Source organism: Onychomys torridus, chromosome 16 (assembly GCF_903995425.1).
Source record: "Onychomys torridus chromosome 16, mOncTor1.1, whole genome shotgun sequence".
Taxonomy (NCBI): domain Eukaryota; kingdom Metazoa; phylum Chordata; class Mammalia; order Rodentia; family Cricetidae; genus Onychomys; species Onychomys torridus.
In genome coordinates, this window is record NC_050458.1 from 61,756,146 (window position 1) to 61,828,234 (window position 72,089).

General features: G+C 43.3%; 1 protein-coding gene across 1 annotated transcript; it reads right to left on the minus strand.

Annotated features, from left to right (window-relative positions):
• Positions 1–8,916: 8,916 nt before the first annotated feature.
• Slc38a4 (solute carrier family 38 member 4) lies at positions 8,917–47,527 on the minus strand. Its single transcript, XM_036208785.1, has 16 exons — positions 47,336–47,527; positions 34,030–34,262; positions 29,323–29,413; positions 28,689–28,804; positions 25,938–26,011; positions 25,349–25,441; positions 22,966–23,047; positions 22,797–22,879; positions 22,626–22,684; positions 21,584–21,859; positions 21,374–21,453; positions 20,159–20,259; positions 17,373–17,497; positions 11,493–11,637; positions 10,309–10,406; positions 8,917–9,018 (listed from the first exon to the last, which is right to left on the minus strand). The coding sequence occupies exons 2-16, from the start codon at positions 34,149–34,151 to the stop codon at positions 8,917–8,919; spliced, it is 1,647 nt and encodes a 548-aa protein (XP_036064678.1). The 5' UTR covers positions 34,152–34,262; positions 47,336–47,527.
• Between the last annotated feature and the right edge of the window lie 24,562 nt (positions 47,528–72,089).

Consider the following 72,089-nt stretch of genomic DNA (forward strand, 5'->3'; position numbering starts at 1 on the left):
GAAGTTTTCTAAGCTCATAAAGGCAAGAGGTGTTTGAACCCGGGCAGCTTCTGCTTGTAAGGCTCATAGTCCTCATTGCTCAACCACGCTTCTCGTCTAGACAATCTGATTTGCTCATTGGAGCAATCGCTTGGGATTCTCTCTCTCTCTCTCTCTCTCTCTCTCTCCCACCCTCCCTCTTGGTCCCTCAAGCCTTTTTCTTCCCTTCCCTCCTCCGGCTTCCCCTTTCCTTCTCTCCACTGCTCTCTCTTCCCTACATTCTGAACACCACTCAGGATTTCCTTTCCCAGGAAGCTCCCTCTGCCAACAGTGGGTGACTCAACGCTTCTGTGCACGTGTGCAGCCTGGGTTGATGCTGGCGGTGTTCCTTATTACCATTAAGTAATTATCTGCCTGTTTTATAGCTCCCAAGTCGATCTTAATCTCTTCCGAGGAAGCCTCTGTGTTCTCATTTATTTCAAATCCCTTCTTGGGTGTAATTGGGATCATGACTGACTTTGCCCACTCAAAGCATTCAGTTATATGCCTGCTGGAGGAGGGCAGGAGATCGTATGGTTATTCCCACTCAAGCTCAGAAGGCAGAAGTCCACAGAACTGCAGTGATAGCCTCTGCTCCATGTAAGAATTCTGTAGGACAAAAATGACATTCCCAAACCAGAGAAAACTTCTAATTACTTAGAAAGAAAACAATTTCCTCTTAGCGGCACATTCAGAAATAAATTATGGTAAGTATCTAAGTACTTTAGATATACTTTACAGTGTAAAACACAATGCTTTGATGTCCTTGGGTTTGGAGGAAAAAGAAAGGATTTGACGGACTAGGTCAAAGCAAAGGGCTGTTATGTGAAAAAGACATTATACGAAAAGTTACAGAAACCAGGAAAGGCTTAAAGAAAATGTCCATAATATACAGATGATTACTGCCAGACATATTAAAATTTATGAATGTGTTAGAACCAAGTTACTGTGGATGTAAAATGGCACAGCCACCATGGAAGGTGGGATGGAGACTGCTCAAAAAATGAAAATGGAATCTGCCATGTGACCCAGGAGACCCACTTCTAGGCATGCAGCCAAGAGATGGGAAGGAGGTTCTTAGACATCTGATGCCGAGAACCATGGTAACTGGGGCATTATCCCCACAAGGTAGAGAAGGTCTGTTGTCCACTGAAGGAAGAATGGATAAGGCAAACACAATGTGCCCAGGCGGAATGTCATTCAGCCTTAAGAAGGAAGGAAATGTAAGCGCAGGCTAATTTCACATGTAAATACACTTTAATTGCATGGTTCTACCCCTCAATTCCTGCCACGACCCTAACCACCCTCTCTCGAATTGATCTCTCTTCTATATTTATTTTCATTTTTATATTCATAGATCTGGATCAATTTATCTATCTATCTACCTATCTATCTATCTATCTCATCTATCATCTATCAGTATATATAAATCTATGCAAGTGTTAAAGGCTGATCACTAAAGAATGGGGGAGTCCCACCCTTAGAGGGAAAAGCTGCCTCTTTCTCCATCATGATCCATTGACTGCTCTTCATCTAGGGATGACCTTGTTAAATTTTCCTCCATCTGTGTTGGCATGTCACCTGGTGTGGTCTTTGTGGGTCTTGTGCAGGCAGCCATATTGCTGAGAATTCATGGGTGCAGCATCCCTGTCTTGTTAAATGACATTATCACCAGGCAGTTATCCTGATCCCCAGGTTCTTACCATCTTTATGGACCCTCTTCCAGGAAGTTTCCTGAGCCTTAGGTTTTGTTATAGATGTCACATTTGGAGCTATGAGATACCCAGCCTCAAAAGAGACATCTCCTCCAGAGCCAAGGGTTCTTGGCTAAGGTTTTAGTACCAGATATTAAGTAGGTTTTAGGTTCAACTAGACAGCTGGATCCTATTCTTATTCCTGATTTTACAAGCTTCTCCTCAGTGGCCCTGCATTCTGCCTTCAGAGATGCTGCCCTGGGCTTGGCCCTGAGCTCTGATGAGGTGTTCACTGCTGTGTGGAAAAGAAGTCACCTGTAACTACATTCCCATGGCTTTTTGAGTCAGAAGAGATTGGCTGTCTCTGATACCAAACAGGAGAGGGGCCACTAGAAATCATCTAGTCACCCATCAGAAATGTGTATTGCAGCCACTGTAGCCTAATGCTATGCAAGTGGCTGGGTGTGCCAATAATGAGCAAGACAGGCAGAGTATGGCCCTCACCAGCTTACAGCCTGGAGGGGTATGTGGATAAGGAATGAGCTGGCATGGTCTGTGTTAAGTAGAAAGAAACAGAAACAACAGGTATTCTGGGAATAACAACAGTGGTATACTAATTGTGACTACCTGGCATTTATGTAGATGTTGGGATCTGAACTTAGATCCTTATGCTTGCACAGTAAATATTTAACCCGCTGGGCCATCTTCCCAGCTCCTCTGAAGACTCTTTCTAGTGGTTCTCTCAGCTTCTGAGAGGTGGTTGGAGAAGTCCTCAGTTATAATTGTGGAATTATTTATATCTTTTCATGTCTATCAATTTCTGCTTGAAGGGTCTTGAGTTCTGTTGTTGGAGTGTGGTAGGACATGCTAGGATGTGTTAGGATGGGCCTTTCTCTCTTCCCTCTCTCCTCCAAGGTGATCTTTTTATTATTATGTACATGATAAGGGCAAAATGATATTCCTTGGCTCTTCTGGCATCTAATTAATACAGACATTCCTTTCACTATCATTGATTTTTCTAAGTATATCTTTTTTTAAAATCTCTTTTCTTCCTACCTACCCAGGTCATTGAATTTGAAGTCAATTTCTTACAAACAGCACCTAATTATTAGGTTGTAGATTTGTGTTCTTCCAATCACTATTGATTGGAATATTTAGATCGCAGTTGCCAATAAAGTAGTTATTAATATGTCAATGCCTAAGTCTGCTATTTTATTATCTATTCTCTTTGGTTTATTTTTTCCCTTCTACTTTCTTGGATTTGAGTGAGTTATCTAAACGTACGTATTTTTGTAATCCCCTAAATTTATTTATTTATTTATGTTGTTGACTATGTCTTTTTTTTTTTTTTTCCCTTGAGACAGAGTTTCTCTGTGTAATTTTGGTGCCTGTCTTAGATCTTACTCTGTAGATCAGGCTGGCCTTGAACTCACAGAGATCCACCTGGCTCTGCCTCCTGAGTGCTAGGATTAAAGGCATGCACCACCACCGCTTGGCCTGACTATGTCTTTGTATTGTTTTAAAGTAATGATTCTCTCTTTGTCATGTTTATGTGTATTTTTATGTCTATGTATGTGACTTAATACAGCCTATGGTATCATTATCAACCAAATTGAATGTAATATAGACCATCACTTCTATTTCAAACCATTACCTTCCCTATTAAAAATTTTGCTTTGGGACCAGATGATTCATTTTTTAATAAAAATGTATTTATGGTGAGGTGTGGTCATGCACACTTTTAATCCCAGAACTGGGGAGGCAGAGGCAAGTGGATCTCTGTGAGTCTGAAGCCACCCTGGTCTACATGGTAAGGTCCATGGCAGCCAGGGCCACATAGTGAGACCCTGTTTCAAAAAAATGTATTTATGAAGTTCACAGAGAAAACGATACTCTGTCTAGTATAATCACCTGTATTTTCCTTTGTTTCTTCTTTCCTGTGTGCCAACATTTGATTTTTATCATTGACTTTCTGATTGAAGAACTTGTTTTTACACTTTTTAAAACATTTTATTATTGTCATAGTTAATGATTTCAGAAGGTCTACAACACACTCTTCATTTCTCCTTTTGGAGGAACATAGCTATTTTACGTTGCTGCCTGAGAGATACTTCTGCTGGGTATAAAAGTTGCAGTGCCAGTTCTCTCTTTCCTTGAAGATGCTAGCAGACTTCTTTCTGATCTCCATGAGGAATCCTTAGACTTTTCTTTAAACTAGTGTTCTCCTGTAGTTATTGTGCTATTTTGTCTCAAAATATTTTCAAGGCTTCCTTGACATTAGTTTTTCAGAGGCTAGACTACTAACTTAGCACTGGTTGTGGGACATTTATGCTACTGGGGATTTACTCAGCATTTTGAATACGTAGGTTTCAGCTTTAAGCTCCTCTGGAAATCTAATAACAGAATTTTGGAATTTATTTTTGTATTTTGTCCCACAGCAGCACAGCCTCATTGTGCTTTGGGAGATTTATCCTTTGTTTTCACCTTCTTTCTTCCTGCTGTCCAGATACTAATTCACTTGAGTTCATTGACATGATCTTCCTTTGACTCCACCTACCATTGGTATATTCAACAAGCTGCACTTTCTGCTGCTGTATTTTTCAATGCTACATTTTATATTTGTTTGGTTCTTAAAAATCACTTTCCTTGTTGGAATATGTTAGTTTTCCAAAAAGAACTTACAATTCACTGTTGAGTTTTTAGGGTGGGTGCCTTTAAAATCCTTGTCATCTGATTCATTTTAGTGTTGGCATTAGACAGTTCTCCTTTTTCATTTAAATTGTAGTTTTACTGGTTCTTGATGTGACAGGTGGTTTTCACTTATAAACTGGACATTCTATGTCACATGTCTATTTAAATCCTTCATTGGAGCACACAGTTTTTGACCTATCTTGTGACACTAGTACTCATTGCAATTTAATTTTAAGAATCTTTGTTATATTATTTGTTTTCATGATTCTGTTCTGTCTACAGATTCTTGCTAATGATGCTTGGGACACAAAAAACGTTTTCCCCAAGCCAGGCTGTAGGTGTCTCTGCTGGTGAAGGGTGTCTTGAGCTTGAAGAAAGGAATACAAAGATTTTGCTATTTGGGATTTCAGTGTGACAGGTCCCCCAGCAAGTAGACCCCAGATATCTCAGTGTCTCTGAGAAGACAGAGGAGTCCTAGGCACTAAGTTTCTGAGCAGCTCATAGTGGCCAAATCCCTTCTGTCCCAGAGGCTCAGTGGAGGAGGTTCCAGCCCATAGGAACTGTTTCTCTGGTTGCTTGTAGGAAAAGAGAGACATCTTCCCACACCAGGCTGCAATGTTCTTTAGATTTGGAATTAAAAAAAAAAAAATCTAATTACTGAAAAGAGGACTTTTAGAACTTGAGACAGAAGTTTTAATTTAAAACTCCTGTATACATGTAAAAGGAAAAAAATAACATAACATTGCTCATATGTAAAAGAAAATATAACATAAAATAGAACATATATTTTATAACTAAAATATAACATCCATATGCTATATGAAAATATAAAATATAACTATTAAAGTATTCTCATTTTTCATTTGTAAACTACAACTCTTATGGGTCAATGTTTAATTTCTGCTTAAGAATCATAGATGTTTATATTTTTCACAAAATTATCTTTCTGCCTTAAGTGTTTCTTGATGCAGAAGTACTTAGTAAAAAGGTCACTGCTCTCACTGGGATGCTCACACTGGGATGTCCCTTCACGCTCTTCTATATATTGGACTCACATTTGGAGAATTCTAGTAGTGTAGGCAAGCACCTCTTCCTGAAAGGGCCTACAAGATGCCTCTGAGCTTCCAAGATGTATGACGCATTTAGAATCATATATATCATGATATTAATCAGCCTACATCCCATCCTCTAGTTTAATCTTTCTTTAATAATTGTTTTTAAAAAAGATGATTCAAATTTAAAGAAACAGACCAGAGAAATGTGTATCTGCAAGACTCTTGACCAAAAGCACTTCTTTAGTTTAAAGCAGAATGAACTTGTCAATGGCAAGAATAGACCTTCCTGTTCTCAGTGGCCCACACAGGCCTACAGTTTCTTCTTTTTCTTAGCTGCCCCCCATTCCACTCTCCAGCCAGTGGCTAGGATCATCTTTCTAAAATATATCTTTCACCTCCTTTTATATATATACTTCAGAGACATCTGCAGTATCTGGGGTAACCTGTACACATATCAGGCACACAAGTAAACGCAAGCATTGTCTGTGGTATAGGCTGGCAGATGTGTGTGGTAGAAAGAATGACCTGCCCCTGCCTGCAAATGGTCATGTCTTAGTCCTTGCAGCTTAGGCGAGGGGACTTCATGGATGTGATTAGGGATCTTTACAAAGGGATATTTTATGTATTATCTGGATGGACCCCATTGCAGTCAGAAGAATCCTTAAAGTGAATATGAGAGAGGGTGGTAGGGAGGGAGGGAGATCTGAATTGAAAAACCATGCATTGTGAACTTTGAAGATGGAAGAAGAGGTGAGGAGCCAAGAAATCTAGGTGGCTTCCAGAAGTTGGAAAAGGCAAAGGAATAGATTAGATCCAACCCTAGAACTCCAGAGAGAGTCAGAGCCACCCCACACCTGATTTTAGGACAGCTGACTTCCACAATAAAATAGTTATCGATATCCTCTGACTTCTTTGAGATCACACCTTACTGTGTAGCCCAAGGAGGCCTCAAATTGACAATTCTCTTGCTTCTGCTTCCCAGTGCTTGATGACAGGTATATGACCTCACACCTGGCTTTAACTTGTCTGTGTGTGTTTACACCACTAAACATGTGCTAACCTGTCACAATAGCAATAGTAGTGTACATGTGTGAGATGAGGTATCAGTGTGTTTTGTATCTTCAGGGGATGAGAGACTTGTACCTTCCGCATATGCGTAATAAACGTGCACCAGTTTGAGATGCGCGGTACTTACTTTCAGTTTCATTTCATATACAAATCATAACCCCCAGCCTTCTTTATTGAGAAGAAAAATCACAGCCGGGTCATCTGAAAAGTTCATTTATTATATACCAATATACAGTCTCTGTAATAAAAAAAAAATCTTCCCAGTACATCAAACCACCTTATAAATGATATAAGAAAATAAAATTTGTATCTGTTTACAAATGGGTTCAATTTGCCAGAACAAGGTACTCTGCAAACCGGCCCTGCATCTTGTGCAAACCCTAACCCTGAAAATGGCCATGCGAAAGACCGGTGCTGTATGTCCTATTTGGCACTGTCATATTGCTCTTGAATATTTATATGACTACAAATGTGGACACTTTCAAGTTAGTCATTCTCGATGTAAAATACTCAAAATATATACAGATTTTACAGTTTTCCAATATTTTTGGATTAACCTTTTGTATTTACATTTAAATATGTTCGGACTAAACATATTTAATATTTGCAACGTACCTTTTCCACTTCCTATCTTGGTTTTATTTGTTGGGTGAATGAAAATGGAAAGACATCTTAAAGATGCTATTTGGTGATTTTTTTTTATCTCTTTTCCAAATCATGGTAACTTAAAAGTTATGATAGTTTCTAGTAATGCTCAATTTCTATTACAAAACACACCATTTTATAGTATTATAACTACAGAAAACGATACATAAATATATATTTTTTAGGCACACTGCAGAAAAACTGTTTTAGTATGACAGTTATGATCATGATCTGTATGATACCTGTATTTCATACTTGGGTTTACTGAAATGTAAAATCTATAACAAATAATTGAAAGAAAAGTTGTAGTGAATGCCCCAAATTCTAGGCAGTGAGTAGCAACTGAACTCCATCCCATGTAAGCATCTACGGATGTGAACAAGAATGGTGGTCTGTGTTTTCATGTTGTGTTAGTACATTTGTTTCTAACCACTTGACATTATATTAATGACAGATGAATGTCAGCAAATTCCCATTTGCTAAGAGGAGCAGAGTCCTATTCTAGACATGCTAAACTCAAAGCCAATGCTAGTACCGGAAATTATTTACAAATGAGGGGTCCCATTCCTCTGCTAAGTTCCCATAGGTAATTACAGTGTTGTAAACAGTGAAGAGCATTACTGAACTATGTACAACTTTGATTGTAATTTTTAGATGTCTCCAATGGGCAGATACATACCCATGGATTTTTGAGACCACTAGCTTAATTCCCTGCCCCAACCCGATAATATAAATGTTTGACTGTGAAGAAAGAAAATTACACATATTAAAAAATAAAAATCCAATGTACCATATGTCAACATTCTGATAACTACAGAATGAGATTATATACACAAACATGTAGCAAAATCACAGTTTCCTGCACTGAATGTTTATCAAATAAAAATATATCAAACAATACTGGGTAGTGTGTCTCCACATGAATTATGGTCTTCTGAAAATTACGCCTGAGAATGGAAGACAAGAGGCCAAGCCTTGTTCTAAGACAAAAGTGTGGCAAAAATACCAGGAGCAACGTGGAAAAGCAGGTGCTGTCTCACTAGGCAGTTTAGCTGAAAGCATTATTTTGTTGTTGTTATTTCTTGATAATTAAATACACCCCCCCCCAATTTAATGAGATGTTTTAACATTTACCATAAAAAAACCCATTGACACTAATTCAGTGTAATAAGCAGGGTGGACACACTACTCTTTTAGTATTGAAACGAAGAACTCTAGACTGGTATCTGTCATTCATGAACCTCACAGGGACAGTTCCCAAGATACATGCCCACTTCAGTCAACAGACCCTTAGTGGTGGTGCAGGATGGGAGATGGCCTTAAGGGATCATAGCTTTGCACTGGGGCATTTTTGTTTGATGTTCTGTGAATACAGGTATTTGTTAATCTGGGGTGGTGAAGTGTGGGGACTGAGCACGGGGGGGGGGGTGGGGGCATGGTATTATCTGCTGACCAAGACACACAGCCAACCAGATTCTGCTTGCACAAATGCAGAACACACTTTGGGCATCACACACCGCACTAGCAGGCCTGGGTTGAAATGTGCGCCACGGATCTTTAATGCATCATTCGCCATCCCGACCAAACCCATAATTTCCTCTTCCACGGGTGTCAGGCAATGGAACTAGAAAATGTCTTTAGAATCTTCTCATTATTTCCTCTGGATAAAATCCCAATCAAGGCAACTAAAATGTCCTTTGGAGCATAATTTCAGCCATTTCCAATAGAAAAGCTTTTCCTCAGGATTAGTGATGCTTGGTATTTGGAGGGTTGTAAATCCAGTCGATTATAATGAGCGCCATGCTTCCCATCATGAAGATAATTCCAGTCACAAGGAAGACCAAAGCCTGTGATTCAGAGGGAGCACATTAGGGAACAGAGACAGGGGACCGCACAGTTTGCTTTAGGACAGTGTCATGAGATGGTAATGTGCCTTGTCTATTCTTAGTGACAAATGTCAAGTCAATTGAAGAGCCTCGTTGGGAAAGGAGGAAAAACATGCTGAAAACAAATAGCCTAAGGGTCGAGAAGAGATTCACAGCTGGCTGATTTGGTACAGGAAACATGGGGACTACTAAAAATTAAGCAATAGACGAAGACTCATGACCTCTTGGGTAGAAAGAGCCTGACGTAGGGAGAGGAGCATGTTTGATACAACTGACAAATCACATGAAAGGCCAGTGTATGTTGACTACTTCTGAAAAAAGACAGAAGTACAGGTATCTTCGTAAGGAGGGATACTGAGAACATCTATACTTCAGAATTTTAATTGGAAGTGTTCTTAAATACGCCACGTACGCTAATTCTACCCATTGGAGAGCAGCAGGGGAAGCCTAGGGGATGGATGAGTTTACCCACTCTCTAGCTGGCCACAATGAGTGTTTTCCTCAGGGTACACTGCTGTGACACCCAAGCCAGATGGAGCACACAGAGTCCAAATTTTGGGAAAAGATGGCAGGAGGAGCTTTTCTATCAGGGTGCCCTTACATCCCGGGCACCCCAAGAGATACTTACTTCAAGACTCAAACTTGATTTAGAAGTGTTCTTTCCAAGCCTTAATAGAAAACCCTTTTAACTGGTCACCAATACTTCTTATGGGTAAAATACCTTTTGTGATGTATGTTTCTATAGTGTGTATTATGGAAAGGAGATATGCACACCATAGTTTAATAAGACGTTATTTTATACCTGAAAAGACTGACTGAAAAATGATGGAGTCTGTATTTTACAGAGCATACAGGGTTGGATAGCGGGGAAATGAAAGCCACCTTTGCCCTTGTGAATCTAGCAAATGGGACTAAATTGACACCATTGACCACACCGGGAGAGAGCCCAGTACCTTCCTGTAGTGTCCCATCATATCCAGCCTGGCACTGGATGCCAGTGTGCTTGTAGCATGCATGCCCATGGGAATACACAGGACAGCACTTGCCTCATAGAACTCAACACAATATTGAGATATTTGCTACTTGAAATCCTAGAATCCTCTGAATGTCAGAATCCTCTCCTCCCCAGCTATCGTACTGCCCATTTTCAGCTCCTGGGTCTTACTTTGGAGTCCTGTTTGTTTCCTTTTTCCAAACCACATGTGTTTTCTGACTTCCTCTACAGTAGGGGACATTATAAGTCTTACTTACCCCAACCTTTTGGGGTGACCTAAGAGGTTCCTTCTTGACAAGCTTGAGATAAAAAGCGGCTGGAAGGATGAAAATCAGCATGGTAGCCGACGAAGCCCCTGAGGAGAGAGATGCAGGGCAGGTTAATGTCTCACAGTGGATACCCAGAAAAGCAGGGATCTGTAAGCTTCAGGACAAACAAATATAATGCTTTTTTGTTTTTCTCAGCATTGAAAGCAACCTTTAAGTCATAGTTCATCTGGATTATGTGTTCTAGAATGTGTCTCCATAAAGAAAATTAAAATACGCCTCACATTATAGCTATGTAAGTATAACTATAATAAGCAGTATAATACAAGTTGGTAAAGACTTAGAAATATAACCACACACTCAGGGGGCTGGACTCAACACTCAAGCTTCCTGTCCACACCTGATTCTCTTAAAAGCCATCGTAGCCTAGCCAGGCAGCGGTGGTGCACACCTCCAATCCCAGCAACTGGGAGGCAGAGGCAGCCAGATCTCTTGAGATAGAGGTCAGCCTGGTCTACAGAGTGAGTTCCAGGACAGCCAGGGCTATATAGAGAAATCTTGTCTCAAAAAGCCAAAAAGCCCCCCCCCAAAAAAACCCAAACAAACAAACCCCCCCCCAAAGAAAACCAAAAAAACAAAAAACAAAACCGTAAAAAGTCATTCTACCCTGAAGATCTAGAAAACCCTTTGTCCGGACTAAGAAATTAAATGCCCCAGAAATTAAATGTCTGTTAATGAAATTAACAGATCATGTGGTTAAAGGAAATAAGGTGTTTTGGGCTATTAGCCTCAAGTCCCTCTAAAGACATCCTGAACACCCTAGCTGGCACTCACAGACTCGAGCGAGCTTATGGTAGCCAACCCTTACTTTTCCCTTGAAGACCGAGCTACAGCCCATGCTCAAATCCTGTGTCCACCAAAAGGCATGTGATTTGAGTTCTTTGAGGCTCAGTTTCTTTATCTCTTGAAAGGGCACTTGGACGAAATGGCTATAGGTGAATGCCAACATCAGTTGAGAGGCAGAGGACACAGCCAGTGTGATCACTGAGCCTAGCAGGGGCTCATGGGATTCTTAGTAGCCTGAGAGAGACAAGGAGCCCACACAGTGCTATCTTCATATTTGCCATTTAAGGAGGCATAAGTCCAAACTAATCAAAGGCTTTTCTGAGACTTACCTATGAATCCAAAGATGTATTTGATGGTGGGCACGAGGATGACCAGGACGTTGTTGAGCGCAATGATTATTGCGGCAATCAGGAAATGCTTTACCCAGCTGAAGGGTCTTTTGGGGAACAGCAGTGTGATCACTGAGGTTCGAATCTGTAAGGAGGATGTTCAATGACATGGTCACTTTGTTATTTTTTATTTTATTTTTTTCTTGAGACAGTGTGTTTCTTTGTGTAGCCTTGGCTGTCCTGGAACTTATTCTGTAGATCAGGCTGGCCTGAAATTCACAGAGATCCACCTGTCTCTGCCTTCCGAGTGCTGGGATTAAAGGCGTGTGCCACCACTGCTGGACTGCTTTTAATTTTTGCTATGATTGTAAGTACTCTAGTCTAAAACGTCTGGCTTTTATTTTAACCCTCCCCAACCCTGTGGCCAAAAAAGTAGCATTTATCATAAGTTTATACAATTCAGCGGAACTCAGTCCATCCGTGCCGCTGTGCCAACGTCACATTGATCTGTGATGTCTGAGAGTGAGATCTTTCCTTGGTTGCATATAATGTGACCACTTTCTTGGATCTTAGAATTCTTTGTTCAAAAATAATCTTGGGCAGAAGAGACGAAATAAGGGCTCAGCCGGGGTGGGGGTGAGGTGGGAGGCACACGCCTTTAATCCCAGCGCTTGGGAGGCAGAGGCAGGTGGATCTCTGTGAGTTCGAGGTCAGCCTGGTCTGCAGAGTGAGTTCCAGGACAGCCAAGGCTACACAGAGAAACCCTGTCTTAAAAAACAAAACAAAACAAAACAAAACAGAACAAAACCAGCTCCACACAGCTTGGAGGCAGGGAAGCCTTGGGATAGCTAACCATGTCTTATGCTCATTAGACCCGCCTAGGTGGTGAACCTAGGCACTGAGGTGACGTAACACAGACCGTGAAGCAGTTTCTGTAAACCTGGCTTTTTCTTAATTTTCCATTTTATTTAACATTTTCCACTGGTATTTTTTGGGGAAAAAAGTGATACTTTTTGTGTTTCCTGCTTTCTCATGGGGCCCCCTCCCCACCCCCACATTAATAGATTACAGATCCACAAAGACAAACAGTGGGATTTAGTAACCCCAACATTCCTCAGAGGTCCTGCTCAGTCATTTGCACTTAGCAGGCACTCAGTAAATGCTGAATTAAAGTGACAGCAGGAATCTTTTCACTCCCTTCGGGGTCCTCCATAGATTCCAGCCCCAATTCAGCAGCTGAAATACTAGGGCCAAGGCTCCAGAGAGGCTCCCCTTGCAGGGGAGCTCAAGTCACTGCCTGTCAGTAGACAAAGAGGTCACTGTGGGAGAGGGGCAGAGAGCATTTGGGTTTGGACAGCTCGGCCCCGAAACCTGCTTATCTTTGGAATCGTTTATGAGGACACTCTTTTTTGGACTTAGTAGGATTACTGTATCTGCCTTTCAGCGAGCCTGCCCTTCGGTGAAGCGAGGGGCTTCCTATGTTCAGAAGTGATTTTCACCTAAAAAGCTCAGTCTGGAAATCTCGTGGTGCGGCAGGGACAGGAACTTGTTGCAGAGACAGCAAATGTGAGCTCCATTCGCAAACATGTATGGACAACCCGAAAAAATGCAAGCTGAATGGCCTGCAGTTTCTCCCAGGCATTCCTTTCATACCATTCATGGAAAATGAAAGCCATCTGTGTATGTCAAAAGGGAGTTTCACGTCTGGAATGGCAGACTGCACAGTCCCACTAATGGTTTAAGAGCAACTTTGTGAAAGATTTTAAAACTTGGATTAGTGAAAAATATGAAGCTCACTGTGTAAAGTACCTCAAGGAAGGGAAGGCGTTTGATACCACTCTCCCTGGGAGCTGGGACAGACTACATTGTGCCCTGTGATGAAGGCCGGTCCGATATGGTGCACAGAGCTGGGGTTAGTGGGCTTGGAGTAAGTTTTCTATAGTGGTGTGTGTTGCTCAAGGACATGTCTGACCGGGAAACTTACATAGAAGCAAGCTGCATGCACCTTCATGTTTCCTGAGGACACCATGCTCCTATGGTTTTTTGTTTGTTTGTTTGTTTTTTGTTTTTCTTAAAATGAAAGCATTCAGTTTAAACCAGACAAGGAAAAAAAACAAAAAGCCACATCAAGGGCAATCCTGTATGTTCAGGGCCTCTGGGAATGAACACAGTTTCCCAAGGTCATGTATGTGGTAGGTAAAGGTTTGGCCCTACTGAAATGGGAGGAGAGAAAATGTACAGGAGTAAATGATCACAGTTGGAGTGGAATGGAGAAAGCTTTGTTCTCACGGCAAGGGAGCTGACGAGAACCTCTCACAGGACTGACGGAAACTTGGAGCATCAATCCTCCCCAGAAGAGGGCAACAGCACCAGGAAGGATGAGGCTGATCATGGCCTCGGAGAGGGTTAGAAGAGGGTTGGAAGGAAACTAGTCATCATTCCATGTTACAGTGCTACCTTCGTGAGAAAGTGGGTCCAAAAGGCTGGGGCAGCTGTTCACCCACACCAGGACAACAGTGACAACTCACAAGTCAGCCTTATTACCCACAAAGCCCCTGTGCCCTTCACTTCCCCTTTATCTACTGATGCAGACTGATAAGGATATGAAAATGTGGGTCGGATGCTGCTAGGTGGGGAAGTCCCCAGCACCAGCCAGGGCTCCTGACACAGAATGGCATTAGCAAGTTTCCATGAACTTCCTGGGTAGAATGTCAATTGTCCTACAGAGTGTCCTGTGCACAGTCTGTGGGGGAGGCGCTATGGAAGTCAAGCAGAAAGGGACAGCCTTGACTTGGCACTTAACAAACAGATTGTCTTCTTGAGTAGAAAAGATGCCTTGTCACGTTACAGGAGTGTTTGGGGATCAGATCCTGGGAACACCAACTCTACCGCATTTCTATGTCTATGTCTGTGCACGCTTCGGAACAGGAGTCCTAGAAGCAGGATGTGCTAAAGGGATGACTGTTCTGTGAGCAGAAGAAACAGCAGGCGCTGCAAAGTCTGAGAGGTGATTCTGAACATGCCACAGGTAGCACACCAGCCTGTCCACTTAGGAGAAATCGTAACGGTTGCTTGCTTTTCTGTCCTTGGTGGTGACATGTGAACCTTGCTGTATGAAGGGAAGCATGGTTGCAAATGTCACTCTCCATGCTCTGGAAGGAGGTGCATCCATCCCATAGTGGACCACCTACCCACACCTAAGGAGAGCCCTGTGAAGCTGCTAATGGGAAGCTAGCCTCAATTCCGACAGACAGATGGCTCCTTTACACTTGTGCTAAGAAGGGAAAAACCAACCACACCCGAGATGACAAAGAGGATAAGAGAAAACTGAGCAGGCAACTCTTATCCTCTCATCTAGGCAAGAGCCGGGTTACCAAGGGCTGCAAGGAGAATGCAAAATAATAGCTAAAAGTGGTAGCTTTGAACCCAGACTAAGTTTGCTTTGTTACCTGTCTGTGAGGATATTATGACTGAAAAGAAGTTTCTTGGGGGTCAAGTGTTTCTGAATGCAAAGAAAGCTGTTGAGGAGAGCCACATCTGCTGAGTGAGCCTGGCTCTCTAAGTAAGCCACACCATGCAGGAGAAGCATGTCCTCCAGGTGAGCTAGGCCCTCCAGGTGCACCACGCCTGTGTTTGATTCACTGAAATCCTTGGCCCCAAGTTACAAGAAATAAATAAAAACACTATTCATAATATCTACCTGTAACACAAATCTTAAAAGGTCTTATAAATAGAAAACCCAGAGCCAGACATTGGGGTGAAAGCTGAAAGATCAGAGAAGCAAAACAGCCGGCCACTAGTTCTTACCTCTACAAAAACCTCAGCCTTGAGAGCTTGAGTTCCTGTTTCCTCACTCCTTGTGTACCTTTCTGTGTTCTGCCATGTTACTTCCTGGGATTAAAGGTGTGTGTCTCCACTGTCTGGCTGTTTCTCTCATGTAGCCCAGTGTAGCCTTGAACTCACAGAGATCCCCTCCCAAGTGATAGGATTAAAGGTGTGTGCTACCACTGCCTGACCTCTATGTTTAATATAGTGGCTGGCTCTGTCCTCCAATCCCCTAGCAAGTTTATTAGGGTACACAATATATCATCACATCTACCACTATGTCAAAAACACATCAGAATTTGTTTTAGATCTACCACTTTTAGAACTTGACTAGGACACAGAGGTCATCACTCATTCGTTACCATCACATTCATGGCCATTTGATTTACTTGTCCAGATCCTCATTTCCATGGATTCGTGGCACATGAAAAAAAAACTAGAAAAACGTGTTTCACACCTTTCAGGGAAGGCAAGATACACCCAAAGACCATTTTCCATTTTCAACGCTGTTGGCTCACCCTCTCTGCTGGCCATAATTCTGTCTGTGACACTGTTCACATTGCCCTGTAACTGGCAGTGAAAGGCCATGCCATGCCCAGGAAATGGTAGACACTGGTTACTTCTCTGGATGTTGGGTCTTATGGCCAGTTTTCATCCTAATGGCATCTAACACTGACAAGCTACTGTAGTTCCTGATGATCAGGTTCGGCCCAGGGCATTCGCTCTTACACAGGATGAGAATTTCGAAGAGAGCTTTGGATTTTCAATGGTGAGATAGAGTATTTGTCGAGGCTGGCTTCTACTTCCCATTCTGGCAGTGAGCCTTGCATTAGCTTAGCAGTTATCCACACGCTGTGTGACCACCCCCACATCCATCAGTCTCTCGAGACTATGGCTCAAAAACACCTTATCAAGGGCTGGCAAGTAAAACAAAGGCAGAGATTGTAACAGATCCTTTGCATAAAATAATCGATCAACAACACACGAGTTTCTGGTACGCCAAAACCCACAAGGACTCCAGATACACTTTTCACAGAGTAAGTAGAAATCTCATCCTGTTAGAACATCTGGCACAAGCCTGAGCTCATAGACTCACGTTCCATGTATGACATTCAGAATGCTCTCAGATATATTAGAGGCCAGGCATTATTTAAGAGTAAAGTGTTAGCCATGATAACGACAAGGATCTGATTTCATGTGCTTATGAAAGAGGAATGTGACAAAATACGCTTCAGCATACAAGCTGTTCTTAAAGTGACCACAGCACACTATTTCAGTTGCTCTCTTAGGCCGAGTCTTGCGTGAACATTTTGTACATGGTGAAGCTGGTTGCTGGGTTGCTCACTTTTACACCCCTAAAATGGATAAGTAAACTGAGTGTTTACGGAAGGGAGAGAGTTGGCAGGCGGCTGAACACCTGTGTTTGTCCCTAGGTGGTGGTTTAACTCTGGTAGCCCAGTCCTTACCCCATGGGTGCTGTGAGCCCATGACAAACTGATACCCTGACTAGTGAGTACCAAGGATCGGGAATCTCAAGTGCCAGAAGGCAGGTGTCCATTTTGGTGGGAGAGATCAAAGCCCCCCTTCTGGTATGGCATTCACTTAATGAGTCTCCTTCCCACTAGCCACCAAGATTCAATAACCTGAATGTTCAATAACCTTTAGATGTTACTAGCTTGGCACAGCGAACCGAGGCACAAACTGAAACACCTTCACAACCGTGGCAGGACACAGTACGGCCTTCGTGACTCTGGCTTTCACATTTCCACAGTCAGAAGAACTGCTCGTAATTTCATTAGTTTATGGGTGGCAGCCCAAGCCCTGTCTGCTTGTTTTTACTTTGAATTTAAGAATGAAGTTCATGTTTCCTCGCACATTTTAAAAACACCATCTAAAAGGATTTGCTGTGTCTATCTATTAAGCGGTCAACTTTAAGTGGCTCCAGGATTCTGTGAGAAAATAATAACTGGCTGGGACACAGGACTGCAAACACAGACACCCAAATCCACACGGAGTCGGAACAAGGCACTGATCCTTAGAACGCGGTGTACTTACTGGGAACAGGACGATGGGCACCGTCAGTGTCACCGCCACCAGTACCGCCAGGCGTACCATGAGCAGAGGGGTATCGAATGTGTAGACTTTGCTGTAAGCATGGAGTAACTCATCTTCAACTTCCCCTGCAAGATGAAGAGTTGGGGGAGGGGGGTTGCTGAGTCGGCACCGGCTACTCATAGAAACGTATGACGATCATGGAGGACCAGGACAGTGGGAGAGACTCAGGCCTGGGGATTCAGACAGTCCTGAAGCTTGTAGAGCTAGAGCATGAAGACCTGCTCGGCTTCCTGACCTGATTCGTACCCTAATAGTAATAATTCTACTTGTGCTACAAAGAGCATTAGAAACTAGGATGACATACTCCTGTTAAAAGGAAGGAAAAGCCTCAGCCCCACCAGCTTGTCCCGCTGGTACCACCTCCATCCTCCAACCTGTCTGTCTAGCTAACCTTGAAGCAGCTTCTTTGCACCCAGTGTGGAAACTTTAGGACTGATGAGTGCTCTCTCTCTCTCTCTGCGTGTGCGTGTGCGTGTACATGTGCACATTCATTTATGACGAGGAAAGGTTGATGTCGAGATGTTTTCCTCAATCACTTCTTTGCCTTACTTCTTGAGACAGGGTCTCTCACTGAACCTGGAGCCTGCCATTCTGGCTAGACTCGCCAGCCAACAGGACCCTGGGATCTGCCTCTTTGGTCTATGCTCTGGGGTTACCGACACATGCCTCCACACCTAGCTTTTACAGAGGTGTTGGTGACCCCAGCTCAGGACCGCTCGAGGTTCTAAAGGGTTGCTTGTCTTATGAAGTGCATTAGAAAAGTGTGCAAGGGTGAAAGTGTGGTTTTTAATGCATCTCCTTCCCAGTTGTGTTAGTCTAAGACTTCTCTGATGCCTTCTTTGAAGACAGCCGGTCAGCATGCCAGACACAAATGCACAGAGATACATATGAAATCAAGACATGAGGAGTACACAGGTGCATGTGAAGTCATAGGTAGCCGGGTTTCCCCTCTATTCCTCTCAAGATGAGACGGGGGGGGGGGGGGGGGGGGGGGGGGCATGGGGGGTACAAACACACTCAGGGGTATTGATCTTGACTTTCACTAGCCTGTAACCAGTGAGAAGTTAACACCAAACTGAGGGCAAGTGCTTGGTTAGCAGTCAAATATTAGTCAAACCAAAAAGACACCTAAGCAATGATGGCCTCCTCCTGAGACGTTTCCTCCCAAACCTGTCATGCACTCCATTTAATCTGCCAAATCAGTAAAAAAAAAGTTGAGGTTCCAAGAGAAAGAACTACTTTGACTTACAACTTTGCAGTCAGTTTTTCAAATTCCATGTGTATGTATTATATGCACATTTCTTTTTCTATTTTAAAGTAACTGAAATGTTTTCCAAAGTGTTGTATGTCTTGTAATAAACACTAACAGAACTCAAAGAAAAAGTTGAAGGTGTTTATTAAAAATGTCTATTTGCGTTGACACCTTGACTAGTGAGAAAATATGATAACACACATATTTGATTGCAATAACTTCTCTATTGGGCTCTGGAATGAGTAAATAATGCTAACCCCTTTATGTACAGTTAAGATGCCGGACAGAATATTTAATGTGTACTGTGGCAATGACATTTATACATATATATGTATAGACACACACACACACATTCATGCACACATAATTTCAAATACTCCCAGATTGAGGGAAATTCTTTTGTATCCTTTTTCTTAGGAATTTATTTCTCTAACAGGACTGAATGCAACATAGCAGACATTTTACTCGGTGTTCTAAGATGCCAGCTTTAACTGACCGGTAGAAAAGAGATCAGGTTCAGACTTGAGGATTATAGGTTTTTCACATTTGCTTGGCAGCCACTTTTCCCTAAAAAGAGCTTTACTATTCGTAGTTGGATCCATTCTCATTGTTTCTAGCCTGAGCTGGACTGGGAAACCAGACAAAGAAATATCACTTAAGCCAGGTGGTGGTGGTGGTACACGTCTTTAATCCCAGTACTCGAGAGGCAGAGCCAGGCAGATCTCTGTGAGTTTGAGGCCTGTCTGATCTACAAAGTGAGATCCAGGACAGGCTCCAAAACTACACAGAGAAACCCTGTCTCAAAAAACAAAAACCAACAAAACAAAAAAATCACTTATACGTAAAGGAAATTAACTTGAGAGATTTATGATGTGTGCATGTCTAGATGTGTGTGTGTGTGTGTGTGTGTGTGTGTGTGTGTGTGTGTGTGAAGGTGAACATACAGGTGCACACACGTGTGTGTAGATGCTAGAGGCTGGTGTTGGGTGTCTTCCTTAATTGCTTTCTACCTTATTTTCTGAGGCAGGGTCTCTCACAGACTCACAGCTCACAGATTTTGTTAGTTTAGCTAAGCTACAAGTCTTGGGATTTTCCTGTTTCCATTTACCCGGGGCTGGGATTGCAATCATGTACTACCATGACTGGATTTGTATATGGGTGTCGGGGGAATCCAAACTTGGGGTCCCATGCTTGGATGTCAAGCACTTTACCTACTGAGACATCCTTCTAGCTGCAATGTGAGAAGTTAAAAAAAAAAATCACACATGATTTCACAAATTGCTGGAATCCATTAGCTGGGTGGATCCAGGGCCCATTTCCTTTGGAAAGTGGCAAGGCTAAATTAGAGCGCTAATCGAGAATACACCGTTTACATATAGACCATGCTACTCCTGGAGGGAGTGAAGAAGAATTTTATGCATCCAGGTGAATTATCAGTCTAACCAGAGAGAATGACTGGCACACGGTGACCTACCATAGAAAGTGAGGTAGCCAAAGAGAGCAGCGAGCAGGTACATGATGAGCATCCCTGTGATGGAGATGTTAGACACTGTTTGCATCTTTCTCCGGGACCGGCTGCGAAGAAAAAGAACACCAAGCTTCATTTAAAGGCCCCTTTAAATATAACTTAAAATAAAAATTATGAAACTGGACTTTAGACACAAAGCTTACAACTTATCAACATTTGTCTCAGAGAGCTAAGGAAGATTTATTTCCATTTCTCTCAAACAGTGTTCTTTTAATCTAGTAGTCCCTTTAATGTCAAGGAAGCTTGTCCATAGAAAATTAATGCAACTAACTAATTTAGTTACATTAAATGGCCAGGATCAAGCTGGCCCCTATGGCAAAGCTTTTCTACTTCACACTGAGGTGAATTCCATGAAGAAAACAACCTAAGGAATCAGCAAAACCTTGCTACCAAGAGCTCAGACCATGGAGAAAATTTTAGATTATCACATGGAAGTTTCTAGAAACTAGTATAGATAGCACTCACCACCCAATCTCCAGGCTTATGGAATTCATGTTGTATGTGATTCACAATGTAAATCTAAGACCCCAAATAGCTGAAAGTGTTCCAGGAACTTTATGAGGTAAATCAGAACTTACAGGACAAGGTGCCACCACCCCAGTTCAGGTTTAGAAAGTTAAGAATCATTGTCCGACACCCCAGCTGTTAGAATGGGTTCAGACCAAATGAGATGTCAACAACCTCAAAAGAAATTACTAATGGATCACAGAGCTATGCACTGGTAGGAACTAGACAGTGTCCCCATTGCACATACAAGGCCGTCTATTCCGGTGAACACCTTTAAGGCAAGGAACTGACCACAGTAGCATCAGTTGCTTGCCAAGGCTGTCCTAACTCTAGGTTTTGGTTATCATGAGTATTGTCGTTTCCAGTTTCAACAAAATCCACATTCAAACCCATACATCTGCCCAAATCAATGCACCCACTATCTCTTCCTCCAGCTGTGGGAAATCCTCCCCTGAACCCTTATAGACGGACTGGAGAGGAAGCAGAGCACTGTGGGCTCACTCAAACCTTGGTGAACCACATTACCAATAGATTGTTATGGCACAAACCATCTCTGCTCAGGAAGCCGCAGGATGTGCCTCCTCATGAAGCGTCTTTGTACTGGTGAACATATTTGCAAATCAAACGAGAGTGCTAAAACAATGGCTGCCTTACTCTTTGAGTTCACTGTAGATGGGAAGGACCTCGGGATGGCACACAAAAGCAAAGGCTAGGATTGGAATCGCATAGGCGGTCTGTAAAACAAACACCATATGTTTAGAGGTATGTCCAGCGTAGATGGCAACTCCAGAGCATCTCAGTTTACAATGTAAAATTCAGAGACCACAGGGCTCGGACCATGAGGGGTGTGGATCTGTCACTCACCCGGGAATTGAATACAAAGTATTTAGGTTGACACTTGTCACTGCTGTGGGCCTCGAACTCCACTCCGCTGCTGTGGAGTGGGCCTGTGGCCTGGTTCTCATCCAGCCCTGCAGGGTTCCGGTGAGTGTAATCCATCATGAAGTTCACATCAGTGCTGTCCGAGTTATTGGGTAACATAATCACGTGCATTGGAAGTGTGCTGTTGAACGTCAGATTTCCAACATTGTGATCCAGAACGGGTAGAGGGCAGGGTATTTGAAATTTTTTGTAAATCACCTGCAGCCAGTCATTACAAATTGAAACAACAAAAACAAAAGAAGTCAAAGCTTTGAGGGGCAAACAATGAAATAAAAATCCATCTGTGTGGCTGAGGGGTGCAGGTGAGGGAACTCGGTTGAGGGTTTCCTTAGTCTCCTGGGCCATGGAGACTCCTTGCCTCTGTCAAGAAAAGAGGTGAACTATGATTGGCAGTACTACTTCCTAGGCAGTAGTACCAGGCTTTGGTGAGTCCACTCCAGGCCTTTCTGGCTCTTCTATGACAAAGATAATTTCTTTATCCATGACACAAGTCATCAAAAATTATTTCCTTTTCCTTTACCTCTTTGCAGGGGGGCAGGGGGAATTTACAAATTTCGCATCTATGATATTCCAAGACATATCCTTTGCTTGAGTTGATTTCTTCTTTAATTCCACTATGGTCAACCTCCCTTAATGGGTAAAAAGTGGAAGAGAGAATGGCTGATACATACAGACATGGCCCCAGCCTATTCATGTCTGCTATTTCCCCTACCATGGTCCTTTGTCTAAATGTTCACCCAGAGAGCCTGGATCATACCATGAGCTATGAACCTTGGCATTCTAAGTCAACTATTTTTAAACTCATGACTGCCCCTTTCTCGTTCCAAATTAGAATACAATAAAAATTGCTTGTGATGCAAGAACTGTTTGATGCCAGTGAAGTGCTTGGACAAAAATGAGGAGGACACTAATGAAATATGACATGCTTGACAGGCTACGAGGGTGTTGTCAACACAGCACTTACCACACTCACAAAAAACACCATGCACGTCAGGGAAAACCCACTGGTGTAGCCAAGGTAACCTAGGAATTAGCAGAAATATTTCGGAAGGTGACTATAGCATCAAAGGAAAAAAAGCCTGCCTATTAGAATATGAAGTAAAGATAAACATACTTTCAGTTAGTGAATTAATACCTAAGTTTTTAAGGAGGGAGAGTGGAAGGATGATCCCCACAGACACAAATATGACGAGGTAGTTGCCATTGAGGTACCATTCCCTAGAAGAGAAAGAGAGAGGACGTTGGGAACAGAAAAGATAGCAGAATGAGCCGCTTGGTATTGCACAGAGAACCTTAAGACATACCCAGTGTTTTCTTCAAGTCCCATGAATGCTCTGATTACTTCAGGTAGTTCGTATTTAATGATGAAGAGGTAGCTGGACATTGCTGAAATGGACAAAGAGACAGCTTAGTGGTGGTGTGCACACTCATCCCACACAAGCTGTAAGAAGTCAGAGCACTTGGGACATCCATTCATTCTCCTTGGAAAGGTGAGCTTCTCATCCCTAAAACAGAATGTGAAGCCCCCCCCCCCAACCCTGCACTCCACAAGGCTTCCAGGTTCTCTTTAAAGCAGACATGTGTCCTGCCAGCGTGTATACAAGGGGCTGCTGCTGACAGTGTCTGTGCTGATTCTTGGTTGATCCAACTTGGGGATCTAGGGGACTTAGGGTCCCTCATTTTCCTTCTCATAGTTAGGGATCATCATGGCCTGTGTTGTGTGTGTCTACGGGCCGTGGTCTGACAAAGGAGATGGAGGCCTAAACCAAGATAGCAGAGAGGTAAGGCAGGTCTCTGGGCATTCCAGTCACTTTGGCTTTCTCCAAGTGATTCCTGTCGGGTCCTCTGTGGTCTTCCAGAGCCACAGAGAGACTCAGAGCAATGACCACTGAGAGTCTTCTAGACTGACTATAGAGTCTACAAGATGACAGCGTCTCCCCCATTTTGTCTGTTAAGGGTTTGGGTTTTTCCCTCTTATTCCAACTTCCCATTGGTTAAAAAAACTTACAGAAAGGGTCACTATTTTGAAAACATCATAAAAATCTATAAAACCTCTCCCTGTATACATGTCTGTACACATATGTAAAACATGACAGCTTTGCTTCCAATTGGAGGTATCTGTGCAACACTCCTTTCCCAAGTCCACCGTTTGGTGCAATTTGATTCTAATTTGTTATTTGATACATGGTCAAGGGTGCAGTTACATAAGTAAAACTGACAGAGCCGAAGCTGTAGTTCAGGGGATAGAATGATGCACAGGGATCTGGGTTCTAGTCCCCCACCCTACCGCAACAGGGAAAGGCCAGTTTTACAGACACTCTAAGTGTGAGCTACACCCTTCTGATGCGGTTGTACGAACAGGATCTATGTTGTACACTGAACTCTGACTGGTTTCAAATTAGTCCCTAAGCTTGCGTGGAAGTAAGAATGGTATCGATCATTTCTGACACTGTTGAGTTCTGTGGATTCCATCATTTGGTTGTCTGAAAAGTCTTGCAGAGAACAGGTGTATGTCATACTCTACCCTTCAGTTTAGGACATTAGGACTGTGAGGAGTTCAATGACACATCCAAGATCATATTCTTGCAAAGGGCAGACTTTGAAAAAACACAAAGCCTCTGACTCTGGGTCACCGGCTCTTCCCTAGTGTCAGAGCAAGATGGTTTCTCCCATAGCTGCTGTGTCTCCTGTCCACATGGCTTGGTTAATCTTTACAATGCCCATGGCCACAGCAGAATCCTACAGAGCGTAAACAGGAGGTGTTTCTGATGAGCTGGCTTGCTGAGGGACGGTTCGATTTGAGAGCTCTTAACTACGGACTTTTGGTGATGTCACCACTGTTAATGTGTTTGGCCTTTGAAAATTTAGGGTGCTACAGGCCTGTTCGGGTAATGTCAACATCATCCTGCTAATGTTAAAATATTGGCAGTGAATGCCAAGTTTTTAGGGGGGTGAAAAATTGAGTGTTCTAAATGTGGAGCTGCTAATTTAAGAAGTATAAGTGGTTCCCCTTATGCCAGATCGCTAATCACATGAAATAGCCAAAATGAGAGCATTTTCTGGGGTGGGAGTGCACAGCTCCATCTCTCTTAAAGCCATGCTGCTTGTGTTTGGCCTGACCCAGAGCCTGCTTTATCTACCCCTGGAAGCTGTGCTTACACTGAACCATGGCACCATCACTCAGCTTGGGGAGTTGAGGGCTCCACACATCCAGGCCTCTTTATTTGAGCTGTCACAAACTGGAGCAAGCAGGAGGCAATCTCATGAAATGCACGATGGTTGAAATCTCCGTAAAGCCGAAGATTTTAACAAAATGTAGAACGGGTCCTTTAACGGGCTTAGATGTTTATGGCCCCAAGCCAATAAAAGCAAAACAAACAAAGCATAAACATCAAAAAGCAAACAACAACAAAACAAAGACAATCCCAGTGATTCTGGAGATGTCTACACAAGACTCAAATCTTAAAACTTAAAGATAAAGAGAGACACACTGGGAGCTGTGGGTGGGGCTCAGTGTTAGAGCTCATGCATATTCAAGACCCCAGTGGGTTCGGTGGTGCTGCAGGGGCCTTGGTGAGATTGAAAACCTAGGTTACAGTTGTTTGCGTGTTAGCAGAAGTTCTGTTGTTTATTTCATCGAGCATCTTACAGAAGGTTCAAGTGGTCCATTGCAAGCTCCTCCCTTACCTCCAATATTCTGCATTGTAATAGAGATAAAGGCTCCAATTTTCCCAGGCCATCCAAATGCCTTTTCCCCCAATTTTTCATAAATTAAAGACCCTATAAGGGAAGACAAAATTGCTGTGTTAGAAGAGTGTTCTCATGCCTCTAGCACTTCCTTACATAACTCTACACTAGGATATTAAACATATAACTAAATAGAAGAGAGACATGATAGAACCAAAGGATAAGCCCTCAGAAACCAATAAGCAATGTCACTGCTCTCCAAACAGAAGCAATGGCTCTGTTCACCTGAGCTGTGTGTCACTAGTAACAGCAGCTCTACCGACCATTTGCCAAAAATTTTTCTTTCCCCCTATTTGGCTTGAACTTGGGTCAATCAGCTTTCATTTTTGATCCTCACTTGCCCAGTTAACTAAAAACCCTGAGAAAGTATATTGCTGGGGTCAGAAAGAAAAAAAAAAAAAGGAACCATGAACCTGACTAACCTCCTCCTTAGCTTAACATAATCCCCTGTGAGTAGGAGGTTCTTTGATGAGAATCAAACTAGGAAGACAGCCTCTTGGCTGAAGGTGTGGACGTAAAGGGAACATACCTCCTTCCTTGGCTGTCTTTAATAGAAGGTGAACCGAATAGAGAGACAGTGTCGCCACAGTAAGCAGCATGATTCTGTAACGGGACGGAAAGTAGACAAGTTTTATAACAGGCGAGACATCGTTCTGCTAAACATTGTAATAATCTACAGCAATACTTCTGCCTCTTCAACTGTCAACTTTGCAAAAGTAGATGGATTTGGAGGATTCTGGGAAATTCTTGATTGCCACCCCACGAGGACTTTCTATATTGTCCATGCTTCAGCTACTACCTGAAGCTTCCTACAGTGTGGTGAAATGTATCTCATAGCCGAGATGCTAATGGGCATGAGACTAACACATTCCATCTACTCACTCAGCGTCCAGGTGTGTGTATTGTATATTTACATCAACAGGTATCAGTAAAAGGCTGTTTGAGAGCCTGACTAAACCTAGGCTTAGATACTCTAAGTATTTCTGATTACATAAGAAAGGAAGGTGCTTTGCTAGCTGGAGGGTCAGGTACAATACAGAAAGCAGAGGAGGGTGAGAGCAGACAGCAGGATCACTCTTTGCTTATATTCAAAGGGAATCACATTGATATCAGGACCCTCTACATGACCAAGTATATGAATGGCTTCTATATGTTAGTCCTGATTAACATTTCTCCAAGACCAAGAATTAGGGCATAAAAAGAACATGAGTAGAGCCAGGCATGGTGGCACACACCTATAATCCCAACACTTGGGAAGCTGAGGCAGGAGGATTATTAGTACCAGGTCATTCTGGGCTACATAAGTTTATCTCAGACAAACTTAAAAAAAAAATGAGTGTGAATAGCATCATCTAGATAATAAATGGACAGTACTAACATCTGAAATTTGAAAAAGCAATCTTTCCCTTCGTTTACCTGAGAGCACACATCTTCCCACAGTTTATCTGATAATCCCAGGGAGATCACTGCTGCATGTGTGCATTCAGACCATGGATTACATACTTACAGCTACTCTAGCCATATGTGTCCTGATTTCCCAGAAACCAAGTCTTCCTGAACCATCTAATCAATGGCTTACTCACCTATGCTATATGAATGGGCCTGTGTTTAAAGAACTATGTAGCTCAGCTTATGTAGCTTTGTTACATGGGAAAACAATGAGCATTCCTCCATCTTAAACATGTGCTTGCTGTGAGACAAATTCTGAGTGAATTCAGTGGAATACTATGCCACTTACAGCAAACTATGAGAGACAGCTGAATGTTTCTCAGACACACAGAACACACTCTATGGTGTCTGGAGATGTGATGGCTCAGGTCAAGTTAACCTGCTTGAAATGAAATGAAGCCTCCCTTTTAAATGTGGAATGCAATGTTCTCCAGAAAGTGATCTATGGCTCCATGGTTGGGAAAAGTGTTTTCTGTTTCTGCTCATCAATGATCTGTGATAATTTCTTAATTATTTTTTAATGGCATGAATGATTAATGAGTAGGCAGTCGTTTTGTCTCAAAGGTTGTATTCATTACAAAAGCATATAGATATGCAAATATAGTATGAGCCTACTATTCAGATTGTAAACAGCTAATTGATTTCAGACAATTTACCGAAGTTGGTAGAAAAACCCACTCAGCTAAAGACTATTAAACATAAAATAGTTCATTTGACACAAAATAAATATTTATAGTTCCCATCCTCAGTCCTTAAATAGCTATGTGATTAGCAAATCATATGTGCTGGCAAAACCCAAACAGCGTATTTAAAGTGTAAGTGTTGCATTCTTAGACAGTTAGCTCTCTAGCATTGTGTCTGGGACCAGGCTCCATGTTCCTGTGACTCCTGATGTGCATCTTCATGCTTGTGCAGATACTGATAAGCGTGTCTCGGAAAACACTAAACTGTGTGTAACCATGCTGACATCTGTGGCTGTCCGTCACAGGCAAGGCCCCTATGCAGCCATCCTATTGGTCAGCTGTGGAACACTGCTACTTTGAGGCAGCCTTGGGCCAAGTGTGGAGATAGCACAGAGGTTTAGAAATAAGCTGCAGGCACCCACACAGATCCTCCATGCCACGCACTGTGTTAGGGTTTAGGAAAGGGTGTGTGGGAAGACACAGGGCCAGTTCTCTGGGTCTTATAGTCTAGCAGAGGAGCGAGGCACTAAGCAAGTCAGACACGCACACAAGGGTGTGACAGCGGAGGCACATGTATGAGACACTGGCCTCTGTCACAGGGATCATGGGAGGCGGCACTGAGATTCAGCCAAACAGAGGTAGAAGTTAACTAAATGAAGAAGAAAGGAAAGAAGGCTTTGGGGCCGTGTGCAAAGGATAGTGCCCTGGTGTCTGGTGTCCAGAGGCACAAGGTATAGGACTGGGGTGTGCAGAGCTCTTGAATGACATGAAGTTTTTTTTCCTAAGATTATTCAAGAATTTGATTTGCTTTGGGGAGGAATATTTCTGATTACTGAACACTACGTTATGTTATTTTGAGCATCAAGTGATGAGCTACTCCGGGAAGCGGTTTCTTCTTCCTGTGGACTGATGGGCTGCACTAACATCTTGGTAGTTGAATACAGAAACACTCTGCCACTTGATTAAAGATGGTCGAATGAGCAAGCGCCATGATTAGACCCCACCGGCTATCCCTCAGGTAGCAGATCTATATTAAGGCAAGAGCAATTTACTAATACTTTCTCAGATTACTCTCATTCACAACTTGCATCAGGTTGTCGGGTTATATCCAGGCTCAGCACTCGACACAGACGTATATGTTCACTTACATAAAAAGGACAATCCCTGTGTTGGCCATGGCGTAGGACAAGCCCAAGATCCCACTGCCCATAATGGCATTACTCAGATTGAATGAGGACATTCCAAAGGAAGTCGTTCCGGGGTGCTGGAAGAAAAGAAGTGTAGTATGAGCAAATGTTTGCTAAAGGACCAGTCTCTCCTTGGTTATTCTCACATTCTATCTCCTGGAAGAGACTGTATTCCCAAATGGAAGAATAAGATAACATCGTAGTGCGTAAAAGCCATTAATTACTCAGAGCGTCAAAAAGAACATTTAATTTTGAATGGAATGCAAGTCTTGGCTTCAGCATAGGTTGCAGGAAAAATTAAAAATACAGATGAGCAATAAAAAAAAAAAAGAAGGGAAAACAATGTATGGCTGCAGATTACATTTGGGTTAGAATGATTTCTCAAAAAAACAAACGAAATAAATTTCATAAATGATTCATGCAGCCATATGGCAAACGGGGAAAAAACAAGCCTTTATTCCAGTAAGGGCCTGAATAAACAGAGAATGTGCTGATGAAGACTTGGAAAATTTCAATCACACTGTTTTCCCACCGACACCGCGCTAGATCAGACACCTTTCTGCCTGTTTACCTCCTGAGAGCGGCCGTCACTTACATGCTCATCCGCGTAATCGGCCAGCTTCTTCTTCCCCAAAAATCCATTTGTCAGGAACTTCTGACTTTCAGCATCTTCGTTAGCAAATTGACTGGAGGAGCAGAGGAAAGGACAGCCGGAAAAAACAAAACAAAACAAAACAAACAAACAAAACACCTCGGTAAATGCTCTGACTTGTGTTTAGTGCATGGTGGTCTAACAAATCGTATCAGGGAACACAATGTCCAAAGTGCTCTTTCTCTTCCTTCATACTAGTGTTCCTTCTAGACCAACCACTGAACTCACGATGAACACTTTTGGGGAAGCAGACTATGTTGTAAGGAAGGAAATATAATATGTTCAGCTGAAAATCATGTATACTAACCCCCCTCCCCCAACGCTGACTATACCAGAAAGAGGCTGACTGAGCTTAGTTCTGTCTCCTTACGAGCCCCTCCAAGGAGAGGGTGCAGAGCCACAGCCCTGAGTTTTTAAAACTACTGTCATGCCATGATGAGATGATGCTCTTATTATTGTTTATTGATTTTTTTTTTTAATGGTGCTAGAGATGAACCCTCTGTAAGGCCAGGGCTCTATATAGCCACACCCTGCTCTAATTTTACGGATGTAACAAATACGCTCAGGCACTCCTCTCATCTGATGCCCCAGATAGCCCTGTGGGAGGAGCTTCCATGGTCCTTCTTAAAGGCAAGGTGACTGCAGTCAGGAAAGGGAAGGAGCATGTCCACCTGCCAGGCTCCACCTGTGGCCCTTCTGGGCACCACACAGTCCCAGCAGGACTCCTCAGCTGCTTCCTTCTTTTCAGTGGAATCTGCCTATGCCTGTAATTGCTTATCAGAAAATAGTTGCACAGTAACTCTGGTTGTATTTGGTGGTGTGTGTGCGTGCGCGCGCTTGCTCACATTACTCTGAAAATGTATTTTGGTTATTATTGGATAATAGGTAAAACTGAGAAAGTTATTAATGAAACCCAGTGAATTGGCAGAAAAGTTGAGAGAGAAAGTAGACTTTAAAGAGGCAGGAACCACTGGGCAGTGATGGCACACACCTTTGATCCCAGCCCTTAGGAGGCAGAGGCAGGTGGATCTCTGAGTTCTAGGCCAGCCTGGTCTACAGAGTGAGTTCTAGAACAGTTGGAGCTACACAGAGAAACCTTGTCTTGAATAACTAACTAAGTAACTGACTGACTGACTGACTGACTGACTGACTAAGGCGTGATCCATAAGGCTCATGGTCTGCCTGGGCACAGGCTGGAGACTGCACGAGCTCACTGATGCCGCTCCCTTCCTGTGCTGGTCAGCTCCAGCAGTCACACAGGAGCTGTGACACTAGGGTCAGGGGTCCAGTCTCACTGCCAAGAGGCCTGAGCAGCAAGGCCGGCTGCCACCATGATCGTTTTGCCTGTAAAACTACAACACAAGCCTTTGTGGCTATATTACACACTCAATTCTGCCTGTTTCTGGAAAGGCCTTCCTAGCTGGTACTTTGTGGTTTTGAAGGCATTTCTCACATTCCAGAGTAAAACCAAACAGTTGGAGAATGGTTTAGGAAGATAGCTCTTAGAAATAAAATGAAAACTGAATTCCTCCAGGAGAGCCTTACAAATTGCCTTTTACTTTTATTTTTATTTTTAAGATTTCTTTATTTATTATGTATACAGTGTTCTCTCTGCATGGATGCCTGCAGGAAGAGGGCACCAGATCTCATCACAGATGGTTGTGAGCCACCATGTGGGTTCTGGGAATTGAACTCAGGACCTCTGGAGGAACAGCCAGTGCTCTTAACCTCTGAGCCATCTCTCCAGCCCCCAAACTGCCTTTTATAAAAGGAGCTAGTCCTGAAAATACGCTGACAGGGAAGAGGTATAACAAATGATCTGGGAGAAGAGACACTGTAAGGTGACTCTAGGACACTAGAGTACAATACAAGGCACAGCCAGAACACAGCAGCACACCCACATGGTGTCTATACAAGGTACATCTTTAATATAACAGACACACCCACATGGTGTCAATACAAGGTACATCTCCAACACAACAGACACACCCACATGGTGTCTACACAAGGCATAGCCAGACCACAACAGACACACCCACATGGTGTCTATACAAGATACATCTCTAATACAACAGGCACACCCACATGGTGACTATACAAGGTACATCTCCGACAGACACACCCACATGGTGTCAATACAAGGTACATCTCTAAAACAACAGACACACCCACATGGTGTCTATACAAGGTACATCTCCAATATAACAGACACACTCACATGATATCAATACAAGGTACATCTCCAATACAACAGACACACCCACATGGTGTCTATACAAGGTACATCTCCAACAGACACACCCACATGGTGTCAATACAAGGTACATCTCCAACACAACAGACACACCCACATGGTGTCTATACAAGGTACATCTCCAATACAACAGACACACTCACATGATATCAATACAAGGTACATCTCCAATACAACAGACACACCCACATGGTGTCTATACAAGGTACATCTCCAACAGACACACCCACATGGTGTCTATACAAGGTACATCTCCAATACAACAGACACACTCACATGATATCAATACAAGGTACATCTCCAATACAACAGACACACCCACATGGTGTCTATACAAGGTACATCTCCAATACAACAGACACACTCACATGATATCAATACAAGGTACTGCTAGAATACAATAGACACACTCACGTGGTGTCAATACAAGTACATCTCCAATACAACAGCACACTCACAAAGCTTTCTGTGTGTTTCTAGGAAGCACAGAGTAATAGTCCTGAGTGTACACACTTTGCCCCATGTTTCTCACATAAAACCCAATGCCCCGGGCTGCGGCTTTCTTCTGTGTTCATATCCTCCTACTACCTTTCTGTGGTTTAACAGTCTGTGTTTAATACACTAACTATGTAGGGGGCTGGCACATGATGCTCACAGTTGGAACCTGAGATGATAAGGTAAAATAGACAAAGGACAATAAAAACAAGTGTTTCGCCAGGCGGTGGTGGAGTACATCTTTAATCCCAGCACTTGGGAAGCAGAGCCTGGTGGATCTCTGTGAGTTCAAGGCCAGCCTGGTCTACAGAGTGAGTTCCAGGACAGGCTCCAAAGCTACACAGAGAAACCCTGTCTCAAACAAACAAACAAACAAAACAAACAAAAAACAACCAAAAAAACACAAGTGTTTCTTCTAGTACAATCTAAACTGAAGTGTGTCCAACACTCTAATTTTATTTTCCTCAGCAAATTAAATCTCCATTGCATGAGTGGTTTTTCAAACCTAGAATTTGAAAGTAAGTATATAACTTATTTTTGAGGCATTTGCAATGTTCTTGTTTTGGCATGAGATGGCATGTAGGCATAGAACAGACAGCTTGTACAAAATATGAGAGAAACACCCTCAGCATGTTAAATATTTTACACCAGAGGCGACCTCTATTGAAAACATAAGGAGAATGACCTCAAGCAAAGGCTACAGTATGTTGAACTAAAACAAAAAACGAACAACTACAAATTCATTCTAAACCAAGCACAAACAAAACCCATCCATTAAAATGACATCCTATGCATGAGCTCACAGTTAGAAAGTATGTCACTGTGAGTAGCTAAGACAATGTGAGGCTGAGCAGCAGCATCCACTGTGGACTCCAGGGCTGTTCTTGGGACTGGATCCCCTTCAGCTCATCCACCTCCCACAGCACTCATACCTGTGCATGTTCCCTTCAGAATTAAAAGCGCCTCAGATTTGGGCCAGTATATTAAGAGCAACAATGTAGTTAAAAGGAACACAGAATTGGGGAATATCGCCCTACACCCGGAACAGTTACTTATGCCCTGGAAAAGCAGGTGCTAGTTCACTAGCCCACACTTCAATGGGAGCGAAAATGAAGATAAATCTCCCCCTAAGCCAAGCAACCACTCTGCAGATGCCAGGGCCCTCCCTGTGTTCTACCGCATTCAGGAGCCACTGAGTTTAGAATCTGCCTCCATCTACCCCTTCCTAGTCCAACAATCCTAAAACTCACTGCACCAGATCATCCATAGGAGGAGCATTGTTCCCTCCTGACTGCCCTTCCCGGACAGAGGGAAGGAGCTGACAATGACGTCCTTATTAGAAATGAGGTGGGTGAGCTGCACAGGTTAGTGCAGTTGATAGATGAACAGAATGACCCAAAACTCAGATGGAATGTTTAATAGGCTGAGAATATGCCATATATTTAATGTGTGACCCCATGATAGTTTGTGAATGATATTACTCAGGATATGCCTTTGGAGGAAAAAAACCAAACCAAACCAAACCAAAACAACAACAACAACAGCAAAGAACAAAACAAAGCCCAAAGCCAACCAACCAACAACAAAACCCTCTGGGGACACACAACAGTGAAAGAATAGTCAAAGGAAGAATCTGTGGGAGGGTCCATCCCCCCCAAGAGAGAAACAGAACAACAGGCTAATGTTGGTGAAATATGGGTTACATTAGCAATGGAGACAAGGACATTGCAATTTCAATTTCCACTCAGTCACACGAAGGCCCAGAGAGTTGATGTGTAAACATCCACATTGTTATCTCCCATTTATCCATAATCAATCCAACCATTCTGCCCAGACCCTGGCTTTCCAAGCCCGTGGCCTGTCTCGTCTGTCCAGAGAGCCTGGCCGCTTTTCATCCCTACCTGCTCATGGCTGCCTTCTCGGAGCTGCCCATCCTCATGTAGCTGTCTTGAATACTTTCTCCACTGCTGGTCTCCTCGTCGTCAGGCTCGATGTTGACGTTTCTCAGTTCCATGGGGTCCATGTGACCTGTCAGCGCTGTCCTGTCCACACAGAGCTTCTTCAGTGTAAATAATACACAGCACCTTCCAGCTTAAGGCTTTTCCACTTCGCCTGACGTTCAGAACACCCTGTTCTGGAAACAGAACACAAAACACACCATTATAATTTGCTTTGAATTGGATCGATGAATCTGAATCCCCTTTGTGGGCGCTTTCCCTAAAACACAGAAAGGAATGAAGTTCTTAGAAGCCTCACAAAAAATATGCCCTGACAGTTCCCCTCACCTAATACAAAAAGAAAATGAAGAAAAGAAACAAAGAATGAAAGAAGGGAGGGAGGGAGAGAGGAAGGAAGGGAAGGAAGGAAAAGAACAGAACATGGTGGGTATTTTGTAACTCACCATGGGAATAAATTAGAAAAAAATCCCACAATGTGGCAGACAGTCATTATGAAGACTTAGGTCTCTGTAAGCAGACTGCATGCTTTTTTAAAGCAGAGGGGAGAGGGACAAGTAAATTATTGACAGAGGAAAATCTGCCAAGTAACTCACGGGCTGTAACTAGAAAAAACATTGATGCTTTCATTTAACTGAGCATGAATGAATTCAAGCCACCAAAGTGCTTGCTAAGATGCAGCCCTCGGCAGGACTGAGCCTAAAAAGCCGCGTTCTAGGCACCTGGAATGCAGGCCACAGTGGAAACTACTAACAAAATAAACACACGGGTTTACCTTCGAATCGGTGTTAGACATCATTTACATCAAACTCAAATGTATATTACTCACAAAGAGATGTGCCTTTTTAAAAAATTTTTTTGGTTTTTTTGAGACAGGGTTTCTCTGGGTAGCTTTTGCGCCTTTCCTGGATCTCGCTCTGTAGACCAGGCTGGCCTCGAATTCACAGAGGTCCGCCTGCCTCTGCCTCTGGAGTGCTGGGATTACAGGCGTGCGCCACCACCGCCCGGCTGAGATGTGCCTTTTATCCTGTGCTGTCTTTGGGTCAATGGGTCCAAGCACAACTTGTTTGGACTTTGTTCTCCCCAGCTGTGAAGTGATGAAGAAGGACTGGCTGGAAGTGCCTTTTCTAAGAATACCACAAATCATCCTATGTTACTGGTGGAAATTTTCTGAAAAGCTTACAGCTAGAATCATCCAGCTGCTGTTGAGCCCTTATACTAACAGAAACACAACTCCCCTCGAAAGGAGAGATTCTAATACGAGAGTTGCCCACCTGCTAAGCACGTATTGAGCAGACAGACATACAACCATGGAAATTGCTCCAGAACTCAAAAAGCCACAAATCCTGAGAAATGTGAAGCTTGCATAGGAGAATGCCCCATCAATCCCAGAAGCATATCTGAAGAAGGCAGCTCACACACTTGAGCTTAAGACCCCCAAATTATGAAGTTCAAAACACATGTGGAAATGCACTAATATATGAAGGTCAGTAAGGCACAAGCAAGGACGAGATTCCCAAGTCATGGAGCAATATAAAATAGGCTTAAAAAAAAAAGATATATTTATTTATTATGTATACAGTTGTATGTCCTGCCTGCATGCATGCCTGCAGGCCAGAAGAGGGCACCAGATCTCATTACAGATGGTTGTGAGCCACCATGTCGTTGCTGGGAATTGAACTCAGGACCTCTGGGACAATAGCTAGTGCTCTTAACCTCTGAGCCAACTCTCCAACCCTAAAGTAGGCTTTTAAAGTGACATAATAATAAAAAAATTGTCTGGCGGTGGTGGCGCACACCTTTAATCCCAGCATTCGGGAGGCAGAGCCAGGTGGATCTCTGTGAGTTTGAGGCCAGCCTGGTCTACAGAGCGAGATCCAGGAAAGATGCAAAACTACACAGAGAAACCCTGTTTCAAAAAAAAAAAAAAAAAAAAAAAGAGATCCAAATGAGAAAATAGCATCTATTTAAGTATGTTGTAAAACAAGGAAAGTTAATTTTATGCAAAAGCAAATTCTAAAATTTAAAAAAAAATGCAGCCATTGAAACAGGAAAGTGGAGATAGAGCTGTAGAGATCACTCAAATCATAACACAGAGATAAGAAACAAAAATGTGAAGGAGGAGTTAAGAGATCCTCACAAGGTCTAATAACTGGTCTCACGTGGCAGAATCACAAAAGCGGAGAGACAGACTGCAAAGAGAAATTTAACAAAGAATTGGTTTCAGGATTAAGGAAAAACAGCAAGTCCCAGAATTTCAAAGAGGGCATGCACTTCAAGCCAGAGGGATGAAATGAATCCTTTATTAATGCAAGACAGAGTAAGCGCGTCAGATAAAGTCAAGAGATGACACACGTGGGGCACAGAAAGGAAAATGTAGATGCTTAGAAAGAAACAGACCAACAGAAACTGCGCACAGTGGGTCCCTTTGCCCGTCACACCTGCCCAGTCTCACTTCCAGACCGGAGCTACTCAGCGGTTTCTGCTTCCGGTTCCTCTATTCTAAACTTAAGTGAAGCGTGCATAGCTGGCGACCACGGCGAGATGGTGGTGGGCTTTCTTCTACTACACTCTTAGCAGCGTCAGTTAAAGAAACATGGTCACCGTGTGGAGACCCATTTTATCCTGCTCTACAAAACTACTAAATCTGTCCTGATTTACCTACATGCTTCCACACAGGACCAATCGTCGCCATGTACTGCCTTCCCGTTGTGTAGATGGCATGCCTGGGAAAACCAAGTGTTGTGTTTGACTACGAGACCCTACATTACCAGGATTTTGAAAGCAAGGTTCCCGCCCTTTCTTTCTTTATGAACGGCCTCATCCTCTGAACTCAGCTTCCCCCTTCATCAACTCAGGTTGCGTTGTGCGAAAATATTGCCTGGAGTTGCCCCTAGGTATAACCCCTAGGCAACTGAGCCTGGGTTGTATTAGTTGGAATGTGATGCGCCTTCATTCATAACAGGACTTCCGAGTCGTTTTTTCATGCTGGAAAACAACTTTGTTTGCTTTCACTGGTCCTTGCTGGAAATTCCAGATTCAGAATCATTTTCCCTCTGGGTATTGAAGACATTTCTCCCTTCATCTCAGCCCTCTACTGGTTAGTTTGTTTCTTGTGTCTTTGTAGCTAACATTATTTTCTGATTGATTTAAAGGTTTTTCTTCTTACACTGACCTGAAATTTCACCAGTGCCTAAGTTTGGTTCAGTTGTTGGCTTAACACACCAGGGAGTAGGGACCTCGTATAAGGGATCCCCCCCACCACCACCATCAGATTGACCTAAGGGCCAATCTGTGAGGGTTTTTCTTAATTGTTAGCCTCTGTGGGGAGGGGGACAGCCCACTGTAGGTGGTGTAACCCGTAGGCAACTGAGCCTGGGTTGTATTAGTACAGTAACTGAGCAAGCCAGTAACCAGGATTCCTTTGTTTCCAGCTCAAGCTGCTGCCTTGGTTTCCCTCCATGATGGCCTTGAACCTGCTAAAATCAAATCTCTCCTCCCCACAAGCCGCTTTTCATCCTTGCTTTATCACAGCAACAGAAACCAAACAAAAACAATCGGGATGACATTAGATGTGGGTAGCTTTTACAATCCCTGGCATTCAGCACACAGAGGACCAGTTCAATCAAAGGACATGCAGCTTCCTTCAGGACAGAAACACATTTTTTCCTGCCATTATCTAAAGCCAACTTATCTCTTCCCCTATGTTTATCTGAAGCCCGCATGGCAGGCCTCTTGGTCCAAATTGTTCAGCTCTCCCTTCACAGATAGCGTCTTGTTTATGAAGTTACAGTGTTTCTGACTTGAAATGATACAGTACCCACCTGCCCTCAGGAGAAAGTGCACTTTGAAATTTGATCTTTTTTTGGGGGCTGTGTACCACTCCTTTGAGTCACTAGGAGGCAGCAGTGAGCTCCAGGTCCCAGTCAGCCAGCGAGGATGAGTGTGAAAACAGCCAATTCTCTAGTTTGCTGTGTGCATCAACTGTTGTGGAGGGACATTCAAGGCTTGGCTGTCGGTCTGGAACACTATTAGCATGGGAACCTTCAGGTCACTTGAAGCTGGCTTTTGAAGGACCCGCTCCTCTGTGTTTCTTTTTGCTTTAGGCACAGCAGAGATAAACAAGTCTCCTCTGCCATGTGCTGCCGCTGTGTAAACGGCACTCCCACAGGTCCAGAATAAGAAGGCCATGAAACAAAAGCCCTGATCTCTGAGCCCAAATACCCACTTTCCCCTTTAACCTCATTACCTCCAGTGTTTTGTTACAGTAACTACACAACTTGTATAGAAGGTGAGACGTACTAAATACATCTTCACCTTAAGATATTTTCAACTTCGAATTCGTTCATCAAGCTGTCGCTCAACTGTCAATCAAGTAGCAACTATGTCTTCCCTGTCTTTATCCTACTGGTCCACACTCAGGTATAATTTTCCAATGTCACGCCCCAAACAATGAACATGACTTTTATGGATAGCTTTTATTTTCAACACAGCTAACAACTCAGTGTTTTCCTCAGGCACATTCAGTCTCCTACGTTCTCTCTCTGCTCTGGACTCTTCCAGATGCCCCTGCACCCGATGTAGAAAGTGGGGGTTTCAGCCACAGACGTATAAAGTCAGGACATGACCTCACAAGGTATGGTCTGAGGGAGAGAACAGCCAAAGGGCATGCAAAAGAGTCCAGAGCAGGGAGAGAAAGTAGTAGATTAAACATGGCCATGGGGTGGGGAGTGGGGCAGGGGGAAGAGTGAGAGAGGAAGAGGAACAGAGGAAGATAAGAGAGGGCCAGAGCCAGGCGGTGGTGGCAGGGCATACCTTTAATCCCAGCACTCGGAGGCAGAGGCAGGTGGATCTTTGTGAGTTTGAGGCCAGCCTGGTCTCAAAGTGAGTTACAGGAAAGGTGCAAAGCTACACAGAGAAACCCTGTCTCGAAAAAGCAGAGAGAGAAAGAGAGAGAGAGAGAGAGAGAGAGAGAGAGAGAGAGAGAGAGAGAGAGAGGCGCCAAGGGAGCACAGGGTCAAAATGGCAGATTATGTAGGACTGAGAAGCTGGGGGAAAGGAAGTCTATGAGCTGGAGAAGTGTAGGGTAGGGAGGGGGCAGGGTGAGAAGATTCAGGAGGACAGCCTGGCCTCTGTAACAGCTACTTGTGATGGTGAGAGAGCCCGCCAGGAGGCCGGCATGCACTTTGGTATGCTAATAGGTACCACAGTTAACCAGTTATCCCTAGTTTTTCTGGACCTGAGGAGACATGCTTTTAATTTCCACTGATAGTGTCCCCCCGTCCCCCTCCCTTTCCTCCTCCTCATTCTTCAGGTCTTCTTTTTGTTGTTTGATTTTATGGACATAATATTTTCCAAACTCTTTCTAATGCCATTGCATTGGCATCTTCGGGACTTGGTCAAATAGCTGGTCTTCAGGTTTTCAGGTACCCTGGGCTTGCTTCAATGCTGCCTGCCCCTTTGATGGCCTTTCTGAGTAGCAGCTCCTCTGCAGTGTGTATGTGGGGGGGGGGGACCCTGAGTGGGGGAGAAACACCCTGCAGGGCCCACTCGTAGGTACAGCTGCCCCTGGGGCTGGGGCTTCCATTCCTACTTGGTATACACTCTTTCTCTGTTGTCAGGGGCCAAGCACTCAACAGAGAGTCCTTTGCAGGTCTTCTTTATGGACTGGATTACAGAATTAAGATTAAAATAATGGCAGGCCACCATTTCCCTAAGCCAATATCATTTCTAACTATATTCTAGATCCTGATATATACCCACAAGGGAAGTGCAGTTCTCAACCTTTATCAAACAAGGTTCTTTTTGCAGCTACTGGAGGCTACTACGGAGACCCACCGCTGGTCAAAATGTAGAGAATTAGTGACCATGGGACACACCAAACTGGTGCATCTACAATGCAAACCCTAGATGCTGAGGTTCGAGGAATATCAACCGAAGAAGGGGAGGAAAGACTGTAAGAGCCAGAGAGCCAGGACTCCTGTGTCTTCTAAACATACCAGGGAAAGTGCACCCGTGAAATCTCAACAGTAGGATTGCTTAAACAAGACCCACATAATTACCACACCAGCTGACGTGCCAACTCAGTTGGGGAAATGTCACAAGGCATACCCACGGAGGAAGAGCTAGAGGCCATCAGTGGCTGCTGGGAGGGAGAATCAGTCTTCTCCAGGAACAAGCCCTAAACATATGTTCATACAAGCAACACTAAGTGGGCTCAGCAGGTTTATTTTTAAAAAATTAATGTTTGTATTTATGTGTACCGGTTATAACTATAGAAGAGGTTGTGAACTTGAGAAGGAGAGGGTCACGGGAGAAGTCAGAGCAGCGAGGGGGAGAAATGATATAAATATAGTACTCAGATATGAAATTCTCCAAAAGAGGTACATTTTAAAAAATGGTGGCCCAAGCAGACTACAGTGCCTCAAAGCAAGGTTCTTTGGTGAATACTGTCCCTGGTCACCTGTGACCTAGTCTCCTCTTTGAAGATGTTGACATGACTTGGTGTGGCAACAGAGCACCCTTTAGAAAAAGAACACTTACCCCGAGGCTCCGATTTCCCAACTCTATCTCCTTTCTGGTTTCTTTGAGTTCTCCAAAGCTGCCATGGGTTGATGATATCACTAGCTACCACTTGTAATTCTGCCCATGGGCTTGCCTTTTACAATGTTTTTTCTTTTTTAAAGTCTCACTGTTTAATTCTCTAGAGGCCATACCCCAAACCCCTTCTATCTATTTTTAAGGCTTTAAGCTGTGAAATTAATGGAGCTAAGGGATAGCCAGAAAGCTGGTAAGATACTGTCCTTCAAAGAAAGTATCCACAAATATGTTTCAGGAAAAAAAAATTAGTATTTGAATCAATAGACCCAGTGTAGAAGGCATTCTGCCAGTGCAGCCTGTGAGCCTGAACCAGTACACCGAGAATCTGAACAGAAGATAAAGGTATGGGGAGGGCAAACTCACTTGCCCTCCTTAACCTGAACGCCCATCATGTTTCTAGTTCACAGGCCTTCCTTCTTCACCTCCAGGGGCTGATGCACACAGCTGCCTGGCTCTGAGGCCTGCAGCCTCAGAACACATTATTCAGCTAGGCTTCCTAGTTCTTTAATTTACAGATGACAGAGCGTGGAACCTGTGAAGTCCTCATTATCACATGAGCCAATTCCCCGTAATACATTGTGACCACATCTATCAACTATCTAGTTATCTACTGCTCACCGCCCATTTGTCCTGTGTCCTTGACTTTTAATACATACACGGAAGATTTTCAAGCTACATCTTTGCCCAGGCTTCGCCTCCAAGTTGTGCTTCCATGTGACCAGAGGCCTGATACTTGCATATCTCAACGTTTAAATTCCATATGCCTAAAATCTTCCTCCTCATCTACCACAAGCCATGCTAAGCGTGTTGCCACATGGTGCAACTATATGAACCAGAAGCAGGAGTCTACTCCCACAACTTCCAGTCCTTTACAAAGTCTAGATGATTTTAGAAGCAACTCAGGCTTTTCCTCTAACTGGGCTACCTTGTCCCATCTCCCCCACCATCACTGTCCAAGGAGACATGTCCTAACTGAGCTTGAACCTGCCCTTGCCTGCCTACCCCAGAGCCATTCCCCAAACACTCAAAGGCAGAGTGAACTTCTAGAGTTCGTCACAGCCTCCCTCTGCTGAATGCCTTTTAATGCCGTCCACATTCTCACGAGCCTAATGCGGTGCTACCGTCTACCTGGTCTGTTTCTCCAGCCTCTGGTTTTATCTTGTCCTGCATTCTCCTCATCAATTAGCTACACTAGTCTATAGTTTGAGGAACACACTCTGTTCGCTGTTACCTCAGGCCAGCTGCACCTGCCAGTCACAGCGGCCCAAATGGCCTTTTCCTCCTCGACCCTGTCTTTTACTCAGCTTTTCCATCTACAGAATGACAAGAAGTTCTATCCCATGGTCCAACTTGTTCTGAGAATCAGGGAAGGCTGCTCTGTGGAAGCTCATGGCTGAGACCTTTGTCCACAGTCCAGGAGTCTCAGCTAAAGTTCATTTCACCTTATTACACCACCTAAAACCATGCTAATCTTGAGATCTAAATCAGAAGATACCAAACCTCACGCAGCACCTACTCTGTGTGTCCAGCGAGCCAGGGTCCATTTTAAGGTGCTGTAGACATCACCCCAGGTGGTCCTCACAGCAGCCCTCTGAGGTGGGTACCAATCTTGCTCTATTTGCATATACAGATGAGGAATGGACATACATGTTGAGTGACCTTCACACTATTGCTCTGTCTAGAGAACTAAAGCCTGGGTGGGGAACAGGAACTCCAGCTTTGGTGACAAATAGAACTAGGTATAAATCTTGGCCAAATTACCTAACTGAAGACGTCTAACCAAAGACTTCCCATTTCTGGAAAAATGGGGGTCATATCATTTACCACAAAAGCAGCATCAGAGTTCAAGTATGATAACGTAGGAGGTCCTCAATAAACTTGAATCCCTTTCCTTCCTCCAATAATCAGATTCCCATCACTGTCTTTGTCTGCATTTGAACACACATACTAACATGTATACTTTACCTTACATACCCTGAAAGAGGGCCTTATGTTCTCAGAACTCTTGCAAGCCTTGTAAGCAAGGTGGGCAAAGAACTTTGTGTTTATAGTGCTTTTACTATGCATAAAACACCTTTTCATTCTCTTTGGAGAGTGATATACCCCATATAATAGTTTGAGTCCTCAGCTTCTGATTCTGATTTTGGTCATCGCCAGGGAGCATTCACAAGATGTGTAGCCCATTTTCATCTCTGAACACCTGACTACTGATCTAGTTTAAAGGTCTAGCAGTGACCAAGCACAATTCCAACAGCATCAGAACACTATGGCACTCGGAATACTTCAAATCAATTGCTTGAAGCACAAAATAAGCATCTAGAAGGATCCTGGTCACATCAGCATTGCCTAAGTGTAACCTCATATTAAGTCACATAAATAGACTTCAGCATGAAAGTATTTCACAGTGGCATTCATTCATTCATTCATTCATTCGTTTAATAAATGTGGAGAATGAAACACAAACCAGAAACACTAGAAGTCACAGAGAATGACTTAGAGCCCTGAACTCAAGGCATGCAGTCTGTTAGAGAAAAGAGTTTGAAAACAGAAAACTTTTACATGTAGCCCAGTGACCATCGCTGCTATTTTTTTCTGAGTAAATATTTACTGACCTAATCAGCAAACTGGGGCATGAGTAAGATAGAAAAGAACAATGCTGGCAAACAGCAGGGCTGAGAAGGCCCCTTTCTGTGGGTCTAAATTCTGTGCTCTGACTCAGCACACAGCAACTTTGTTTACTGGGTACCCACTGGATGAAGCCCGTCTTCAACATTGACATCCCCAGTTGCTGCTCTTTATCCCCCATGACCAAGTCCTATCGTCCTTCTTTCAACACAGAGCACATCCACCTCAGTGGTCTCTCTAGATTATTAACCTCAAGTGATGCCGCAGAACTTTCTAGATTCCATACTCTTTAGCACCAATGTGCGATCACAGTTGACATTCATGGAGTCACTGGACATCCTGCAGCTCCCATCGCCACCTCTGAACCTCTTCACACGTGGTTTCCTCAGCATGGAAATTTCTTCCCTGTACTCCCGAGGAGGCATCTCCAGAGCTCAACTAGGGCAACTTAAGAAGCCCTGTGTCTGGAACGCCCCTTCAAGACACACATCTGAACTAGACCTTGCGTGCTTTCATAGCATGCTCTCTTCCCCTGAAGGGCTCGTCTCATCCTGTGCTTACATTTGCACTTATGTGGTTATCTGACTAATGGCCATCTGTCCAACTAGGGAAGAAGCTTCATGGGAATGGAGCGGGTGCCAGACTCCTAGCATCTGGCACGGTGCCCGCTGTTATTATATTCTGTGAACACCAAAGCAACTTGACATTGTATTCGTTACAGACATGGGTATACACGCTTGCTAGTTTTAGGGGGTGTGTATGGCTAATATTTCAAAAGTAAGCAGCAAGTTTATCTGATTACCAAGAGAAAGAACAGCTTCATTGCCCCTAAAATGCTTCTGAACACTTCTAAAAGTCAGATTTTAGACAGAATTCTCTCTCCTTCAGCCTTCCTTTCCATTCTAGCTCAGTCTCTCGGTGACATGAAGAAGTCTTACAGAAACAGGCGAGATCATCCAACACAACGCTCAGCAGCTCGGGTACCGATCCTCTCTACCCGTGGAGAGGCAAAGTCAAAATTTAAGAGTAGGATTGGGACTTTGTCATGTTAGCAGACTTTCAGTTTAGCACATTTGTTAGCAGGTGTCTCAAGCAGCAAATTCCTCAGATCCAAACCCTGGTTAGCAACCGTGCTAGAGGTTTCTCCTTTGAATTGCTAGTAAGAAGCTCACAGTGGAAGCTCCTCAAAATGAGAAATTTCTCAAATGTTGTGGCTCATCACCAAACCAAGACATCGAAAATGGTAAACAAAACTGTCCTGAGTCATATCAGAAGCTGGAGTGACGACCTTCTGTGGGGACTGCAAACATTTGTCCTACCTGATAAGGGACAGTGGAAGGGGAGCTAGTGACGTCAGGGTAGGCTTTCCGCCACTGCCATTGGTCTGGTCCTTCAGACCATCTCAGTGTTGACGAGTCTACTCCAAAAGCCTGGCACGGGTAGCAGACGGCCAACGTGGCAATGACCCCTGGGTTGGGCAAGTGAGTAGCAGCTGCCCACGCAACTTGAGGCCAAATGATCTTCTATCTGAGGAACTGACTTAAAGTCACACCTAAAATTCAGATTACTGAATAGAATGTTTGCGTGAAGACCAACTTAATACGACCTGCATGCTAAAGCGCCTCAATTTCCCCAGTGAATCCTTCTCACACTTTAATAGCAAGGCGAACTGGTTACCTAACTCACTGTTTCTCACAGGAATTACTCTCCGTGGAGACATTTCGAGCGGCTAGGGAGGTGACTGTTCATAATGTGCTTGTTGCACAAACCTAAGGACCCGAGTTTGATCCCCAAATAAAAAAGGCAGACATGGCAGTGGGTGTCTGCAATACAGCACCAAGAAGGCCAAGACAAGAAGGCTCCTGGGTCTCACTGGCCAGCCAGTGTCGCTAAACCCATGAGCTGTGTGGTCAGTGAGTAATCTTACCTAACAAGTAAGATGAAGAGTAGGTGAAGAAGACATCCAGTGTGGACCTGTGACCACCACGTGTCCACACACACACACACACATACACATACACAGACACACACACACACATATACACATACACACACACATACACACACACATACACATACACACATACACACATACACACAGATACACACACACACAGAGACACATACACACAGAGACACATACACACACACATATACACATACACACACACATACACACAGAGACACACACACACACATATACACATACACACACACATACACACACACACATACACACATACCATACACACACACACACACACACACACACACACACACACACAGAGTGGGGAGTCAGGGGTCTCTCGGAAAAGAACCCTTTCATATTTACTTCAGTATTTTAGTATTCTTTCTTTGTCCCATACTTAGACACAGCTTAGGAATAGCATCTAGAAAGAACTAGAAAATTTCCCAGTGAACATCCCCTATGCTGAGGCTTTGTCCTCCACACAAATTACATGCTTAGCCAGGTGAGGGAGGGCACGTGACTATAACCCCAAGAGAAGGATTGCTTTGAGTGTGAGGACAGCTGAGGATACAAAGTGCATTCTAGGCCAGTGTGGGCTGCTGTGTGAAGCCCTGTCTCAAAATAAAAATACAACATGCTTGTTAACAGTAGGACTAGAAGACCATTCATAAAATTGGAATATGCTTCCTTCCTTATAGATTTTTTTCCAGGTGAAGACATGGTCATCTTAAGCAGAAACCCATTTTCCCCATACATCAGCCATCTTATGGAACACCAGGGAGGAACATACACGTACAATCTTGTCAAAGGAAGCTCTTGATGCCATATGGTTAAATTAGTGCTATCTAAGAACCTGCCATGACCGTGAATACAGTACATTCCCAAATGTCTACATCCCATAAAAGATTCAAGGCCACCTCTGGAGAGACCATCTTCTTTTTCTCCCCAAAATAAATGATTTCACTCCCTTTCAAACAACATATATATTAAGAATAACAATCTCAACAACCTTTGTCATATACTGTAAGAAACCCTTCAGGTCTGACCATCACAGTCCTAAATGCTGACATTGTACTTTTTAGGAGGCTAAATGCTATGAGGAGAATTCTAGAAAAATTAACGTATGACTTCAGACCTGAGGCTCTTGAGTTATAAAAGAATTGTAATCTTTTTTAGAAAACAGAGCTAACTTCGTTAACTTGTCAAGAGGTTCATTGTAAACCACTGTCCAAGACTATGACATGTTTCAAGTCTGGAATGTTTCCACTGGGCTATAAAACACCCTTTGCTTTAGTCTTTTTCATGGAAACCATTGCTAGCTCCTCTATCAGATGCTTAATGCATGTCTGTGAAAAGCCTCTGCCCTGTTGGTAGTTTGGAGAACAGCAGTTTCTACATCACCAATTCTAGTCCTTCAAAACCTAAAGTTCTACTTATATTTCCTCTATCCCACAGGCTCTTCTGATGACTTTACTCTTCAAACAAACAAACAAACAAACAAAAAACGTTCTGTGGAAAATGATCAAGTTAAAAATAAGGGAAGACATGAATCTTTTCTCCTCCTCCTCCTCCTCCTCCTCCTCCTCCTCCTCCTCCTCCTCCTCCTCCTCCTCCTCCTCCTTTAGTGGACAGGGCAAACATCCATTCCCACCTTTACTCATGAAACATTCTTTGATTGCATTTCTGCAGGTTTTGTTGAATGGTATCACGTGAAGACAGGACTTCTCCAGCTCTGTCTCTTTTCATAACTTTTATTAAAGTCAGTGATCTGCCGGAAGCCCCAAGTCCTGAAACTGCCAGCTGGTTTTGCCATGTTTCCTTTTCCTGTTAACCACTGTCCAATTTTCTGATCAGACCAACCATTTGCAAAGAAAATTGCAATTGGGATCTGGATAAATAATTTCAATGTCTGATAATATATCAAACTGATCTTTTAAAGTTTCTCCATGTAGCACTTTTAAACATTTTAATTTGTAATGACTAAGCAATCAACACAATAAAATGAAGAAAGCAAACACTACCATCACTCTGTGAACATGCATGTAAAACCAACTGTACCTTAATTATGTATCCAGTCCTGTGCAGTCTTTCATGAATTGTTTGGGATGGCAGACCCCTGTCACAGAGATGACTTATCTGAACTTTGGGAAAGCAAGACAATGATTTAAAGGCCAGTGGGAGTGAATGACACAGGCCAATCAACACCCACCTTCTTGCCCCAACACCTCCCTTAGTTCCAGCTTGCGTCAGCTTAAAAGAGGGATGTGAACTTGGTTTGCTGTTGTACACTTGGCTGAAACATGGGTCACAGCAAGCTCTGTTTGCTTTTAGAATTCTGGCTTTTATACAACGGAGCGACTATTGAAAGTTTTACCTCGCTGTCACGCTGCACTCAAAAGTCTGTTGTGTGGCCAGTGGATAGATCAAGGGGCAGCCATTTTTCATATTTTATGAATGGACAACATAAAGCAAAATGTAACAGACATTAAACAAGTCACACTGTGGAAAATCACAGAATGTACAGATGTCACTGCTTACACAGGAGCATTATTTCCCTTCGCGTTGTTGACCTGCTCAGAGGAAATTTTACAGACTGACAGACAGAACCTCCACCAGTACTGAGGTCCTCAAGGTCCCAGGAGGTGGGGACAGTAACCCATTGTCAGCCACTGCTACCTCACCAGAGGCAAGGTGCTGAGCAAACAAGCCGTGGGATGCTTTCAACGAATTTCTGAATGCATATATTTCAAGAACCAAGCCTCCTTAGCCCGCCACACACCAGAGGGGGTGTTCCAATGTGCTGGCAAATAATTTATCTTCAGTTGAAATTTATCAGCTAGACATTCTGAAAGGGAGATGAGAAGAAATGAAAACCAAGCCAGATTCAGGCTCTTTCCCTTTTAAATATTTATAGCTTAAATAAACCTCCCAACCAATCAGAAGCAACGATCTGTCAGGACAGTCTGTCAATATCTGTTCCTGTAAAAACCAAACACTGTCCTCTGGCTAGGAAATTCCCAAGTTGATGCAACACCCCCACGTGAGAGGGCTTCTCATGTCTCTCTTCCTTTCCCACCTGCCCATTTGTTCATTGACTCTACGATGATGGCTTTTATTCTTACCTGTCACAGCGTGCTCTTCACTTCTAGAGTGTCTGTTGTTTTTGTTTTTGTTCTCCACCCCCACCCCCACCCCAGATGAGAAGTATTGTAATCCAGGGAGAAAAGAATACTACTCATGAATTTCTGGGAAATCTGAAAAAAAAAATTCCTTTTCAAATGACTGTTTCCATTATTTAATTATTATCTTTCCAATTTAAAATTTCATCCTGTTTGCAAAATGAAGGTGAGAATAAGCCAGCAAAGATTTGCAGTAATTGTTAGAAAATTAAATGCTTCTGCTAAAATTCCATTTCCCGGTTGGCCAACTGAGCCAGCATAGACGTACTTCCAATAGAACTTTACTGTATAGTGTCTTTGTAGTAAATAGGGAGTTGATAAACACACACACACACACACACACACACACACACACACACACACACTTCAAACATTTTGCTTCCCTTAACATTTTATCATTTTTATTTTTAAGTGTAATGAATAATTATAGCAATTAGTATGTTAGGTTAAAATTACAAACATACTTCCATGGGCTTTTTTTTATCCCAACTTAGGAAAATTCTAATCACAAAGTTTCTAAGACTGACTTAAAGTCAAACCCACGGAAACTAGCTTGAATGGCCAAGGCCCTGGCTTGTGCTTAGACTGTTTGTATTTTCATAGACCATTTACACACATTGAAATGTGGTCAAATTAGTAAGGAAAGTGTGTGGTCCGGCCTTGACAAAAGGCAGAAAAACTGCCCTTCTGTAAGAAAACAGAACTTATACGTGATAACCTAATGCCTTGATTATTTCTTACAATCATACCATAGTGTAATTTCACATATATCTGGTGGTAGATTTATGCTGTTTTGATTTTTAAAACACATAGTAAATACAATATGTTCAGTTATGTTCTAATATGGTTGAAGTATCATTATAGAAGGAGGTAATGGATCACAAACTTGGTCTCTTTAAGGTGAAAATGATGGGTAGGGATGATGGCACACACCTTTAATCCCAGTATTTAAAAGGCAGATTGGAGGTGGATCTCTGAGTTCGAGGCCAGCCTGGTCTACATAGTATATTCCAGGACAGAGAACAGCCAGGGCTGCATAGAGAGACTTTTTCTTAAAATAAATAAATAAATTTTTAAAAAAGTAAAAGTGATGTAGGTTATAAGGGTGGCTAGTAAAGAAAATCTGGATAAGGAGGTGACACACACTTTAACTGATCCTCATTAAAAGAACTCACAAGTAAATGATTCCACAAATGGGGGCGGATGCTTTGGTCTATGTGGGCACAGGGTTGGGACTGAGGACACATGTTCACATGAAGATATCCTTGGCTTCCCAGGCTCTGTCACAGTGAATAGCAGATTTAACTACACGGTGTCCTCTGGGACTTGTCAAATGAAGAGTTGCTAGGGGCTGAAGTCATCCACGAAGTTCTCAGGGAGCTTTGGGGAACCCTGGCTAAGAGGAAAGGCCATCTGAGATCCCAGTGGGCAGAGAGAAAGCAAAAGACATCCTGAGTGAAAAGCGACATGTTCTGACAACGTGAGAACCCTTCAGGCCACAGTGGAGCCTTCTGATCAGACAGGAGAATGCAATGAAGCCATCCAGATGGAAGGCCACTGAGTCTGGGAACTCAGATGGTTATGATGAGGAGCCTTGCCATCACCGGACACAATAAAGCTGGCAGAGGAGTGTGCAAAGAGATGGGCGGAGCTGGAGGCGGGGACAAGGATGATAGTTTGGGATTTATGTCATTGGCCTGTCTGAAAAGAAGGCAAACAGAATTCAAATTGAAGTCAACAGGAATTTGCCTTTTTTTTCTTAAAACTTTTGTATCACTTTTTTCTAGCTCATGATCCAGGCTATGGATTTTGTAATAGGGGAAACCAGAAAACTTGAAATCAAATCTTTGCCTTGCACAGCGAAGGGCGGCTTCCATTTATTTTTGGCTGTTGTCCTCAAACAGAAGATACTAGAATGTGAACCCCAAGAGGATGTCATTAACTGTAAGCACAAAACTACTGAGTCAAAAGAGGCTTAGATACATCAATGTGTGGAATCAGAATTTGCCTTGCCCGTATTCAAAACCACTCAAGTACCCTGTTTGAAATTTTAGCTTCAACAGTGTCCTCAAAGGAACTTCAGAAAATCAATCAACAATGAAAAACAAAAACAAAAAACCAAAACACCAGAGCAGCATTAGCCTGATCACCTCAGCATTTTGCAACAATATAGAAGATAACCCCTGTTCTCATCTTGACTGTATCCAAATTTCTAATTTTAGTCATGGATCAAAATACTTGGAAATGGATTCTGGTTACAGGCAAATTCGAGGAAGACACACAACCCCAGTGATGACTGAGAAAGCAAGTCATCTGTTTTTTTTTAATAATTTTGCAACATTCTCTTGCAAGTACACACTTGTTTTCCTGCTCCCACTTAATTTCTTTTCTTGTTATCTGACATTTCTTCATTTTTTTTCCAACATTTTTATGCTATATGTGATGTATTTATTTACTTAACTTATTTGCTTGTTTATAGAGATAGAGTCTCTGTATGTTGTCTAGGGTAACCTTGAATTCGTGACTCCCTGGCCCCTACTTCTTAAGTGTGGGTACTATGGGCCTGTACCAGCCCGCCTGACTTACTTAACTTCTCTATACCATGCTGTATTCACCATGTGCAAATCTTCAAGAAGAGTTACTGTTTGTCATTTCCAGCCCTCCGGATCATTGACTCAAACTCTAACGAAGTAGATGCCAAGCTTTCTGGTACGTTCTCACAATGTTTGCATTAGTCCAAGTGTTTTCCTAGTGGTGCAGGTAAATGACTACCCAATGTACCAGTGTACCAAGCCTGTCCACACACGTGGAAGCTCCCGACATTCAGCAGGAAACAACATCCTGTGGCTACTCTGCCATGTGCCTTTTGGTTTCCAGACTGAGTGTACTGAAGAGAGTATTGATCTTTTTGGATGCCACAGCTCTGGTACTCCAAAGTCATCATTTTATCACTTTGTGAAATATTGGCTCTTACAAAAAGGGTGGGGGGGGGGGGAATCCACAAAGAAATGCTACCAAAACGGTCCTACAAAATTCAAATGGCCGGGCTCTGTGTTGCCCATGTTACCACAAGAGTGAGCAGAGCTCTTCCGCATGTGCCCTGCATTCTCCTCATCACTTGCCGGGTAGCGAAGGTGCACGCGTCCTGTGCGGATATCTTCCCACGATTCTACGTTCTTTGCCGCAACTTACATAATAAAAAAATAAGTAACAGAAGACAAACTGAACGCTACCATAAAGAGGCACGCACATGTGTCACATTAACTGTAGACAGAAAAGGTTGTTTTTCTTTCTGTTTGCCTTTCTTTCCATTTCTTTCCTCTTTGCTTTTTGAGGCAAGGTCTCATTCCTAGGCTAGTCTCCAACTTGCTGTAGAGCTGAGGATGACCTAGAACCTCTGACCCTTCTGCATCTTCTTCCTGAAGGCTGGCATTCCAAGAGTGCACCCTTATACTCAGTTTATTCAGGGCTGGGGTGGAACTCAGGGCTTTGTGCATGCTCTGTAACCTCCCTTCCAACTCCATCCCCAGCTCCCCTCCAGTAGAACACGTCAGGCCTCCATGGAATGTTGGCCTACTAGAATTTTTTTTTTTTTTGAAAGCAGGAAATCTAACAAAATCTGAAACAGAATTTCCAAACTGTAATGCATTGCAGATGTTTCTACTTGAAGATTTAGAATTTCAGTACATTTTCTTCATTATAACCACCATTTTTGTAAAAGTTCTTCTACTGGTTCTTCCAGATTCCTGATGGATCTGCCCAGTAGAAGACTGCAAAGACACGGGGCCCGTTCATCCTTATTTTTTTTTTAAATGTCAGCACACACATGTTGTAAATTACTGCATGTACAGCTTCATTTGGTGAAGTCATCAAAAGTCCAAATGTATGATCCTCCCAAACATGAGACCCCCAAAGGGCTTCTCAGCCTAGATCCCAGGATGGGAGAGGCTGATTTTCTGTCCTACATGCTCCAAGGGAACTGCTCCCACCGGATGGGACTTCTGGGGAAAACTGTGAACTTGATGGCATTTGCCTCTCTTCAACCTGCCCGACGCCACCTCTATGGTTATACAATGGGCCATTTTAGAAATGTTTGAATAACCAACAGCTACATTGCAAAATTAGCAAACAAGTTTGGTAAAGGTTGACAAATTTATTGACTTTGCCACCAACCTAAGTAGAAAATTGCCTTTAGCCTCAGCTAACAAAAATACTCATTAGAAGGTAGTTAGTATATAGCCTGGTATTTTCTCTTCCCTTTGAAACAGATCTTTCTTATACATCTCATTTCTCGATCTCACATTGAAATGACACAGAAAAAGTGTCAGAAATTATTCTAGGCTTCCACTCAAGTAGATATGGTGAATAAAAGCAATGGGGTCTTTGAAACTTATGGGAGCTTAGACAATCTATGGAAATTCTAAATGTTAATATTAAATTGTTACCCTACCCCCCTTTCTATTTTTTTTCTTTTTTTTTCTTTTTTTTTTTTTTTTTTGAGAAAGAGTTTTTCTGTAGCCCTGGTTGGGGAACTCACTCTATAGACCAGGCTCGCCTCGAACTCACAGAGATCTGCCTGGCTCTGCCTCCCAAGGGCTGGGATTAAAGGCATGCACCACCACCTCCACCCCCCAACTAAATCGTACTTCTTAAAAACTTGCTTAAACGGTGATTCTCAGCCTTGAAAATTCTTATTAAGAGGCTGTGGGGATGCTTGGTGGGTAAAGTGCTTGCCATACAAGTGTGAGGCCCTGACTTTACATCTCCCTAAGACAGGCACAGTCTGTGCTCCTGTAATTCTGATGTTCCTCTGACACAGGAGATTATAGAAGAAGGAGAATGTTCAGAAGTTCACAGGCCAGCTGGCCTGGCATATGCAGCAACAAAGAAGAGGTCTCGGGCAAGGTAGAAGGTGAGAACTGACTGCCACTTGCATGCGCTTGAGTGTGTGCTCACACACACACATAAACACAAACACTTCACACACATACACACAGACACTTCACACACATACATTATATATACAAAAATGCCTACTAGATAAAACAGCATGGCTAAAAGATGCATAATTCGAGCAATATCTCCTAAACAACTAGTCACCCTGTGCATTGGTTCTTCATACTGATAGGGTTGAGTTGAGTTGGCTTTCTTACTAATGATAGCAGTGCTTAAAGAAAAAGAAAATCACATTCCTTCCAGGATGTGGTACACTAGTTCCTATTGCTTTCTTTCACATTCCCATTTGTATTCCTTAATAAAAACAAATGTTCTAAAGGAACAATTTAATTTTGTAATTCTGTTAGCTACTGAACCTGGTAAACCTGGTATTATTTGGAGATCTCGGCAGTTCTCCAAACTGTGACCCAGTAGGCTGTTTGTTATTGAGTGAGTAGATTAGGAGCTCCAGGAGGAGCTCCTTTTAGAAGGGACTGGGCCATCATCATACTCAGTGATAGTGTGGCTCTGCGCTGTAGAAGGGTCCCTGCTGGCCAGACCTGTGCGCAGGCTGACCCTTTTAGCATCCCAGCCAGAATGCTGAAATAAGGAAGTCTCTGGTATTGTAGTTTGGACATGAACCACTGAAATCTCATGGATTGTGGCTGGGTCTCCAGTGCAGGGTTAGAGGTGGGGCTTTTGAAAAGTGACTAGATCATGAGGTTCTGACCTAATCGATGGATTAACCCCTTGAAACACTAAATCAAAATTGAATGAATTACCTGGAGGTAGTAGAAACAGTTGAAGTTGGGGCCTAAGAGGAGGAAGTGGGTCATGGGGACTATGAAAGTGCGTCTTGCCTACAGCCTCCTCTTTTCTCTGACTATCACTGTGTGGTGAACCTCTTCTCTCTACCAAATGGTCCCCTGAATGATACTTTGCTGCAGAGCCAAGGACCATAGACAGAAACATCTCAAACCATGAGACAGAGGGAATGCTTTATACTTTAAGTTGATTTTCTGAGGTACACACTCACAGCAGTGGAAGACTAATACACATGCCTACTAGACAGCACCATTCAAAGGACCCTGGGGGTGTGGGGCAGGCATAGGGCTCTTGATGTTTATTCAACTCCATATCAGTGAACTGGGAAGGATTTCTTGATATCTCTTCAATGGAGGAAGCACAGGTTTCTGATACAAAGATCATTTCCCTTGTGGGGTTCCAAACAACTCCAGAGTGGGGTTCCAAGCAACTCCAGAGTGTGATCACACTGCACTCAGAGCCCTTGCACAGGGCTACCAACTGACTGACATACTGTTGTCTTCTCAGGGTGTCCAGGCTGGCAACATAACTCAGCTTTTTTGTGTTTTATGGGTTACTTTAGTTAAGAATTATATATAACTCTGGAGGGCTGGGTGTAAAATCAATAGAACTGATCTTCAAGAAAATGTCTTGACCTGTTCAGTGGGACAGCAGCAGATGGGAGTCACCCAGACAGATGGTATATTTAGGCGTGAGGATGGGTTTAAGTCTGTCTAGACAGCCAATTTAAATTAGCTATAAACAACCCGCCTTGTTTACTTTGATTAATAATAGACTATGCCTGCCTATAGTTGGCACTGTATAAATGTTGAATGAATATAAGTTTTTATTCAAGCTGTTCATGCAAACCTGTCTTTAGAACTTATTTGTACAGCTGCAATAAGACATACAATGACAATTCTAACTGATGGGTCCTGCCATACGTTAAAATGTTGTGACTCCCTAAGATCAGAGCCCCCTATGAAAGGTGAATGCTGAACTATAGCTATAGGAAGCCTGGTGAGCACCACAGAACAAAGCATACATCACCAACCATTCAGATTGTGTATTCAGAAAAGGGGGAATTATAACTGATAGACTGCAAGAATAAAAATCAAATAATAGCATGTTATATCCCTGACATTATTTTAAAATGTACAAATGCGGGGGTTGGAGAGATAGCACGGTGATTAAGAACACTTGCTGCTCCCCCAGAGGACTTGAGTTTGGTTCCGAGCATGCACACTGAATGGCTCACAACCAACTTTAAGTCCAGCTCTGGGGGATCCAGTGCCCTCTTCATGCCTCTTCAGGCACCCAACACATCTGTGTGTACATACATACATATATACATACATACATACACACATATACATCATCATCATAAATTCTTTTTAAAAAAACTTATAAATGTAACATAAAAATGAATGCAAAGAAGAAAATGTCTGAAATGATGTATATCAAGTGGTTATTTCTAGTATATGGAAAGGTGGATTAATATTCTTTTTATCTCATCTATGCCTTTGATTTTCTAAAGGAAAATATGGGTTTCTTTTGTTTTTAGAAAATAGTAAAGATAACTAAAAACAAAAATAACCCAAACCAAAGAGTTCCCTCTCTTAGATTTTTTTTTTTTCTTTTTCAAAAACTGCTGATCACTCCCAGGCATCAGCCATGAAACCTCTATTTTTAATGAGAATATTTTAGGTACTTAGCTATCAAACTTTCAAAAAATATTTACTTCTGAATAAACATATGCCCTGTTGTAACTTCTGTGGCTGTGATAAACAAATGGCTGAAAACCACCTGGCAGAGGAATGGGTTTCAACTTAGAGCTCCCAGCCCATCCCTGAGGAAGCCAGGGCAGGAACTCAAAGCAGGAACCTACAGGCAGGAACCTGTAGGCAGGAACAGAAGCAGAGACCACTGGGAAGGAGTGCTGTTTATCAGCTTGCTCCCATGGCTTGTTTTTTTTATACAACCTAGGACCACCTGCCCAGAGGTGGCACCATAGACATTGGATTGGACCCTTCCATATTAATCACCCAATAAGAAAATGCCTCACAGACTTGTCTATCAGCCAGTCTGATGGAGGCAATTTCTCAGTTGAGGTTCCTCCTATCTAGATGACTCTAGCTGACAAAGACCAACCAGCCAGCATCTCAGAGCAAATTCAAGTCTAGATCAAATTATATGCCTTCAACTTTTTTCTGAAAGGCTAGATTTCCTGTTTGCAAGTGGTACTCCAGCAGGCCTCAAAATACTGTCCAGAAATGGAGATAACCTTTTTTGTGATACTGCATGATGATCAGTTTCTGTGTGCATAATAAGGAGTTATTCGTCTCCATTTACTCACTCAGTAACTAATACTGAACAAAAACAAAAGATCCAGTCTCTGTCCTCAAGATCTGTTCTCTTAAGAGAATCTGTGGCTGAAATAGGTCATGATCATGTAACACGGTATGGAAATACCCATTGGAGGGGAAGAAGTATGGCACCCAGCTTAACTTGAAAAGGACAGAATGAACATTCTAGAAGAGATGGCAGATGGGCTGAAACGGAAGGAATCAACAAAGGTTGTCAGGAGAAATTGCATGGAGAGCAGGCTGCAAGCAGAAAACCATCATTCACCTTCTAAGGAGGCAAGAGGTGTTACTGGCTGCCAGGAGCGTCTGCAGTATTGAAACACAGATGGGGAGGCCACTGGAGGGACCATATGGGGCTTTGAACACCAGGACTTAGTGTTGTTATTCAACTCAAATCAGTACATACAAAAATCTAACCCACCTGCACCACCCAGAGCTCAAGAATTCAGCTATGCCAAGAAACTGTGCTGCTGGCTATGCTGATGCAGGTCATTGTGGACTATGAACATCACCAACACAGCATGAGGCAGCCTTACCTGCCTGTGGCTTGAGTCTCTGCTCTAGGTCTGGACCATCGACATCTCCATGCCATACACTTGGTCAAGAAGAGCAGAGCTTGGGTTCGTATGGCAGAGAGGCCGCTCGAGGTGAGACACAGTATGCCCTGAGAAACCCACTTTAAGCTGAAGATGTGTTTACTAGCTCACACCTATTACTGCACATCGCAGCTTAGGCATACACCTTAAACCCACCCAGAATGCTTCAGTCCACGGCTGGACGTTACAGGGGATTACTGTGCACACTCAGCTAGCCCGTGGAAGAACCAACATTCACACACCCACATCTAGTTTCTGCTGAGGACCCACCACTTTGATCTTCACATGAGCTCCCTGTGTGTTGATCGGGAATGAGTAAGAAGTGCTCGGGAGTCAGGCTGGTTTGTAGTTTTGTTGTTTTCTTTCCTAATGTGTTTCGTTTTTAAAATAGGAATTGGTTTTTAATTACAGAAAACTCTTCTTTCCTAGGTAGTCGAACTTACCTTTAAATAAGAATCTATAATTCCATTTATTTATCTTAATCATTTTGAAATTCACCTAAATGGTGACACTTGAGGAAACCATACAAATAAAGTATTCAGTAACTGTAATGTCTTACTCAGCAAGCATGCCTACCTTCCGATATGTTCCTCTCTGATTCTCTTTTATAGGATGCCAGATAGGGAGACTGGTAACGAATGGAATGCCGACTTATGATTTTGTCAGATAGGTCATTTGATCTTTCCCTGTACAGAAGATGTCCATCTAGACCCACCTAGCCTGGCTTATACATTTCTCTTCAAAAGCTAATAGTATTTTCTTGGGGGGCTCCACACAGCTTTCAACACTAACTTTTTTTCCAGGAAGTTCCCTGCTTTTGTCTGAATATCTCTCTGTTTAAAACTTTTAGTCCAGTGGAGACAGTGTTGGACACGCCAAGGAGCAGAATGGCCAAGCAGAGCTCTTCTGTTCTAGAGCTCACTCACGCTGGTGCAAAGCATTGAATTGGATTTGACTCTGAAGAAATTTGTTCTAATTACCCATCAATTGTTAGCTGTGCTATCAGTGTGTAAGGAGTCTCTTGGTGCCTTCGTCTCCCCACATATAAAATGATGTGTAAGGCTAGGGTGGGATGGAGAGCATCAGAGGTTCCACATGATCCGACGGGGGACATGAGGATGACAGGAGACTCTAATAGGGAAGAGGGAGGCAGATAAATCTAGAAGGAGAATAAACTAACAGCAAGTCTGAAACAGTTTTAAGGAATCATGCTTATTAACTACCTACCTAAAATACCTACAATATATATAATTCTGTGTATAAATATACATATACAGTTTAAATGAAATTTTCTCATTTGGGCTGACAATGCTCTCACCAAGATTCATAGACTGTCTAATCAAAACCCCAACACCAGGCATGAGAAGCCCTCTTCTGAGTTGCTGGTCAGTGTTGTCCAAGAGACCCTAAAACATTCCAGACTGTTGCTATTGCCCCTGGTTGCCCTCAGAGGTGGAAGGTAAGGCCTTATCGCTGAGGACACTGTGCACTTCAGACACAGGGCCCAGAGGTCCCAGAGCTGAATGTCTCCTCCTTGAGGACTAGCTCTCACGGTGCCAGAAGGAATCATGCAAGCTTCCAAAGGAGGGAAGCAGCCAACAGTCCTACCCAGCTATGATGCCTGTGAGCCACCACAACCACAACCAGCATGGCACAGTAACCCTCAGGGTACAGTAGCATACACATCTTGGTGGTAACCAACAGTCCTCTGATTAGACTTAAGACCCACTCAGCAAGAGGGAAATCATACAGGAAACCTAGCCAACCACCCAGAGCTAGTGAAGTCATGGATCTTGGAGGAGAACCTGCTTTACTAAACCAGTATATTCCCTAAGTACATTCTAAATCTGTGTCCTTATGCCCAAAGAAAGATTAGTGTAGCCTTCAACGCTAACCCAGGAAACTTGTCTTTGCAATGGCCAGAGACAATTACAGCAAACCACAACCCAGGAAAATGCAGAGTTGAGGAGTCCTACCTAACCCAGCGGAGCCCTACCTATCCCAGCTGAGCCCAACCTACCCCAGCTGAGCCCTACCTATCCCAGCGGAGCCCTACCTACCCCAGCGGAGCCCTACCTACCCCAGCTGAGCCCTACCTACCCCAGCTGAGCCCTACCTACCCCAGCTGAGCCCTACCTACCCCAGATGAGCCCTACCTACCCAGAGGAGCTCTACCTACCCCAGCTGAGCCCTACCTACCCCAGCTGAGCCCTACCTATCCCAGCTGAGCCCTACCTACCCCAGCTGAGCCCTACCTACCCAGAGGAGCCCTACCTATCCCAGCGGAGTCCTACCTATCCCAGCGGAGTCCTACCTACCCCAGTGGAGCCCTACCTATCCCAGCGGAGCCCTACCTACCCCAGCTGAGCCCTACCTACCCCAGCGGAGCCCTACCTACCCCAGCTGAGACCAGCTACCCCAGCTGAGCCCTACCTACCCCAGCGGAGCCCTACCTACCCCAGCTGAGCCCTACCTATCCCAGCGGACTCCTACCTACCCCAGTGGAGCCCTACCTACCCCAGTAGAGCCCTACCTACCCCAGCTGAGCCTTACCTACCCCAGCTGAACCCTACCTACCCCAGCTGAGACCAGCTACCCCAGCTGAGCCCTACCTATCCCAGCTGATACATCTGCAATACAATTCTTGAACCTAAGGCCCAGGGATCATTTTGGAAAGGATGAAGGTTGCAAAAATTGTAAGAGCCAGAGGATCTAGGAGTTTGCCATGAGACTGCGTCTCCTAGGAATGTCAGGCTACATCCATAAAGTCTCACCAACAGGACTGCCTAGAGTCAAGAGCTGAACAAGGACAAAAGCAACAGACATGCTAAAGTGGCTGGGGAAAGTCCATGGTGCCTCAACCTTACACAAAGAGCCACAAGCAACGAAGGATGCTGAGATCAGAAAGAAATAGCTTTCCTCATACATCAACTGGTTATCCAATATCAAACGGTCAGTACATACAAGTAACATACAGACCGAGCAGGATGTACTTATGTGTTATGTATGTGTGTGTGTGTGTGTGTGTGTGTGTGTGTGTGTGTGTGTGTAACAACAATTAATGAAAAAGACCATGAATTGGAAAGAGCAAGGAAGGGGGTATATAGGAGGATTCGGAGGGAAGAAAGGGAAGGGAGAAATGATGTAATTATATTACAATCTCAGAACATGAAAGAAATATTTTTCAATTGATGTGTAAGTCCTAGGATGACGGCAGAACCCACTGTGCTTAGGAACTGTGCTCCACACACTCATGTATGGAGGAGGGTCATTAGGTGAAGAAGAACTAAAAAGAAATTGAAATGTAAAGTTCTAAGCTACACAGTACACATAAGGATAGCTCAACCTGACCAGTGTCCTTCCAGTGAAGCTCCTTTGCCCCCATTCAGACTAAATCCTTGTAGCCTGAGTAAGCGGTAACCGTACTTACATAGAAATCAGAGAACCGCCCAAGTGTTTGTTCACTGGAAACATGTTCAAAATATTCAATGTTATGTTGGCATAAAATCCCGATTTGAAATGTTTCTACTTAATCCTCCTCATCAAAATTTTCACCAAAGAGAAAAAGAGCAGTGGTCTTTTTTAATTTTCCCTCCATTTTCAGTCAACACACCCATCACTCCATCAACAAGCATTCATTAGGCACCAGGTATGTAGAGCAGTGCCCCATCTTCCACGGCCCTGACTGGCTTTCTTCCTACTTCCTAATGAGTGGCTGTGTTTTATTGTGATGGGTCATAAGCCTTGGGATTCTTGAGGAGCTTGAGAGTTGAGCTGATGTACACAATGTTGGTGTATGTATGTACACATGCATGGACATATGTAGTTGTGTGTTATATGGACGGTTCTGTATAGCTGTCTATGTCTCTGCACTGGTCTATCAGGCAGGGTAGGACTTTCCATCCACAGCAGCTCACCTTTCCCTTTGCATTTCATGTGCGTATGTGGTGCAGGTGGTACTGTCTCCCTGTATTCCCAAAAGCCTCAAATACAGATTGCCTAAGGAAACGAGCCTGGTGACTCTGGCATCCATGTTCAAGGATTCTGATGGAAGCCCCCCTTGGCTCCTTCCGGCTTCCAGAACTTAGATGAGGTCTAAAACCTTGTTCCTTTATGTATCTGCCTGCCTCATGCACATATGGAGACAGACTCATGTACTGAGCTACACACATTCACATGTCTTCACAAGAGCATGGATCACACTGCATTTTCCAGAGACTCCTGCCTAGGCTCCAATCTCTGCTGTTTATTAGTGATCTGGCTTTGGACATGGTGTTTGCCATTTCTGTTTGCCTTTTCCCAGGCCTCAGTTTTCTCTCTTATGAAAGGAAACAATAATGTCTACCTCACACTTCCGTTATGAGGATTAACTGAATTAATATCTGTACACTCTGGTGAGTGGGGAAGATTGTGTATTTGTATGTGCATTTAAAGGACTGTCCTCATTACTGATGCCCTAGACACAGGCTTAATAGGGCTTTGTTAATCAGGGCATAGTGCTACACGTCTGTAATCCCGAGGTTAAATAGAGGCAGAAATATTAAGTTTGAGGTCAGCCTGGGCTACATAGCAAGACTGCATTAAAAAAAAAAAATCAAGCTACAACAAACCACCAACAACCCAACAACAACAAAAGGCACTTCCGAAGTAAACAAAACCCTGTAAATATTCTGGAACCTCAGTTTTCTCTTTCTACCTGGATCTAACGAGCTTATGTGGTTTATAAGGTTTGCATTCTAACTAAACAAGGTATTTTATTGTTTGCTTATATGAGTTAAGAGATGATTGTAAATTTGATTACAGGATTAAGTGGGTGCTAAGCTGTGACAGCTCTTGCTTTGGAAGTTCTGCGCTGCTCAGTGGACTCTTAATTACTTCACTTGTTCAGCTATTGATTGGCGCCGTTGGAAAGCTTGGAAAAGGACAGGTTTTGGCCCTGACCCACGGAACCTCAGAAAACAATCTTGTAATAAGACATGGGCTGCAATGTGCCTTTGTTTAATATTAACCAACACGTGAAACAGAACAGCACTCCAAATTTACCCAGGAACCTGTCCTTAGCAATGTTTAAACACACACACACACACACACACACACATGTCCTGGCAGATTTGGGGGTGGAGAGTATTGGTCTAGCTTGGGGTTATCATTCCTATCGCTGAGTCTGACAAAACCTTCAAGATCCAAAGATGAATAAAGACACATTTCTAAATGCCCAAGTCCATGTCACTTGCATGCCAAGCTTTAAGGATGCCAAGCCATCATTCTTGCTCCCATCCACTTTTGGTGTCGACCCAGTGGGACAAGCCCAGCACAAGATCCTTTAATGAAGAAATATGTTACATGCACCAATGCTGTTTGAGTATAATCACCTATGAAATATAGATTTGAAAGCAAAAATGACATAGTAAAGGGTTATAAGTGACTACTGAAAATATTGCCCACTCTCTCTCTACCCTGTGTGTGTGTATAGTAATGAAATGATTTATGTAAAAATATTAAAATGCAATCTGAGGTAGACATAGCAAAAGCTAAATGCATATCAGTTAGTGTTGACCATGTAGTTTGTCTCTGTAAGGACCATGAAAAGTGACAAGCCTTGACAGAATATTTTAAAGAAAACCAGCCTGCTCCTAAGCAGTAGGTTCCTTTTGATTCGAGTGACTGACTACATATAAAATCACTGAATTCCAGTTCAAACATTTCATTCCACGTCCTTGGCGAAAATCCAGATGGTGAGTTGAACCGCCTGCCAGGCCTTCAGGCCAACATTTCATGAATCATTCTCCAACTTCTGACACTTAGAATGCTAACAGATCCTTAGGACAAAGTGCTTCCCTGATAAGCTTTAAAACACCCAGCCATTGGCCAGATTCATATCTTGAATAGTTAACTTTTTGTAGATTGAGAAAAATATATATTTGTAAGTGGAGGGCTCCCTGCACGGCTGTCTAACGGCTCCGACTGCTCTTGTCTGTTTACTCTGGCCTGGTATTTAAAAAAATATATGAACTTACCGTAGCAACAACAACTCAAACCTGTGCATTTCTAAGACTAGAGGAATATTCTAAAGAAATGTACAAATTCAGTTTAGTTTATATGTGTGAACTAGATGATGATATTCTGCAGAATAGAAACATGTAGTATAGCAACTATCAGACCATATGATTTTAAAATCTTTATTCAATTTGTCATTTTGATTAAACAAATAGAATCTTAATGTTAAGTATATCTGGACAGTGATCAGGAGCACACAGCCCCTGATTTGGGTTAGTAACTCTCACTTTAGGGAAAAACAAAACAGTATATGTAAACAGAATGTCTTATCTTGCCTAGTGTTTTCTGTTATTTGCTAAAGGTAAAACTTAAAGAGATTTTAAAAACAGGCAAACAAAAACCCCATTATAGTTCCACGTACAGGTACGGGACTTTTCTTCTAGTTTATCATGGGGAAATCATTTCCGCATTATTGTCAGGTCAGGCAGCTCAGCACCACCCTACCCCACCCCTGCCTGCCCACCAACTCCCACATCAGACCTCTTCACCTCTGCCTGTATATGTTACTGCTGCAGGGTTTTGTTTTTGTTTGTTTTTCCAGTCTATTTTGGTGAAGAATAAAGGAATCATTAAAAACTATATGTATTCTCATTCACTACTTATCTAATGATTTACAAAATAAAACATTTCAATAAGATGGAAATTAGAACTCTGAAATGGTGTGTGTGTGTGTGTGTGTGTGTGTGTGTATGCACATGCAAACGTGGTTTTTATTAGTCTTATCAGATGAGTTACTTTTCTTTTTCATTCTGAGTATTTTCAGAGTGACTTTGTAGAAAGTTACAGTGCAGAGGAATTAGAGCCTCAAATTCCTGAAAGATTAGGGACAGAATTACAGAATTGGTTTCTTTATGGACTTCAGTATGGCAATAATAAACACAAGTAGTTTACGTTTCCATCTCTTGCTCCATAAAAAGTTTCTGGTTTCTCTCACCCAGAGCTCTGACAATGGCTAGTTCACACTGGGAGCTGCTTTGGGGGTGTGGTCCTGTTATCCATTGTCCTTCTGCTTTTAATGATGAGTTTGAACCCAGGGCCTTTGATATACTAGGCAAGTACTCCACCACTAAGCTTTCATCCCCAGCACCTGGTGCTACCCAGATCTTCCAGACTAAAGCTGTTGGCTCTTGCACATCCTCCCTCCAGATGTGAGCCCAGGAACAGGACTAAGCTGGTGGCTTAGTATGAAGAAACTTCTAGAAACTTAATTGACCTACTAGGCCTGGATAAGTAGGTTTTTGTTCCTTGACCTCTCAAGGCAGATCTCTTATTTTGAATGTGAAAAATGGCATCCCAGGACACAAATGGCCAGCACTACCTCAATGGAGACTGCTCCCTCCTCAGCAACCTGAAGCCTTACCCCTGGGTAACTGTTAAGCCTCTGAAACCCTCACCCAAAAGCACCCCAACTGAAGTACAGTCTGCAACCACCTGTGTGTGAGGCATAGTTCCAGCCATTCCAAGCCACTTTTCCCTGTTGGTATATTTATATGTTTATTTCAAAGTTGAAATCTGACTTGCTTTCAGGCAAAACATGCTTGCAGCATGAGAAAGCAAGTTCATTGCTCCTAAGGCATGGTTTTTGGGTTTTTGTTTTTTCTTTTTTAAACGATCCTTGGGAAAACTATAGGTTTCCAAACTGCCTCATTCATTTGGATAATGTAGTGTGACTCAGCTTTACCCTTTTAGCGTGAAAATTTTCAAATTTATGTGAAAGTAGAGAGTATACAATACTGCACTTTTACATAGGCTCTCCCATGGTACAATTAACCATGGCCAATCTTAATACCATCTAAAGCATCACCCCCTTGTGTTATTATACAGTCTTTATTTTCAGGATAAATGTTTCAGTACCTATCACTAGTAAAAGCGTTTTTAAAACATGGCCACATGGCACAGGTCATAAGCCCAAACAACACCTTGCATTTACTGGTTATGTTTTGCAATCTTTGGGAAAAGTTCAACAAACACCTCTGTTGAACATTTTGAAACTGGATTCAAAGTGCACTCCTGGTCAGCTGCATCCTGGAGGAAGAACTGTCCAGAGAACCCCACGCTTAATGTAGGAACAACGTTGGACAAAATTAGAATTACAGGCTGAATGGTTTTCCAGGCAACAAGCTAAAAAAAAAAAAAAGGCAAATTCTTCCTTTTCTTCAAAATGTGGATGACGTTATAAGACATTAAATCACTAAGTTCCTTCATCAAATAAACTGCCAGGGGTCAGGGGTGAGATGGCAGATCCTGTGCGTTCAAAGAGACCTGAGAGGCCCATCAACCACCATCAAGAGCCCTGCTTGGATCCTGACTTAGATGAACTAAGGGCTGAACAGGGTGAGGGGGTGGAGGAGAATGAATATCAGGGCTATCTGAACACTATCTGAACGTTATACAAGATCAAGCAAGTGCTGATTCATTTAAAGTGTGACAACATCTTAATGATTCTCAGAGGGTTCTGCAGATGTAAGGCTGCACAGCAGAGCCTCGGGTCTTTCCGAACTGCGACTTCTCATCAGTTGTCAAGTCCCCCACCTTACTCTTCCCCATAGCCCTTAGTAATCCTCTAGCATGTTCTACAGCTGAGGTCTTGAACTATTTTAGGTACCTCATACAAGTGAAATCTGCAGGATTTGCCTTGAGCAACTGGGTGTATTTCACTTAACACAGTACCCTCCACGTTGTCAAAATGGCTGCCTGAATAAGATTTAACCTTACATGAAGACACATCTCCTTCTACCATTCACCTGTCCTTGGACAAACAGGTTGTCTCATAATTTGGTTAGTGTGAACACTGCTGTCATGAAAATGAGGCTACAGCTACCTGTCTGAGAACATGATTTCAATTCTTTGGAATAAATACCAAGAAGTGGGGCTGCTAAGAAACACGGTAGGGCGATTTTTAATATGGGGGAAGCCCTTCCTAACTTTCATATCATCAGCAGCAATGGCCAAGTCTCCCTTTCTTCATGTCCTTTCCAGTACTTGCCATCTTCTGGGTTTTCCTTCTGAATCACTGTTCTGAGTGGCGTGAGGCAAAACTTGACCATGCTTCTGTGTTTTCTCAGTGAGTAGGTAGGCCAGCATCTTCATGGAGCTGCTAGCCTCCCTTCAAGAACTGTCTGCTCGAGTCTTTGGCCCATCTTCAGTTGGATTGTTTCTTTTATGTAGTCTGGATACTGACATGTATGAATTATGCAGTTTGCAATTTCCTCCCATTCTGTGTTGCCCTAGTCTCTCATTCTCTTTGCTGTGCAGAGGCACTTCTTAGGACACTACAGGCCTGGTTGGTTTATTTCCCCCATTTTTTCTTCCCTGTGCTTCTCTGATGTCATTCTGAAGGCCAAGGCCAATGTCAAAAAACTTTTAACCCATACTTTCTTCGAAGATTATAGTTTTATACCGTACGGTCATGTTTTTAAGCCATTTTGAGTGTGTGTGTGTGTGTGTGTGTGTGTGTGTGTGTGTGTGTGTGTGTGTTATGAGATGGGAACACAATTGTATTGTTAACTATGTAGTTACCAACTTTCCCCAACACTATTTACTGAAGAGGCAATCTTTTTTCCAGTGTGTCTCATTACCAGTCATATTGAACATCGATCCACCATGTTGCATGGATTTAACCCTGAGATCTCTGTTCTAGTTTGTTAATCTACATGGCTATCTGCATGGCCAGCACTAGAGTCTTAATTACTTACACTTTCAAAACATTTTGAAATCAAGAAGTATGGTATCTCTAATCTTGTTCTTCTATTTTGAGTCTTTTGTGATACCATATGAATTTCGGGACTGTTTTTTCTTCTATTCTGTTTGGGTTTTTCTTTTTGTTGTGGTTGTTTTGTTTTTAAGTGAGTGGAAATTTGAGAGGACCAGTGTGTATACTCTGTCACTTTGGGTCTTATGAACATTTTGGTAACATTAAGGTTCCATCCATGAAACCAGGATATGTTTCCATGTATTTGTTGTCTTTAATTTTTGTCATCAATGTTTTTCAGTTTTCTATGTGCAAGACCTTTGACCTTCCTGTCTAACTTTATGCCTAAATACTCAAGTGCTGTCTTAAGGGTGATTTGTTGCTGCTGCTGCTGCTGCTGTTGTGACCTTCTTTTGGGGTATTACATATGTAGTGTAGTTAACAGCTGATGTTCATATGCTGACTTCTTAGCCTGTAACTTGATGGAAATTATTTTGTAACACTTTTTTTGTGGAGTCATTAGGATTTTCCTATGTATATGATCACAAGGACCAGAGAGCTAGCTAAGTAGGTAAGGAGACTGCTGCACAAGCCTGGCCACCTGAACTCACCCACTAAGACCTATGTGGTGGAGAGGACAGGAGCAAGTCATCAGAGTCATCCTTTCCCCTCCACACTCAAGCCGTGTCATATGTGCATGCACTCACACTCACGTGCATGTACCCACACTCATAACAGCGATAACAGCGTTGTGAAATTCATATATCTCCACATGGACCCTACACCATAACTAGAGATCTGACATAGGTGTTAACACAGATTTCCAGTCACTTTACAAAGACTACCAAAGGCACAAACCAAGGGACTGGATTCAGTTAGAAGCTATGATGGCAGCCCCTCCTAGAATTCTCTGTTGACTCAAGCTCTGCAGCTTTGTTTAAATGAGTGCTGAGACCTGAACAAACCATCTTTGGATCTGCAGCTCAGACCATGGAAGGGTTCTTTGTTATCAGTGTCACCGGTAAGAGCACTAATAAACATACCTTGGGGTTGACTCAAGCTGTGCTCAGTGAACCCCAAGTTCCAACCAAGTGGTAGGGAAGCATGATTGGTGCCAGAAAACACAATAATTTGCTATTTTATAGATCAAACCTGTTAACCCACTGAAGGGACATTTCACTTCTGTATGCATGCCTCTTCACTTCTGGTTGAAGCCAGCCAGAGCCTAGCTCGTTAGAGAATCCCAGCTGTCATTGACCTCTCGTCCAAAATGCAGTGTGCATTATACCCTGCACACGGACGAGCAACCTTCCCCACCCGTAAACCCAGAAGGCCCTGTTCTCTCTCGAGATGGAGAGGCAGACACAAAAGGCCTCATAGTCAACGTTCTGAGGTCTCCAGCTTCCTTTCAGGCCAGAACCTGTTAACCCAGATGGCTACCTCGTCTGAAACGCTTTTATAACTACAGAAATCATAAAATGACAGTGACAGTATTAACTCTCAGTCCAGCATCGTGCTGAGTGGAAGCATAACACTAGTAGTCCCCTCACCTCTGGGGTATTATTATTTCCCTAACTTATAAGGGAGGCCATTGACACTCAGAAGGATTGAGTCACTTACCCCAAACCATCAGGGGGCAGGAGACATTAAGATACAAACCGTAACAGACATCAATCATAACAGGGTCTATGGCTCTGTGGTGTGTGGAACAGGATCTGGCACTCAGTGTGAGAGGTGGACCAGTGGGGCAGGCTTAGTTGGTATTTCACTGAGCACAGCTTGAGTCAACCCCAAGGTGTATTTATTGTTGCTCTTACCGGTGACACTGGCAACAAAGAACCCTTCCATGCTCTGAGCTGCAGCTCCAAAGATGGTTTGTTCAGGTCTCAGCACTCAGGCTTGAGTGGGGAGATCACTTGGACTTCAGGTGCTAATGGCCTTGTTGAAGCATGTTGGGACTGTTTCAAGGCATAGACCCTTCAGAAGGTGGATCTGGGAGGAGCCCTCAAAGGGGACGTTGTGCCCTCACCTTCTTTAGGCCTCTTCATTCCCTGGCTTCTTTGAGCCGAGCATCTTTACCACACGTGTCCACACCATGCTGTTCTACCTCAGCACAGCCCCAAGGCAACAGGGAAAAGAGATCATTCTTTGAAACCTCTAGAACTGTGAGGCAAAAATGAGTCATTTGTGTAAGCTTATTGTCTTAGGTAATTTTGACACTTTGACAAAAAGTTGACCAACTATCCAGCATCCAACACAAAGGAGGTACCCAAAGACCATACACTGTGATGTTTGGGTCCCTGCTCTCATCAGGAAGAAAGTTGGGGTCCCAGCAGGAGAAAAGGAATCAGAAGATTGATCCCATTATTGCTAAAACAGAAAGGGTCTACTTTGCCTAAAATGGTATGGTTGCATTTGACCTGTGCTTGATTTTTGTCCACACTGATGTAGTAACTGTGAAATTTCAAGGTTACTTTGGAAAACTCTGTTTCTTTTCTTTAAATAAAATGCTTTAAAAGAAAAACCTTCCCATCATGCTCCCGAAAAAACAAAGCCTGCAATGTTAGGACTGTGGTTAATAATATATTTGCATTTCTTATCATGTTGTCCTAATGGCTGGCTGTCATCATTATTCAAATAAGTTAATCACTCAACAAGAGAAACGGGAAAATTGAAATTCAGTGAGCCTTTTGTTCAGCCCCCCACTTACCACAGGTGCTCACTGCAGCAAGGTTAAAGGCCTCCTCACCATACACACACATACACACACAGACACACACACATAGACACATACACATACATAGACACACAGAGAGATAGACACATACACATACACACACACAGAGAAACACATATACACATGGGACATACACCGATACAAACACACACACACACACACACACACACACACACACACACACACACATACCTGAGTAATTATGATCCAGAAGAGCAGTGAAAAATGACCAGTACCTAGGATATACTTTAAATAAAACATAAAAATAAGGCAAATTTGGGTAAGACTTGGAAGGGTAAAGAAAAGGCAGATTTGTTGGTAAAGGACTTACATGTTATTTGGGCGGTAAGAGTCTGCCATATTTAGCATGTGCAATCACCACTCTACCACCCTGCCTCCTCCCACAAGGTGTAAACTAAGGAGCATTTAACCAGTGATGGAAACTATCAAGGCAGAGTCCTCTGGCTGGGAAAGTACCATCACATGGAGGCAAGTTGGGTAAGACTCCAGATTTAGTGTTTTAGTCTATGACTTGACAACAGTTTGGAGTCCAGATGTGGAGCTCTAAAAACTCAAAGGTGTAAATCCAGACTCTTTGGGGGCAGCACTGGGTGGCTTCCCCTTCCCCACTGGGGGTGTACAGCCATCCGGTGGGTGGAACCCTAACTCTTTTGGGCACTGTTGGAAAATGATCTATCTCCCTGACATCTGCAGCTTCCACTGATGAGCTACACAAGAAGGTTCACAAGTTTGTTTGTTTGTTTGTTTTGTTTGTTTTCCTAATGCAGCACCATTGTAAAGTACCTGGAATATTGTTTAGCAATGGAAAAAACCAAAATTATTGGTTTATTTAGCAATTTGAATGGATCTTAAGAGCAGTATATACAGCAGATTAAATTAATCTCAAGAAGAACATACGGAATGATTCCATTTACATGACACAGTAAACAAGAGAAAATACCTAGTTCTCAGGGATTTGGGGGGCAGTGTGGGATGGACTTTCCAATAAAGAGGAAGCACAGGCCATGGGAGTTCTGTATCTTGACTGGTTACAGTGGCACAGATCTAGGTGTGATGAAATGACACAAGAGACCACACCCATCCTACCAATGTCAAGTTCCTGGCTTTGATGCTGTGTTCAAGTGTGTCTGATGCAGCTACTAAAGAAACCCGGGAGCTGGAGATGCTGTTCTGTGATCCAGTGTTAAGCCCAGCATGCACAAGGCCCTGCTGTCAATCTCCAGCATGGAGTGGGGGAGAGCAGGAAGAAGGGAGGAGAGAATGATTCTGAGGGAAGAAGAGATCCAGCCCCCACCCCCACCCCTGCTCCCCGGCCCGTTTGCTTCCGACAGAAAGAATAATTAGATGACAGCAAAGCAACTCGTGCCAATAAAGTATCCAATATGTTTCTAAAGTGTACTGTTACAACAAAATTCCTTAGATAGCTAGAGCAGAGTCAATGTTTCCCGGACCAGAACGAAGCAGTTCCAGTCCAGGTAATACTATGTCAACGGGATGCTTTTGCAGCAACCACAAAGCCCAGCTGAAACTCCAACCGTTAGGTGAGATTACTTAGGGACAAAGGTCAGTCTGGTCATAGAGTTTTTAGGGAGGCCCTGCCTGGGTGCAACAGGTCTCTCCCATGTGAACAAACAAGACCCAAGCCTGGGTACACCCGCTAGAGCAGGCGTCTTCAGCCTCTGTGTCCAGTGAACGCCTCCCTCACACCCCTCTGTTGGTCTTTCCGGCACTGCCCTGCCAAGTTCAGTGCCCCTCCCCCAAGGCTGGCCCCTCTCTCCAGTCATAGCAAAAGCAGCTGGCGAACCTGTCACACGCAGTATCCCAGCCAGAGACTCTGGTCCTCCCGGTACCACCCCGCGGCTCATGCTGGGCTCGGAGACATCCCAGATGTTGCGGGGAGCTCTAGGAGAAGCCCTGTAACCAGCTGTGGGCCAAAGCTGCCTCTAGGTGAATTGCGTTTTTCCCTTTTCTTCTTCAACATTTTATAGCACCCGGAGTGTGCCCGGTGTTATAAGATTATGCCAAAACAAAGAACAAAGTCCTTGTCGCGAGGAACAGGCCGCGTAAAAGGAGCGAATGACGCAAAGTAAAAAGGGCAGGGCAAACAGCAGGTTCTCCGGGAAAGTGGAAGGTTCCGGAGGAACGAAAGGTAGCAAGCACCAAGCCTTTCAATGGCTTAGCACAAGGAAGTCTGGGTCAGTCTGGGTCGCCCCATGGCCGCCTGAAGAGAGCTGGCTGGGTGCAAACATTCCGCCCAGTGTTTACTAGACTCAAGTGGAACGTCGCTATTATCTCTGAACTAACTGTTTGATACTGTCACATGGAACAGGAAAACCAGAGCTTTTTCAGCTTCAACAGCTCCAGCTTTCCACCCCCCCCCCCCCCCCACCCCCCACCCCCCCCCACCCCCCCGGTGCAGAACTCCA

Bases quoted from the DNA above. Each gene is read 5' to 3' on its own strand.
- Slc38a4 (XM_036208785.1), bottom strand. From the start codon at position 34,151: ATGGACCCCATGGAACTGAGAAACGTCAACATCGAGCCTGACGACGAG. The intron at 26,012-28,688 runs GTAAGTGAACAT...GTCCCGTTACAG, and splicing joins ACAGGGATTGTCCTTTTTAT to AATCATGCTGCTTACTGTGG. The intron at 21,454-21,583 runs GTGAGTGACAGA...TTTGTTTTACAG, and splicing joins ACTTTGTATTCAATTCCCGG to ACCGCCTATGCGATTCCAAT.